Raw genomic sequence first — 72,089 nt, forward strand, 5'->3', positions numbered from 1 at the left:
AACCACCTGCCATACTGGGTTATTGGAATTTAATCTGGCAGGGAAATTATAAATTATGTTTCAGAATTAATCCATCTAATCCTAGGAATGAGGAAACTGAGGTATTTATATATGAGTCTTATTAGTCATTGAAGGACTGTTTCAAGATTGTTAACACATGAGCAATTCTGGCCAACTGCACAGGAGCAGCCAGAGTGGTTCAGGAACAGACCTCAGGCACACTGATGCAGACATTGGCAGTTGGAAGTCTTCTGGAGCAACAAGAAATAAGTCCTGAGGATAATAATGAGGTCTTGTTTGTAAATGACACAATGTTTACCATACAAAATAATTCAACCTTCTAAGGCAGATGGCTTCAAATAGTTCGTGTTTAATTCTAACTCTACTTTGTTTGGTTGTTTAAGTCTTAAGACAGTAAAATGCCAGAAAAGTGGCATGCAATACCCTTACCTGTTGTCTTTTTTTTTTTTTTTTTTTTTTGAGATGGAGTCTTGCTCTGTCGCCCAGGCTACCTGTTTTCTGGTTGAAAGAATGGCACAGTCACTCTCTGGACCCCATTATGCAGATACTTGCCAATAGAAAATATCTAAGTGAGACTTCAAACTAAAAGTTAGCTTGTTTAATAAACACTATTCAATGTTAATGGATACTGTTTCTCTTCACATCCAGGAAAATGAACTATAAGCTAGCTTAACTTTAGACAGTGGTCACACTGCATCTTTTTACCACACTGATGATTAAGGAACAAGGCAAATATTTTCTAAAATGGAATTATCAGAAAAGAACAGTGACAACATTATTTCAATCACTTGAACCAGATGTTACCAAAGATTCAAGTCTACAGTGTGATATTATAAATGTAAAATTTTTGTGTTTACAAAATACTTCTGTCTAGTATAGTGAAAGGTGGTATAGCGTAGTGGTCAAGGTCATGCTTGGAAGCCTGATGCTTGGGTTGGAATCCCATCTGGCCACTTACCACTTACGTCAACCTAGACAATTTACTTAAGTTCTCAAGGCCTCCATTTTTCCGTCTGTAAAATGGGGATGATAATGTTTCCTCTCCCAAAGAATTGTAGTAAGGATCAATACATATAATACTCTTAGAACAATACTGGGCAATATGGTAAATACTAGCTATTTTTAGTAGTGAATTACCATTCCCACACACTGGCTTATGCTCTATTATTAGCTTGAGTTAACAAGAATTATTTGTAACCAGAAGTATGCTGAGAAAAAAGTATACAGACATGCTTTAATTACACCCAGATGTTAGTTAATACCTTGGGGAAATTAGACTCTGAAAAAATTAGAAGCAAGTGGTTCCTGACCTCAGTGGATTTAAAGTTTTTTCCCAGTGACTCTTGGTAAAAAATAAATGTTCCATTGCACACAAACACCCACTTACAAAACCCATGTCCACACCCACACATACATACAACTAAGAAAGTTTCATGAAGCAATACTCATTATATTTTCTACTCTCTTCTATTTCAGTTTGTTAAAATGTTTGCAGTAATCTATTACTAATTTCACCATCATGACCTACAATTTTGAAAATTCTATATAACCAATTCTTACAATGAGACAATTACTCAAGGGAAAATACCTGTTCTTCTCATTTCCAGCCAATCTTAAGCTCAGTTCTGCCCTGTGGTACTAGCATCAAACTGAGACTCTGGAGTCTCGAGTGTTGATTTTTCTAGTGGGAAACCTCTGTGTGGTCACGGTGTCTTTGCCCAAGTTCTTGTCCTGCGTCCAGGAAGAATGAAGAACACAGACAAGTGAAGGGTGAAGAACAACAGTTTTATTTAGTGTTAGAACAGCTCAGAGGAATGGGTAGCTCCTCTCTGTAGGCAGGTTATCCAGTAGAGTGTTCAGTTCTCTGCAGAGAGGCGGCCCTAGAGGGTAACTCCTCTCCGCAGGCAGGTCGCCTCTGCTAGTCCTCCCATCCTCTCCAGCTATCAGCAGAGAAGGCACTCCTCTCTGCACCCGGTCATCCTGTCCCACTCCTCTCTGCACCTGGCCATCCTGTCCCATCTCTGCCCTCTTCATCCTCTGGCCATCCTCTGCCTTGCTCTGGCTGAGCCCAGCGCTTTTATGGGCCTCAGAGGGCAGAAAGTGCTCGGATTGGTCCATAAGCAGCCACAGGTGGGCCCAGAAGAGGCACCAGGAGTCCTCACACTAGTCCACAGGACTGGCAACCTGGCTCCCAGCCTTCAGGCCCTCCCTATCCTGAATCACCTTATTGGGGACCTGCCCCCTTCCAGCCAGGAATCAACCTGTCTCCCGCTGTCATTTCATGGCCCCTGACATTGGCCCCCACTCCCGCTCCAAGATCGGAGCAGGCGCGTGGGGAGTGGAGAGAGGCCAGGCAGTGGGAGCAGACACCCCCAAGCTTGCAAGAAGTTGGGGGCCCTGCCTGGGCTCCCTGAGGGTGCAGGCTGCAGGCCGCAGCTGCACCCAGGAACTCCTGCACAGCCAACTTGGAAGGGGCAGGGCTCCCGAACTTGTCCCAGGCTCTTGCCTAATTCCTGGAGTGGGAGGCCCAGGTCTGCAGCCACGGGTGGGGCGGCTGGCTGCAGCTGCACCAGAGAAGGCAGATGCTGCCTGTTTCCAACTCCCACAAGAGCACAGGGAGGCTCGATCCTCAGCTGCAGTCCCTCCTGGGTGGTGCTACTGCTTACTCCCTAGAGCAGGAGGCCTGGGTCTGCAGCTGCAGTTTGGGTGGCTGCAGAAGCATGGGGAGCTCCCATCCCAATTCAGAAGGGGCAGGGCTCTCACCGGCTCCATGGAGTGTGCAGCCCCATCCAAGATTCCCTGCTGCAGCCCATGGGCATGATGGCAGCAGCCACTGCCATCAAAACTCTGGCTTGGTGTGAAGGGAAACAGAGACTCTTCCAGACCTTCTTGCATATTTCCAACTTCATTAGACTACCCTGATCTCTAATCCTGGTGTCAACTATTCACCATTCTCAGCCCTTCTCTAACCATGCAGAACATGGGAAAGTAAAGGCCTCTGTATGACCTAAAGTTCTTCTGCCTATTATGGACATGGGAGACATGAGGTTATAGCAAGAAGGAGTCATTAAACCTCTGGGAGCTAAGAGGAACCGAGCCCCAGAACAGAAATAACAACCCCTGCCCTTTTATCCAATTTGTGGCCAGAGCAACACGCAGCACAGCATCTGATTTAATCCTTGACAATTAAACATATACCAAGGTTTTAGGCATTGACATTTTGTACAGACATCAGATGCCAGACCAGATTAAGTATATTCGTATATAAATAGTACTTATACCATGAAATCACTTGAAATATGGTGAACCTGCCTGTTCCTCTTTTTCTACTCATGCCAAATGTATGTCTCTAAGTTCTACCTTTAGTCATGATTCCCATTTCTTATATTCCTTAAGGTAGCTCTACTCTTTGATTTTCATAATTGTTGGGTTGAATTAGAGACAGAGGACTTTCACCTCAAAAAACAATATTAAATAAGAGTTCTGGAGACGGATGGTGGTGAAGTTTGTACAACAACGTGTATGTACTTAGTGCCATTCATCTGTACACTTAAAAACAATTAAAATGGTAAATTTTGCTATGTGTATTTTGCCACAATTTAAAAACAAATTTTAAAAAGGTATTAAATAGAAGTTCTTTTGAATTCATATCTTTCTCATTCTTCATCTGAACTTTTGGTTCATAAGCAGGTATCATATTTTATAGTTTGTTAGTCAAGTAAAATTTAGTTATTTAGATCTTTGAATCTGTTATTCATCACCACTTCCTGATTTTTGTGGTCATAGGGAATAACCAGAGAAAACAGAAATACCCTCTCAATCTCTTACTCAATGAAAGTTTCCATATGCCCCATCACCTTACCACTGGTAAAGTTCTCCATAATGAACATGTATACATAAACAGACTGATATTTTTACTAATTCCAGAATTGATATATTATATTTTGTGGCATAAACCTACCAATCTACTCAAATTGTGCAGTTAAAAGTAATTTTAAAATATCTTTTAGGGGAACAGCAGATACTGGGGCCTACTAGAAGGTGGAGGGTAGAAGGAAGCAGAGAATCAGAAAAAAACATACCTGTTGGGCTCTATGCTTAGTATTAATACCTGGGTGGTAAAATAATCTGTACATCAAACCCCCAAGACACAAGTTTACCTATATAACAAACCTAAACATGTACCCCGAACCTAAAATAAAAGTTAAAAGAAACATTATATCCCTTTAAACAATTAGATAAATACACTATTCCAGAAAATATGGAAATGAAAGATTTGCTCATCAATTTCTGCTTGGATATTCTGAAAAAACTAAAGAAAACAAGGACATTTGATTTGGGTGCCTCTGTTAAATGAGGCATAGTTTGTAAGCAGGGCCTTGAAGAAATCCAGGAGAGCAGTTCATTTAAAATGTGTCTCACATTGACCTTGTGAGCCATCCCTTCAGCATCTTTAATAAAAGAACACTGTAAATAAGTATGCTCCCTTACCCTTGAGTTTTGATGGCCTTAGAAGCCACTCAAGCTTCACCTTTGAGGCTAATGTGTCATCAGAATCCATTTCCAGTCATGTGTGGATAGTTTTGTTGCAGCTTCCAATTACCATAGTATATATGCTTCTCTCTCATGTTCATCTTATTCCCCAAAGCACTCTACTTACTAAGCACAAAGTTACTTCATGTAAGATTTACTTTAAATTTTTTTTAACTTTAGGCTTTTCTCCCAGTGCTTGAATAATGCATTTAGCATATCAGTCTTAATTCCAGACTTGAAATCTACCTCATCCAAACATAATCACATGATAGCCACCCTTGTATTCTACCTCAGCCCTCTTGATTTCCCAAATAATTGATTATATAGGAAACACAGTATTACTTAAGGGATGGGGAAGCACACTTAAAATTTAGGCTAGCTATGTGAATACCTGTTTTTGTAATGAACTAACCTGGTTAAGCTAAAGGCATTATAGAGGGCATATTTTGGCACTGTCCTAGTACCAAAATGAACTTCTAGATAAAAATGGCAAAAAAAAAAAAAAAAGGTTTCTATTCAAGAATTCTGTAGCTCTGGTCTATGGTATACGATGACTGTATTACAAGTAGTTAAAGAGAGACAGTCAAATACACCTAGAATTTCAAGGACAAAGCAATGCAAACATCCCTGGCTACATCATATTTTATGTAACTACCAATGATCAAATTACAATCAACACTAAGAAGCTAAAATTTTGCCAAAAGAGATTTTAGAATTAACATAATAATCAAAAGATGAAGAAGATTTATAGGTGCACACCTTGAAGTGTAAACCTTTTTATAAATAAGGGAATCTCAACTTTGGAGCCCTGGATTCTTTCTTTTCATCTAGCTTTAGTTGGTTTCCCTTAGTTAAGGAAGTATAGCTTATCCAAAATGTTAGTGGCATTTTATTTGCTTTAAGTAAAGAATTATGAAATAGCCAACAAGGGTAAAAGATATCAAATGCATTTCATCTCTTGGCCAATTCATATTCCCTTAATTTTTGGATACTCCTCCTGAAACCTTTTAGGCCCACATCCAGGAATCCTTTCCAAATGACTCCTACATATCAAATTCTTATTATTACTATAGTCTACTCTGCTTAATCTAGTGACTTCCAAGAATGATTGCTTTTTCAACTTCCAATTCTGACACTGATTATCACTAACACCTCCTCCCGCTCAATTTAAGAGGAAGAAATGGAACAGGATTAGAAAAGTAAGAAGAGGAAGGGAAAGGTAAAAACATGAGAGGAAACTAATGGAAGGAAAAAATAAGTAAAGTCATTCTTCAAATGAGGCAAAATACCTGATTCCATTCTTCCCTCCCCCCTCCACAATTTACTAAATTCAGTAGCCATGTACTGAAAAATTCTCTAATAATAATTGCCAACATCTACTGGGAACCTTACAAATATTATCTCATTTAGTACAACTCTGTGAGATATTAATATTCCATTTTACAGTCAAAGAAACTGAGGCACAGAGAAGCTAAGTAACTTACCCCAGTCACACAGCTAGTAAGTAGCAGATCCAGAATTCAACCCAACTAATGTAGTTCTGGAGCCTATATTTTTACCTACTGTTATGTTGGTTTTCTACATAAGAGGACATACTAATCACACGGCTGTAGGTTCCATTACAGTACCATGCACTCATGGGAAAGGGAGCACCTAGGGACTCATTCCTTAAATAAGCACTTATGATGAACAGTCTCAATGCCATGCCCTACTTGTCACCACTGGAAAGGACCACAAACATGAATAAATCATGGTCCAAGCCTTAGATAAATTCACAGTCTGGTGGAGAGCATGTTATTACAACACAGTTAAAACAGTCCTTGTAAAGCTGTGTCTAAAGTGCCATTGAGGATATGGTGGGAGAGGATGCTGACTAGCTTCTTGCAGAATGTCAGGAAGATGTCACATACAAGGTGATAAATGATCAAAGTGTTTTAAAGAACAAGTAGGAGTCTTCAGAAAATAGGAAAGGCAAAAGGATTAAGTAGGCATCCATGTTTTAGATGTTAATAATGAAGATTTATTTGTTAATAATTTTTTGTTTTTATAGTTATACACAAGGCTTTATGCTGGGTACATGGAAGATTTAAAAATAAATAAAGTATAATCTCTTCTTTCTATAAATTTATAATCTATGAGGGATATAGCACACCAATGAATATTACAAGGCTCTATGTTTTTGTTAAAGTGATTTAAAAATTCTAGGGGAAAATAATTCTAGGGAAAAAAACCATTTTAGATGGTTTAAGAGTTTCTTAGCGTGAATCCAAAGAATTCTGGGATACTGATGCCTATTCTGCTTCTACAGATCTGAGTTCAAGAATGTGGTTGGATCAGCTGAATTAGTCTCAAGAGTCTCAGAGTAATGAATGAACGTACTGCCACAATTGTATTGTTTCATCAAATAATGCTGAGGTTGAAGAGGTATACCTGGACCAAGTGAAGAAGTACCAAGCCCATATCCAGACTAGCCAATGTATAAGACTTCTCTAGCCTTATACATAAGTATTGGGTATGGAAGGGGACAAGTTACGCTTGCAAAAGGACTTGTAATCTGCGCTCACAATTGTGTAACCCCTGGCTAGATAAAGTCACAGGAAGTTTGAATCTTTGTCTCAGATGATGCTGCTGATCTTGCTATCATTTATCAAAACAGTGTTTGCTACTGCATTATTACTATAAGTAAAATGCATTTTATGTACTCAAGGGTATTTATGTCTTGTCTTTCTGTCGATCCAACCCTGCTAATGACTTTTTTTTAGTATGACAGTTGGACAAGGAGTTTAACAAATTACATAGGAGTTCAGAAACAGAGGCTACTGTAGATTAAATAATCACAGAGTTCTTGAAGGAAGTAGCATTGGAGTTATGATTGATTGAATCTATCATCAATCAAGATTTCAGTCTGACTCACCCCCTTTCTGATTGGTACATTCACTTATTAGATAAGTTAATATATTCAAATATAATAGAGGTCAGTCTTGCTGTCCTAGAAGACTTCCTGCCCTTCACAAGGACTAATTTTACAATTTATCTCTAAAGAGAAAATTCTTAATTTCTTCATTCCCATGTTCTTAGAGGTATCATACCAGACTGACCAAGTATGTCAATAATAACAATAAACATCTATTGCATAGTTCTCTTCCATTTACATGGTATATTTTCATAATATAATCTCATTTGATTCCTCCGGTAATCACGTGAGGTATTAGTCAAGTTTAGTGACTTGCCCCAAGCCACATAGCTAGTAAATAGGGGAGTCAGTTTTTCTCTGTTTTCCCACCATGAAGCCTGTATTCATCTGTTCTCACATTGCTATAAAGAAATACCTGGAACTGGGTAATTTATAAAGAAAAGAGGTTTAATTGGCTCATAGTTCTGTAGGCTGTACGGGATGCATACATCGAAGGACCCTCGAGGAGGGTCCACATTTAGGAATAAATAGATGGGGGAAATACAACTAAAAACCCACAGGAAAAGCAGAGGAGATCAGGACAGCACACGCTGGTGATGTTAAGGAGTTATACGGAGAGTGCGGTCACTGTTTTAAGCACCTCAGAGAGGTTGGAAAATTAAGAGTTTGAGAATAGCCAGCAAAATTCACAATTGAAAAATGACTGAGCATTTTCAGTAGCTTGATGAGAGAGAATATCAGATTAGAAAGGAGAAGTCTTTCAAGTAAATTAGGAGAAGAAAAGCAGAAAAGAGAGGACTGACCATGAGCCTTTTTGTTTTTTTCTTTTTCCTTTCTTGGATATTGAAGATCTGATTGTGGCAGTAGGGGGTTTCAGGAGAAAGGACCAGTGAACCCAGAGTTTGAAAATGCTTAAAAGAGAGTAAAGTTAGTAGAAACAGGATTCTGAAAGGGGATCTGAGGAGGAAAGTGATCCTGAGGAGAAAAATCTGATTTGGAGAAGAACATAGTTGACAGCACGATGTCTTCCAGCCTCTCTGTAAAGTTACAAAAGGGGTCTATTGAGAAGGCTGATAGTGTTAGCTTGTAAACCAGCAGTCCACAGCACAGGCCTAGCAGATAGTCAGCACTTAACAAATATTGTTGAATGAATATGATTCTGCTACTCAAACATTCATGTGTAAATATGTATGTAGATTTTGTTACTGGTAGTTTTTAAAAACTAGTTCAGAAAAGAAAGAGCATTCTGCAGCCGTTAGCCCTAAAGAGAGGCAAAAATAATAAGCTCTGCTTGCCTTGAACATCAGAGGGGTGCAATTACATGATATATCAGAGTTAATCCGGCCACACCCATACACTCAGAAAACCATTCCATCAGTAGAATCATTTGCCATTATGAAATGCACAGTAATACAAATACAGAGCATTTTCATTTCCATAAAGGAAATTCCATGACACTCTTTCTACATGACCTTCCTTCCTCTATTGCCTCTCTTGTCTTATAAAATGACTTTGTGCCTTCCAGCACTAACATTCTGAGGGTAGCATGCTTCTTTTCATTTCCAGTGACAAATCAAACAAGGTAGGTCAATATATGAGAAAGGCAGAGTAAAGATTTTCACACATGCAAAACCAAAAATTGAGAGCTGCCAATGATTGATGATTATAACCTAGTGCACCCTTTGGCAGAAAATCTAATAAGTTTTGTTCAATGTGATAGCAAAAGAGTTGTTACATATAATACAAATAAAATGTAAAGTTTTGTTGTATAATAATATGCAACTTCTTTGTTAATATATTAAATAACTCCCATAATTTCAGTATGGTAATTACCATGTACAATATTTCAAGACAACTATCCCATGTGAGGAAATTTTAAAAATCAGCAGAGGTTTCTATTGTAACAGAGTCACAGGTATATACTAATACAATGTAGTACTCCTAGGCTCTGTGGTTTAGAGCCTACATTTATAGTTGGAAGAAATTCTCATTTTCAGTTTGAGCTTAATAAATATCCCCCTCCCCGCCACATCTGAATACACAGACTCCAGATTAAGAACTCTTGGTTGCGCCTTTTAGAAAAACTACAACGATAATTACTGTTCACCAACTGTGATTACTGACTAAATGAACGCAAACTTTCACTTTCTAGAACCATCAAGACCACTGAGAATTCAGAGCGCGCAGAAATACAACTGTGGCTGCAGCTGACAAGGGGAAGATTAAAGTCCACGAATGTGAAGAATCTCTGATACACTCTGAGAAGTAACCTCCAATAAATTCACCACCAAACTGGCTCCCAGAAGGGCCCTGGAGAAGAATGGGTATAGGGGAGTTCCTTCAGTTATCCCAGCACAACATGGTTTTCTCTCTGTGTCCTGAAAACCCATAAGTACAAATAGCAATCTCAGGTCTCTAAGATCATATTGCTAAGCATGCTTTCTCTCTGCACAATTTTCATTAAAACTTCTCTAGAAGGCTCCAGATTCTATTAAAAAAAAAAAAAAAGATTTTAGTTTTACCAAAATCCTAAATTGACCATTGTTTACTAAAATACTACTAAACATATGATAACAATAGGAATTTTATAGTAAGTATATATGTAAAGCACACATGGAGTATTTAAAAAGCAAAACCACAGAAGTGCAGATTAGTCTTTATTTAGTTAGTTGGTACTGAGTTGCTTTTACTATAAAGGGTGGGAGAAATAATCCTTAACACAGATAAAGTGTACATTTTGTCATGCGCATCCGTGTGAAGAGAGTCCACCAAATAGGCTTTGTGTGAGCAACAAGGCTGTTTATTTCACCTGGGTGTGGGCGGGCTGAGTCCGAAAAAGGAGTGAGCAAAGGGTGGTGGGATTATCATTAGTTCTTATAGGTTTGGGATAGGCGTACAAAGTACATTCTCAAGGGTGGGGAGAATATTACAAAGTACCTTCTAAAGGGTGGCGGGGCAGGGCAGAATATATCGTATCAGTTAGGGTGCGGCAGGAACAAATCACAGTGGTAGAATGTCATCAGTTAAGGCTATTTTCACTTCTTTTGTGGATCTTCAGTTGCTTCAGGCTATCTGGATGTATATGTGCAGGTTACAGGGGATATGATGGCTTAGCTTGGGCTCAGAGGCCTGACGTATTTGATGATATACGACAGAAAATAACTTTAGAGGATGCAATGGTCAGTAATAGGAGAGCATCTTTATGGCATTACTCAAGCCGGAACTTGTTATTTTCTCACCTATAACCAGGCATATTCACTTCTTAAAGCCACTGTAACAAATTACCACAAAATTGGTGGCTTAAAACAACAAAAATGTATTATCTTACAGTGTTAGAGGCCAGAAGTCCAAAATCAAGATGTCTGCAGCATTGGTTCCCTCTGGAAGCTTGGAGGGGCAATCTCTCCCATGTCTCACTCCTACCTTCCAGTGTCTGCCAGCAACCCTTGACATTCTTTGCCTTGGGGCTACAAAAATCTAACCTCTGACTCTATCTTCATATGGCCTTTTCTCTATGTCTCTGTATCTCAAATTTCCCTCTCCTTTCTCTTATAAGGACACCAGTTATTGGATTTAGGGCCACTTTAAATACAGAATTATCTCATCTCAAGATCCTTAACTAGTAACATCTGCAAAGACCCTGTTTCCAAATCAGGTCACATTCACAGGTACCAAGGGTTAGTGCTTAGACATTTCTTTTTGAGGGACACAATTTAACCTACTATACCAAAGATTCCTAAAATCCCACATATTCTAGCTACAGAAACTTTACTAAAAAGATGATCCAACATAAAGCACAAAGCACTTATTTTTTCTTACAGCCAGTGTAAAAGGAAAATAAATCTTGGGACCCCAAACTCATTAACCCAAAGGGAAAAGTCAAGCTGGGAACTGGGTCACACAAATCTGCCTACCGTTTTTGGTTCCCAATTAAGATGGCTACAAGATGAAAAACTACACACTTCCCTCATATTTTCCCCACAAGGAAATTCCTGATGAGCTCCAAGATGTTTACCCTAAAGCATTTCTATTAAAATTCACCAAGGCAACGTAAACTGATAGCTTATCTTTACAGACGCATTTACCCCTCTGCTCACCTGGCACAAATGGATATTTGATTGTTTCCCAGCTCCATTTCTGTTTGTTATCTTATGTAAAAATGCAGATTCACTGAGCCAGACAAAGCCAAGAATGACTATTTTCCCCTACCCATCTCCTACGTGAAAAAATGTGTACTTCTTGGCTAGGCACAGTGGCTCATGCCTGTAATCTCAGCACTTTAGGAGACCAAGGTGGGCAGATCACATGAGCCAAGGAGTTTGAGACCAGCCTGGCCAACATGGCAAAACCCTGTCTCTACTGAAAATACAAAAATTAGCCGGGCATGGTGGTGCACATCTGTCATCCCAGCTACTTAGCAGGCTAAGGCATGAGAATCGCTTGAACCCAGAAGGTGGAGGTTTCAGTAAGCCAAGATCACACCGCTGCACTCTAGGCTGGGCGACAGAGTAAGACTCTGTCTCAAAGAAAAGAAAAAAGAAAATTGTGTACTTCTCAATATCCCTCCCTTACCTCTTTAAATTTGGAGCCCGCAAAATCATCTTCAGAGAAAGGCATAGACCTGTCTCCCGGGCGTGTCCTTAACTTTGGCAAATAAATCTCCTAAAATGATTAAGACTTGTCTCGTTATTTTTGTCAATTGACAACACTATTAGTAGATAATGCTTTTTTTAAAACTGCACATAATTACTGACATTTGCAGATCTGTACAAAAATCACAGGGAATATATGTAGCTACAGAATAAAAATGGAGTTGGTATAATCTGTAGCTAAGACAGAAAGTTAAAATATTTTAGGGGTGTAACTCTGAGAAATTATAAACACAAACCAGGAATTCCTAGCAATTACCTCTGAAATTAGATGTGTCTAGACCAGCATGGAAGGGTGTGGGCCACTATAGGGTATAAAAACAAAATAAACACAGACGTCCCCTTAGTCACAACTGCCTAAAGGTGTTCCCAATTCTCTAGTGAAATAGGCTAACCCACACTGGAGATATTACTGAAGGGTTTAAAATATGTTGCCTATATTTATGCTTGATTAACTCTTTGTGTTTTAAATAATTTATAGTTCATCTACTGGCATGTAGCCACTTCTTCTAAATTAATGTTTTTATGTTTACAATTAACCTAAAATAATTGGAGAAAAGATTTAATGTAACACAAAGGAAAACATGGTATCTGAACTAGGAATAGCCACTAATACTTGCAGTCACATTCTTCAGAAAGGGCAGACCACATGATGCCCAAATAGAGATACTCATTTTTTGATCCAACACTTTTCACATATCTTAAGATTTTTAAATCTAGGGGCCAATGTATGATGATGTGGCCTTTATCCACATATCCAACTTCATAAATATTTCCATGTCTTCAAAATAGAAAGTATATTGTCATCTAAAAATCAAAAGTATGCATGCAAAGGTGTAAATATTTTATCAACCTATCTGTTCATTGTATTTAGTGATATTATGCAGTTCTTTATAGATGTATAGTCCTTCTTAGACTTACTATTATACATAGAAGAATACTATGTCTTTCTAGGAAGGATTCCGTTTTATTCTTCTTAGGTAGCTCTCATAATGCCTAGCACAGTTCTTGGTAAATCCGCAATCAATGGTAGTCCCCATATTTCCTAATACTACCTATAAATAGTTGTTCCTTCTTGTGGAAAGTACCACTTACACATGTGAGGCTGCTGAAGGAATTTATGTAAGATAAACCTGACTCAGTATTTTTTGCATTGAAGCAACTATGAAACCTCAGTGAGGGGAGCAACTAATTGTAATGTGCCCCACTTTCCCCATTTGTAAAATAGAATTTATAATCATACCTGCTTCACAAGGCTGTTGCTTAAATAAGTTAATATTTATAAAGTGTTCAGAAGAGTGTCTGGCATATAGGAAGCTCTATATAAGCACTTTTATTAGTAGTAGTGCTGGTATTATAATTATTCACTACCCTTATAGAAATAGGTTTGTCTGAAGGAGTAAATACAACAATACATATTCTATTCAGCATTGTTGGGGAACAAAATCTTCCAAATTATTTTATTTATTTTTTTAGACAGAGTCTCACCCTGTTGCCCAGGCTGGAGTGCAGTGGCACGATCTCTGCTCACAGCAACATCTGCCTCCCAGGTTCAAGCAATTCTCCTGCCTCAGTCCTGCCTCCTAGCAGCTGGGACTATAGGCGCCCACCACCATGCTGGGCTAATTTTTGTATTTTTAGTAGGGACGGGGTTCCATGTTGGCCAGGCTGATCTTGAACTCCTGACCTCAAGTAATCAGCCCACCTCAGCCTCCAAAAGTGCTGGGATTACATGTGTGAGGTACCATGTCCAGCCTAAATTGTCCAAATCATTGACATTACTACCTTTAAATAGTCAATCCATCGGTCTATCAGTATTTATTAAATATCTATTATTGTATGCCGGGCATGTTCTACAATAATAAAGAAGAGACAGTCCCTACTGTCAAGAAGCTTATACTCCAGTGAAAAATGAAACAAAACAAAACATGAACACATTGATAAAAAATAAGATACTTCTATAATATGAAAAAAAATAAAATTGTGTAATGTGACATACGAGGCCTGCTTGAAAAGTGGTGGATGAAAGAGCTAATTTGAACTAAGAAGACCCGTAAAGACCACTAGGAGGGAAGTTTAGCTGAGACCAGAATAATGAGGTAGCCACTAGTAGATCTGAGCAAAGAGCTTTCCAAGCAGAAGCAATAGCAACTGCAACAGGCAAACATTCTGTGATAGAATGTTCAACGTTGGTGCATTAAGTCACCGTGGCACACTGTTGGATATGGCCCAGTGGAAAGGAATGAACTGACAACTGAAAAAGGAGGAGTGAATTATTGTTGTTGTTGTTGTTGTTGTTGTTGTTGTTTAGACAGAGTCTCCCTCTGTCACCCAGGCTGGAGCACAGTGGCATAATCTCCACTCGCTGCAGCCTCCGCCTCCCAGGTTCAAGCAATTCTACTGCCTCAGCCTCCCAAGTAGCTGGTTTCACAGGCGTATGCCACCACGCCCGGCTAATTTTTGTATTTTTAGTGGAGACGAGGTTTCACCATGTTGGCCAGGTTGCTCTAGAAATCCTAACCTCAAGTGACCCGCCCACCTCTGCGTCTCAAAGTGCTAGGATCACAAGCATGAGCCACTGCATCTGGTCTGGAGGAGTGAATTCTTTATGATGGTATGGGGTGGGAATCCAAAGCACATCAGGAGGGAATTGCCTTAGAGCAACGAGAGTTGGAAGAGTACGTGGGCATGAATATAGTGAGCTAGTAGAACTAGAGGTGGGAAAATGAGATTATGGTGGGATCATAACCTGTGAGTGAGTGAGTGAGGAAAGGAACGAGAAGACGTTTAAGAAATCATTCTAGAGAGTTAGAAATGGAATATGCTCCACAGGTATAGTAGGATGCCACTAAGTGTAATATGCCCTGACATTTGTGGTCACGGTTGTGAAATAACTAAAGCTAGCAATAATTATTTTATTTTCTCCAGTAACATTTAGCTGCTTGGGTGAAGATGCAAAGTAGGCAGTCACTTCAATATAACTGTGTTGAAATTTTGCCAGGCGAGGAAGTGGCAAAGAGATGGCCAAGGTGATCAAGAAGCATCTGTAAGAAAATCGTCATAACAGTATGTGAAATCATAGCTGGTAAGAAAGAAGTGAAAGATAGAGAATGTGATGAATATGATGAATATAAAAAATAAATAACAAAGTCAGGGGATTAGAAGACTTTGGTAACTTGCAAGAGTGGGATAAGCAGGGTAAGTGAGCTGGATGGATAAGAGAGAATGATCAGAAAATGAGACATTTGAAATGAAAGTGGGGCAGCTATTAGTAAGGAAAAGGTGGATGCTGTGACCATATGAATAGCATCTAAGTGAGAAGGAAGGTGGATAAAAAAGATCCATATCAAAAACTGACATTGGATTTTTTATTACTTTACAATCATTTGAGATGGAAATGCTATTAAGATTATTTTTACACCATTTCTTATTTTTCCTTTTCTTTTTTTTTTTTTTTTTTTTTTTTGAGATGGAGTCTTGCTGTCTCCCAGGCTGCACTGCAGTGGTGCGATCTTGTCTCACTGCAAGATCCGCCTCCCGGGTTCACACCATTCTCCTGCCTCAGCCTCCTGAGTAGCTGGGACTACAGCTGCCCACCACCATGTCCGGCTAATTTTTTGTACTTTTATTTTTTTTTTTTTATTTATTATTTTTTTTTTTGACACAGAGTCTCGCTCTGTCGCCCAGGCTGGAGTGCAGTGGCGCGATCTCGGCTCACTGCAAGCTCCGCCTCCCGGGTTCACGCCATTCTCCTGCCTCAGCCTCCCGAGTAGCTGGGACTACAGGCGCCCGCCACCTCGCCCGGCTAATTTTCTTGTATTTTTAGTAGAGACGGGGTTTCACCGTGTTCGCCAGGATGGTCTCGATCTCCTGATCTCACGATCCGCCCGTCTCGGCCTCCCAATGTGCTGGGATTACAGGCTTGAGCCACCGCGCCCGGCCATTTTTTGTACTTTTAATAGAGATGGGGTTTCACCGTGTTAGCCAGGATAGTCTTGATCTCCTGACATCGTGATCCGCCCACCTCGGCCTCCCAAAGTGCTGGGATTACAGGCGTGAGCCACCGCGCCCGGCCTTACACCATTTTTTGTATTATTGATGTAGACTAAACAATTTGGTTTTTTCCTGGTCATAAAAGATGATCAATATAAAAATTAATTCTGGTATGATATATATGGTAATTTCCTAAGTATTTCCTGATTGTTTTGCTTGTACAGTAAGTTATCCTAGACAATTGTGTTTGGAGTCCTTAAGTCTGCTTTTTAGAATTTTCCTGTCTTTTTCCTCTGTTCTGTTCAGGCACAGGAGGCTGAAAACTAGACTTCTAGTCTCTAGAATTAACTAAAGCATTTCCTAGTGAGAGCCTTGAGGGCATACCTAGATTGAAGTCCATGAACTTGACTGAATCTGTTTGGATTTCTCATGTCCTTTCCTTGTCTTCCTTCCCTCCAGACAAGTGAAGCTTTACTCTTTGAGGAGGAAAATGGGGCACCAAGGCTGACAGAAGTCAACCACTGACAATAATAATCCTTTATTTCTAGCCAATGGATTTTGACAAGATTTGACAAATTTCTGTATTTAAATTTCTAGTGTTCAATTAAGATACTTCTCTTGCCTATGAACAATCTTCTTGTGGGATAGTCATAAAGTTATGAATGGCCCAGAATTTAATTTCAATGTTAAAGTAGTTCTGATTTGGAGTATTAATTAATTCGCATTTGAATAACATAAAAGTTTGTAACCTACCTCCCCCTGCTTCTAAAGATTCTTTCCTGTGTGGCCTTTCTCATGTGTAAAATCTATGATATAATCACTGCTATACAAAATGCAAGAAAGCACAAATTAAGACTATTCCCAAATAGCCAATAGCCCAACCAAAGCAGATATCTAAAGAGGACTGGTAGAATAAGCCATTTGTTTTGTTTTTCTTCACTTCCTTTTTTTACTGCTAAAAATGTTTTTTTTAACTTACACCAATTGATAGTACATGTCCACATCCTCTTTCCTGTAGTCATTACACACGCAAAATGAGATGACAGCTCTGAGGCATCAAAACTCTTTCAGCGGCTGCTGTACAGTTCTGTAATGTGAAGAGGGAAGTCTCCACTTCCTTCTACATAATGAATGCTGCACATTCTTCCACAGACTGTTTATAACAGCTGACTCCTGGGACCTAGTAAGCAATATCTCACTACAGAGATCCTTTCCAAAAAAAAAGGGCTTAGGAACTCTATTATATTTTCACAGAATGCTGTTACAGACATAGGAGATATGGAGTTGGGAAAGAAGTAATTAAATGAAAATGTTATAGATTAAAAAGGAGTCTGAAGAAAAAAAGCAGAACCCTGGGAATAGCAAGAGATAAAGTAGCTGGAGGCATCTGGCCTTTTCTGAATAAATTTAAGCACAAACTGGCAATCAGTAGAGGCACTTACTTGAGCATTCCCTAGCTAGGGAAGCACTGATTTAACCTTGCCAATACATTTTTGACATGAATGGTTTCAAAGATCTTATATTTCTGCATACTTCTTTTATAGGTTTCTACCAGTCCATCATTTTCCCTTCAAACCATTCATTCACTCATTCAACATATTTATTGAGACCCTACTATGTGCTGGTCACCATTGTAAGTGGTACATATACAGTAGGGTGAAAATTACGCCAAAATATCTTTGTCCTCATGGCTCTTGAGTTCCAGAGGAAAGAAAAATACTAAATGTAATAAACAAATAAAGGACAGTATGTCAGAAAGTAATGAGTGCCATGGAAATAATGGAGAGCAGAGTAAAGGGGAGCAAGGGAAGGAGGTGGGCATGGATGCGTGCGGTTTGACATAGGACTGCCTTGACCGCTCTATTGTGAATGATATCTAAGTTACAGTGCTAAGTGAACAGAAGGAAGGTGTACCAGAATGTGACTAGTAGGCTTCCACTTCTGTGTTTGTTGTTGTTGTTGTTTTTGAGACAGGGTCTTGCTCTGTCACCCAGGCTTGAGTGCAGTGGCACGAATACAGCTCACTGCAGCCTCAACCTCCCAGCTTCAAGCGATCCTCCCACCTCATCCTCCTGAGTAACTGGGACTACAGGCATGTGCCATCACACCTGGCTAGTTTTTGTGCTTTTTGTGCTAGTTTTGTGCCCAGGCTGGTCTCGATCTCCTGGGCTAAAGCGATTTGCTCACCTTGGCCTCCCAGATGGCTGGAATTACAGACATGAGCCACCATGCCTGGCCACCATTTGTAATTTTTAAGAACAAATATATATGCTTTTATATGCATAGTCTATCTATGAAAGGAGCCCAATAAATCATCAACATGGTTGCCTCCAGACAGGAGAGCTCAATGTCTGCAGAAAAAAGCTTTTCAACATACCCCTTTTATATCTTGAATTTTGCATCAATTCTTTACGTATTTTAATTATTTAAACTAAAGTGTTATGTAATGTAAAACAATCTATAGTAACTAAATCAATTGTGTAGCAAACATTCTGTGAGCATAAATCATCTGTATTTGGTACTACAGAATCATCTATAGTTAATACTATCAGCATAAAAATAATGTATATAATTATCTTTAAAGAAACCCCAAGAAAGAAAATAACTTTTAGCAAGTAATTGATCTCTACAGTTAGAAAATGAAGAAAAAAATAGCCTCATATTTTCAGTATTCTTGTCCTTTGCTTTTCCTCCTATGATTGCTTTGATACCATTTTCCCTGCTAATTCTATTTGAAAGTGAACAGGACTACATTCACTCTAATTATTTTAAATTTATTTTTGTCTCCTCTTTAGCACGCGAAAAATCTAAGTAACCTTCCTTTACTGGCACTAGGCACAAATTGCCTGGACTGGAATTGCCGTTGCCAATAATACTTCCAGTACTAACAGTAACTACCACTCAACTATTGATTCATAGCTCTGCTAGCAGCTAGATATATCATAGTGTGTACCAGCAGGCTGGGGTGAAAGGAGATGACATATCTTCAGTTTTTGAATTACAGAAAGAACATCTCTGTTAATGCCAGCTGCATTTATCAAAAAATTAACTCAAATATTTCTCCATCTCTTCAAACTATTTTGCACATCTTGTTCTTTGGTAACATCGTACTTAAGTGACCTCTTCTGAGGTCAGCAGGTGTGGTCTTGGGCCGCCTCCAGATTCCTATTGGTGATAGTCAGTCCATAGCCCTACCAGTGCCTTAGAAGCCTCCAAAATTAACACAGACCTTGTAACCCAGGGAGTCAGAGACCCAGATTAAGAGAAGAGGGTTTCCTTGCCTATTTTCAATTCCCAGAAGTAGCAGCAGCTGTCTGTCATTTCTAGGCTTTGTCAGTGATGTTTTAAAATATTATTATTCACGTAATCCACATACTCAACTCTTCCTCTTCAACCTTCTCTTGAACCTAAAGTCAAGTTCTTTAGGTCTTATTTTTAAGTTCTTTATTGTCATTCCTGACATTATCCCTAGTTCAGACTCCAATACTGTCTGTGTCTGACGTATTTTCCCATCAGTACTTTTTTTGGGTACAAGTGGGTAGTAAAATATTGTTTGGTTTTGCTTCCTGGTCTGTGTTGGCAGGAGTCCTAGAAATTGGTTAAAACCAGGTCAGTGACCTGGTTTCTCCACTATACCCTTTGCAGTTTCAGGAAAATGGAGGAGAAGGATTCTATCTGTCCACCCCCACTAGAATAGGAAAGAAGTAGAAAAAAAGTTTCCTGAGACAGGAAAATGAATTTCTGAATATCCCAGGAATTCGCTGAAAAACCTCAGTCACAGAAATTGATTATTTATCCAAGTCCCAAAACTACTACAAGAAAACTCAGAAAGGTTTTTGTTTTGCTTTGTTTTTTTAACAACAAATGCCTTCCTCATTCTGACCGCACGCTGTGATGAAGTCACCTCAGTAGGCATTACAATCACAGAAATCTGACTGAGCAGGTGCCTTTCTCCTCCTACCCAACCCCGTTTTATACAAATAACAGACATTCAGTTACTGACTAATGTCACTAAAAAGCCCAGAGTATACAGCTTTCTTCAGATACAGCACTCTAACAATTGCAGAAATCTGTCTCTTCTCATCTCTTTGCTCTCTTTTCTCCTGAAGTGGCCTCTTTCTCATGCTGACTTTCTCCTCACAGTGACCCAGGCTTGCTTTCTAGCAGTTCCACAACCCTTTGTAAAGAGTGTGCTGCTTCCCAGGTTGTTCCAGGAAAGATTCCTATTGGCCCAACTCAGGTCATATGCCATCACTGAACCAATCACTGCGGACAAGGCTTTATGCTTTGAATGACCAGGCCTAAGTCAGGTGCCTGATCCTGGAACCCCAGTAGTGCTGTCTGTTCAACTTGAACCACGTGAATCAAGATTGTGCAAGGGCATTTATCAAAGGAAAATGAAGATATAATTAGCAAAGAGAAATGGATGCTGCAGGACCAGGACTAGAGCAGGCAAGTGAGGCACCAAAGGAGCAACATTTAAGAAGCCATTTATTTTCAGGTTCATGCGGACTGGGTTTTGAGAGTGAGCACCTCCACAAATTTGGTTCCCTAGCCTCCTCACTCACTTCACTTAGTCCTGGTCCTGGATGCTAGGTAAGCAAAAGACAAAATATTCCTTACACCAATACTCAAATACATCTCCCAGAGTGCCTGAAATCTCTGCCATACAGATTCATTTTGGGGGGTTCGACAGAGACATCTCTAGGAATCTTTCAAAAAAAAATTTTTCAAAAACAGCTAGAGGGCAAATCTTTAAGTCAATAAGAGATTCGCATATACATGCTAATTATAGACCATCAAGTCAATCACCTCCTGGTCCGGCACCTGTTGAAAGCTCCCTCCCACCCCATAAGAAGGTGTGGAACACTGTAAGGAGAGGCCTTGGGGAAGAGGGATAAATGCCCAAGACACAAAATAGTGCAGAGGGGAGCACTAGTTTTCTCCTTTACTGGGGAGAAAGGAGAAAAGGAGAAAAATGACATTGAGAGTGAGATACAAAAATGTTAAAGGTAACATTTATTCAATCACTTAATAACATTTAATGAACACTGGCTCTAGGCCTACTTCATCAGTTTGCCTAAATTCTGCCATTTGCGGCCTTTGACATAGTAGGAGGAGGAGAGAGGAAATAACAGGAAAGACTCAGGGGCACAGTAAATGTGGAAATCCCTAAGTAAGAACCTTTGGCGGTGCACAACATCTGGGAAGGTTTATCTGGAGCTCTGAGTATAAAACTACAGGAAGAAGGATGAATCCTGCCAACAGGAAATCCTTGGGTACTCAGGTTGCTGGCATCTTTGGGAAACTTAATTTTCCCCTATGGCAAGGGTTTACAGAAAGACTAGGAGAGTTATGAATTGTGTGTCCCTCCTAGGCCCAAGGGGAAAATCAATCTTTAAACCACAAGATAAATATGTCAAGTGCCTCTTAAGTTTTGCACTAATAAAGGCATTTTTTTTCCATCCTTCATATCCCAGTAATTTAATCTTCCTTTTCTAGGACTCCAGTTGCCTTTGGCAAAGAAAAGAACTTACATAACTGAAATATATCTGCCTCTCATAAAAATCACATTTCACAATTTTTTATCCACCTAATAATAATAAGTTTATAAAGCAATGATTCCGTTATTATTTGGAGGATGCATTTGAGAATATGGTTGCCCATTATGTCAACTCATAGTGGATCCAAACACCAGCTAGAAACCAGAGTGACCTGGTCCACAGACCCCAGCTTCTGCTTCTAAATGGCATGCATCGATGTAGGTACTCTCTTAACCAGATGTCAGTAAACCTGGGAATTTTATAACTCACTCCTCTGTTTATCCAGCAGTCTTCTGCATATAAAATAGCTTCCACAGGATATGTCTACATGGAGACAATGTGATGGCCATAATGTCTGGTGCCCTTAGCAACTGTATTTTACAGTAACTATTTGCTTTATATTCCATTAACAACTAACAAGTCACCATTTTGGTTGTTTCAGGCTCAGTGTGCTTATTAAGCTTCTGTGCCCATCAAGGCTTAAAACTAAATGGTAGACAAGGGTCAAGTCTCCAAAACTGTGTTGATCATCTATGAAGACTCTTAGGGACATGCAGCAGAACTTCTTCCATGGGTGCACACCCCTCTCTTGCCTATTTGTCTGCAAACTGGGAAAATCAGATGCTATAAAATCAATGAATATTTTAAGTTCTTCCCCAGCCAAAGAATACTATTGGATGAACTTTTTGCAAAATATAATAATTGGCAGTAGATTTATTAATGAGTGCGATAAATATTAAGTACCAATTACACTCATGCACCACCTAACAATGTTTTGGTCAATGATGCACCGCATAGATAATAACGGTCTCATAAAATTATAATGGAGCTGAAAAATTCCTCTTGCCTAGGGACACTGTAGCTGTTGTAACATCACAGAGCAATACACTACTCACATTTGTGGTGATGCTGGTGTAAAGAAACCTACTACACTGCCAGTCATATAGAAGTATAGCACATACAATTATGTACAGTATATAATACTTGATAATGAAAATAAATGGCTATGTTACTAGCTTATGTACTTATTATATGTACTTTTACAATTGTTTTTGAGTGTACTCCCTCTACTTGTATTTTTTAAAAAGTTAACTGTAAAACAGCCTCAGGAAGGTCTTTTAGCAGGTATTCCAGAAAAAGGCATTGCTATCACAGAAGACAGCTCCATGCATGTTACTGCCCCTGAGGACACTTCAGTAACAAAAGGCATACAGGTGGAAGACAGTGATAGCGCATATCTTGATTCTGTGTAGGTCTATGCTACTATGTATGTCTGTGTCTTCATTTTTAGCAAAAAATTTAAAACTTTTAAAAACAGAATAAAGCTTATAGAATAAGGATATAAAGACAAAAACTATTTTGTACACACTATACAATATGTGTTTTAAGCTGTGTTATTATAAAACAGTCAAAAAGTTTTTTAAAACTTAAAAGTTTAAAAAGTAAAAATGTTACAGTAAGCTAAGAGTAATTTACTATTGAAGAAAAAAAATTTCTTATAATAGCATAGCCTAAATGTAGTGTTTATAAAGTCTTCAGTAGTATGTAGTAATATCCTAGGCCTTCACACTCACTCACTCACTCACTCACCCAGAGCAACTTCCAGTCCTGCAGGCTCCATTCATGGTAAGTGTTCCATACAGGTGTACCATTTTTTATCTTTTATACCACAGTTTTACTATACCATTTCTATGCTTAGATACACAAATACTTACCATTGTGTCACAACTGACTACAGTGTTCAGTACAGTAGCACACTGCACAGGTTTGTAGACTAGGAGCAATCGGCTATATACCATCTAGCCTAGGCGTGTAGTAGGTGATACCATCTAGGTTTGTGCAAGTGTACTCTATGATGTTCACACAATGACGAAATTGCTTGATGAGACATTCCTCAGAATATATTTCATAAATTGCTTAATGAGGCATTCCTCAGAATAAATTCCCATTGTTAAGTAATGCATTTTGCTAGGTGTTGTGAAGAATTCCAGACTGAAAAGACTGGGGTGTCATTCCTCAAAGCCTGCAGTCCGGAACAAGAGACACACACCTGATAAGAACTCTTTTGAAAGACAATAATTACTGTGCTAAAAGTATAAACTACTGTATAGAGAAAGAAAATATTAATTGCAACCAATGGCTCAGAAAAGCCTTCTTGAAAGACATGGGGTCTGCCCGACCCCACAAGAAGCTATGAGGAGAGCTGCAATCCAGACAAAGGGAAAGTTGACTTAACAACCCCCTTCCACGGGAGGAACAGGCCTCTCATGTAACTGGGCCTCTGGAGCTTGGCAAGCGTATACTGTGGAATTTAAGACCTATGGCTCGGTGGAGATCATTGGGAAGACTCTGGGATTTAGATTACAGAGTTTGGGAGTGTGGGGATGCTTTGCCCCATAGGTTATCAGGATTATTTCAATCTTAAACAACCATGGCTGTGGTGTTTGACCTACTATATAGAAAGACACACGAATCCACTTGCATACATATCATAAGGTATCCCTATCCCTCTTTCATTTGTTTTATTTCTTTAATCTACCTAAATTAAGACCTGAAAACTCAAGATCTTCCAAGTCATGAGCCCCATAAGAACCCATGGCTTCCAGGCAGAGGGGAAAGATACCACCTTTTCTATAAACTAAGATGGCAAAAGAATTGCCTAGAAGCCTAGTCCAGGTGCTGTTTTCTCAGCTACTCAAAGAGATCCTTCTTGCTCCTTTAGGAAAGGGGGATTCCTAGACCTCTTCAAACCTCAATCACCCTGGGATGCACAGATGCCAAGTCTCGGGTGAAATCCTTAAAATCCCCGCTTCCCAGGGGTCAGCGGCACCATCAGCAGCACCGCAGTATAGAAGTTCCGGTCCTTCCAGCTGCTGGGATTCTCAGCTTGAACTCTTCCAGGAAACAAGTTCCTCTCCGCTTCTCTTGCGAAATTTCGCGGACCGTCCCGCCCTTCTCTGGCTTCTTATAGCAGCCAGAGCCACAAGCCCCAGCACTGAGCTGCAGGCGCCGCGAAACTTCTCTCTACCCGCCCGGCCCGCGGCGCGCACCGGCTGCGCAGGACGCTTCCTCCTCGGAAGCGCCTCTCCCACAGGTGGGTCACTTTTCGCCACAAGGCTCCCGTCCCTTATCTGCCTCAGCTCACCTCCAGTCCCTGCTGCTAGGACCCCACTGCCCAGCCCACTAGCACTGAGGAACAGGTGCTTGCAAACTCCCCGCCGTGCCCTGGCATCCCTCTCGGGGAAAGTCACCTGCGGCTGCTCCGCGATTCGGCAAGCTTCTAACTTCCTGGAGTTTAACGCTCACCCCTACCACAGGGTGCAGAGAAGTCCATAGGGGGAAAATTAGGGGATTAGATTCTTCTCTGCATCTTACTTCTGGATTGGCGCACTCTTGGGGCGCCCATCAAAAAGCAGGCTGGAAGAATGTGGCTTTAGCAATCTCCAAGGTCTCAGATCCGAAGCTGCTTCTTGACCAGTAGCTAAAAATTTGTCCTGATACCTGCAACCACTTCCATCTTTGATCTTGATTTAAATTTCCTCATGCAATTTAAAGGTTACTTTTCTGGAGGAAGATTGTTCAGAATGTTATTTATTGTGAAGAGTAAATAAAGCTTCAGTTCTGTTTGTTTGTCCAGAGACAGAATTTTATTATTCTTTTTCCCACCTCTAGATGGTTATTTAGGAAATTTCTTTAAAAGATTGGTGTACTGAGGCTGGGCACGGTGGCTCAAACCTGTAATCCCAACACTTTGGGAGGCCGAGGCCAGTAGATCACTTGAGGTCAGGAGTGCCAGACCAGCCTGGCGAACATGGTGCAACCCAGTCTCCACTAGAAATACAAAACTTAGCCAGGCGTGGTGGCAGGTGCCTGTAATCCCAGCTACTCAGGAGGCTGAGACAGGAGAATCGCTTGAACCCGGGAGGCAGAGGTTTCAGTGAGCTGAGAAAGTGAATTGGATAGAGAATGGGAGAGGGAAGGGAGAATACTATTCCTAGTTCTATAATAACTAGAAGCTCAATATCTCAGCCTCAGTTTCCACAGATATAAAATAAAAGGCTGGCTGTTGGGCCAGATGATCCAGAAAGTTCAACTCTAACAAGGTGAAAAGCTGTGACTAAAGATGCCTGCAAGTTTGAAATATATGGAAAATCTCCTTAATGCTACAACTATAATTCAGTGGTTACTTTTTTCATAATAATGCAGGTTCCACTTTTATAAGGAAACTCTCCAGTTATGGGGGGAGAGTCTCTTCCCACAGGAGCATCTTCAAGTTCTACCACATTTATCATTCAGAAAATACTCTCAGCTTACAAAACCATTCTTCAGCCTTGCTATGTGAGAATGCCCTATTCCCTACAAACGGCAGTCATCTAAATGTCACTCACATGAGAGAACATTTTTTTCTGATACAGTAGGTATAATTTTATAAAATGGCACATTTATTTGAAGCAGTAACTTTTCTGAGATATGGCCTTTTACAAGGTCCCAAGTTTTTCAGAATGCTGTGATTTAGCACAATATGAGATTTGACCTACATGTATTCTACCTGCATGGCAAACACTGCCAACCCAGAAAACAGGATGAGACACTTCCTATGTATCAGGCTCCAAGGTTGTAAAGTAAATAGTACATGTGTACAGAGAAATTGGGTCATAGCACTTTTTCTATTTGGTAACATTTTACGGTTCCACTGAGGTTCACATTGTTCACATTGTTGAAGTTCACGTTGTTCAGAAATCAGGTGTACAAGGCCTGGCCCCTGGCTGAAGAACAATTTCCAGACTTCTGTCTTACTAAAGCTTGCTAACTGTTGTTTAGAAGGAACTAAATAGACTTTTTCAGCTTGTTAAATTAAAAACCTTAGGCCTTGCACTATGTGTGAACAATTTTAAGAAAAATAAGTTATGGAATTTTATATTTGAAGAAACTCAGAGTGGTCACTCTGCGTTACTTTGTCTCTTGAAGGACTTCCCCTGAATCACCCTACTATTATTCTGTTATTAAAAGGTTATAAATTCTCTTTTTAAAGGCTGGGTAGCTGATTCTGTTGTCACTCTCAGAAACACATTCCACTGTTTTAGGATCCTTACCATCTAGTTCTCTTCATAATTAATTTAGACATGTTTATCAAATGCTACTTAAAAATCATCTTTTTTTTGGAAAATATTGGGAAAACTGGTAACTTGCTAGCAACACACACACACACACACACACACAAGCAGCAACACAGTAGTCCTTCAAAACCTGAAGATTGGGCACTTTGCTAGGGCACTTTGTAGCTAAGTTTTCTCCGGGTTGTCCTCTGAGAAGGTCATTTGCTAGTGCCTGCAGCTACATCTACCAAGAATTCATACTATAACAATGCAGAAGAGGATAGGGATAATGACGTTTTCTGTGTGGGGTTTTGTTTGTTTGTTTGTTTGTTGTTAGTTTATGCCAGGTAATGATAATGTAAGGTTTACAGAGATAAGACCTCTGAAGTTACCTGTTTGTTCTTTATAGATTTAAAGAGAATGGTTTATTGGTGAATTATGAAAACTTCCTGAACAGTTATATATGCTGTGTTAACTCCACTCAAGATATTTCTAATGACTTTTAGGTCATTTCCGAAGTGATTTGAATTAGCATTTGTCCTTTTGTTGAAAAGAAATCAGTCCTGGAAGAAATCAAACTAAATAAATAACTAAGGAATAATTAATGCATAAAACAAAGCATGCTAAGAAAACATACTTGGCCTACATACATGAACAATTTGTTCCTCCCAAATCATTAAGGAATAGAAAACAGTGGATCCTTGTGCTGTTCAAAGATCCTCTTTCAGAAATATATCCCTGCAAAAGAACACGCTATTCTACTGAAGGAAGCGTGTACACTCCAATTAACTAGGCAGGACATTGACAGCCCAATCTAAATTCTTCTCCACAATGTTCTGAAGAGTTTATTCAGTCATGTGTGGAGAGGTCTTACTGTACTGTACTTTGGCAGTCACATATTTCTATTTTGGGAGGACTTTTTTTTTTTTTTTGTGACTGAGTCTCACTCTGTCACCCAGGCTGGAGTGCAGTGGCAGGATCTTGGCTCACTGCAACCTCCGCTCCCTGGGTTCAAGCAATTCTCTTGCCTCAGCCTCCTGAGTAGCTGGGATTATAGGTGCCCACCATCATGCCCAGCTAATTTTTGTATGTTTAGTAGAGACGGGGTTTCGCCGTGTTGGCCAGGCTGATCTCGAACTCCGGACCTCAGGTGATCCATCCGCCTTGGCCTCCCAAAGTGCTAGGATTACAGGTGTAAGCCACCGTGCCCGGCCAGACTTTTTTTTTTTTTAATGTAGATTATATGATCAATCCTAACATCAGGATAAAGTTCCCTTTTCATCTTAAAAAGAAGGAAAATATGTGCAAAGAGTAATTTTGAAAAGTTAGGGTCTATAATTCTAAATAAAAAGAAGGCTAAAAGATAATTTAATAGAACTATATAGCACAGCTCTTGGAAGGTTATTAGTAGAATACAAGCTAGTCACTTTGGCCTCAGCACCCAATTTTTTTTTTTTTTTTTGAAACAGTATCACTCCTTCACTCAGGCTGGAGTACAGTAGCGCGATGTCGGCTCACTGCAACCTCCGTCTCCTCGGCTGAAGCAATTCTCCTGCCTCAGCCTCCTGAGTAGCTAGAATTACAGGCATGCACCACTAAGCCCACCTAATTTTTGCATTTTTAGTAGAGATGGGGTTTTGCCATTTTTGCCAGTCTGGTCTTGAACTCCTGACCTCAAGTGATCTGCCTGTCTTGGCCTCCCAAAATGCTGGGATTACAGGAGTGAGTGACCGTACCTGGCCAGCACCCAATATTAAAGAAAAAAAAAATGCATTAGGAACAGAGCCAGGGCTCAGAGAGCTGATGGCATCAGCACCGTGGAGCGCAGAAATAGGAAGGGATAATTAACGGTCATCGCTGATTGTTCATCTTCCATCTGTACCTGCTCTTTTTACAGGGTATGAAAACAGTTTTGAACTCAAGTTAAATTGTGGCTGCAAAACTTTTGCACAGACTTTGGAAAACTTCCTTGTTCTGCTTCCCGACAGATTCAAGTCCCTCCTCGCCTGTAGGCTCCCATCCTCTCTGCACATTCCTCTGCTCTGGCCCTTACACTATGCATTGCAACAATTTGATTATATGCTTCATCTTTCCCAAGACCAAAGCTCCTTGAGGACAGGGTCCATCTCGTTTCTCACTTTATCGCTCTTAGCATGGCTATTCAATAAATCTCTGTTGAAAAGAAGGCTTTGCTAATAATACTGATTTTTACTTTTGGAATATGCTTACCTTATGGACATAGTACATAATGAGTATGGATGCTACCTGCACAATGTTAATTAACAGGGTCAAAGTGCAGTGGCAAAGTCCACATTTTAACTTCCTACCATTCAGGGAGAGGCATGAGGTTGCTTTGAACTGTATAGCACATATAAAGTGAACAGTTGAAGTTATTATAACATTTTATTTAAAGCAGAAGAAACTGCAGGAACCTTGGTATTTCCTCATTTAGTGTCCCTATTATGTTGCTATACTGTATTGTAGTTACAAATTTATTTGTAATGTTTTGTATTCTAATTTATTTTAAAGAGTGATATGGGGCCAAACACAGTGGCTCACGCCTGTAATCCTAGCACTGTGGGAGGCTGAGGTGGGCATATCGCCTGAGCTCAGGAGTTCAAGACCAGCCTGGCCAACGTGGTGAAACCACGTCTCCACCAAAAATACAAAAATTAGCTGGGCGTGGTGGTGCACACCTGTAGTCCCAGGTACCTGGGAGGCTGAGGTGGGAGAATAGTTTGAACCCAGGAGGCAGAGGATGGCACCACTGCACTCCAGCTGTCTGGAAAAATGAAAAAAATGTGATATGGGGCCAGGTGCAGTGGCTCATGCCTATAATCTCAGCACTTTAGGAGGCTGAGGTGGGAGAATCACTTGAGACCAGGAATTCAAGATGAGCCTGGGCAATGGTAAGACCCCATCTCTACAAAAAATAAAAATTAAAACATTAGCTAAGTATAGTAGTGCATACATGTAGTATCAGCTACACGGGAGGCAGAGGCGGGAAGATCTCTTGAGCCTGGGAGGTCAAGGCTGCATGAGCAGCCATAATCATGCCACTGCACTCCTGCCTGGGTGACAAAGCAAGACCCTGTCTAAGAATGATATGCTCTTCTCCAGTACCAAAGTACTAAAGTGATTTCTTCATCCTATTCAATTCCCTGACATAAGTGGTACAAGAAATGGGAGGAGATTGAGGAGAAAGCAATTAGCAGGTTGGTAAATGGTTCATTGCAGTTAATAATGAAAGTGTGCCAGTTGCCTCTGGTTTTCATAGTTGAGATCCTAAACTGCACTTACCTTATTTTTTAGGTGTGTCTGAATAACTGTAAAATATGTGCTGGGGGTGGTGGTACACAGATGGGTCCCTGTATCTATCTCCCTTAGGGAGCCAAGATTCTAAAGGTATCAGGTTTATAGCTAAAATTGTGTTGATGCCATGTGTGAGGTAGAGAGGGTCTGGAACCTTTGTTGGGGTAGGGAAACCACATGGATTCTGTTTTCATAAAAATACTTAGGAACCTTGTAAGAAGGGGAGGCCCTAAGGAAATAGATTGATGCCTAAGATTCAGCCAGGACTGGGAAAATGGTATTATCTCATTTATTTATTTGAACAATATAGCACATATAAAGTGAATAGTTGAAATTATTATAATGTTTTATTTAAAGCAGAAGAAACTGCAGGAACCTTGGTATTTCCTGATTTAGTGTCCCTATTATGTTGCTATACTGTATTGTAGTTACAAATTTATTTGTAATATTTTGTAATATCAGCCCAATTATTTTCCCATTTTTGTGGTCACATTCCAGAGTCTTGGGGAGAAGGGCGTAAGAGGCAGGGGAAGAGCCAGTGGTATGTTGGCAAATGGCTCTCTAAGGAAAAAAAAAGTCCTGATTTGTAGCATTTGGTGATTATCATAAGGTAAAAACTCCATGACTGATTTCAAGCTCCTAGCTGGCAAGCTGGCCATAGCCACACCACTGAAAGGCTAAGATTAAAAACCTGAAAACTAGGCCAGGCACAGTGGCTCATACCTGTAATTCTAGCACTTTGGGAGGCCGAAGGTGGGGAAGGGGGCATAGGAGACGTGGAGGGAGGGACTGATCACTTGAGGCCAGGAGTTCAAAACCAGCCTGGCCAACATGGTGAAATCCCGTCTCTACTAAAAATACAAAAAAAAAAAAAAAAATGAGCTGGATGTGGTGGCATGCGCCTATAATCCCAGCTACTCAGGAAGCTGAGGCGTTGAGAATCGCTTGAACCCAGGAGGCAGAGGTTGCAGTGAGCTGAGATCACACCACTGCACTCCAGCCTCGGTGACAGAGCAAGGGTATGTCTCAAAAACTAAAATAAAATAAAAACCTTGAAACTAAAAAGAAAGAGCTATTTATTTTAAAATATTTATCAACTAGCACTGCTCTCAAGCTTGTATATCAGGATATTACAAAAGGTTAGAGGAGAGAATTTCAAGAGCACTTTCTTCCCTGGGGTCAGAAATGGAGCAGCTGCAAGGCCAGATTATGCTCAGCAGCTCCATCTGATGGGTCCCAGCAAATATCAGAGGCATTGGGGCCCTGGGGAGTCCTTGCCTCTCAGTGCCACATTAGAAGTAACCCAAAAGAAGATGAAGTAGGCTATATTCATAAGCATTGCGGACTGCCCCTGGAGATTTCTAAAAATGGTTGGGAGATACCCTAAAGCAGAATGGAGCTCCTCCAACAGCAAGGACTGGGGCTGGGGTCAAGATCCACAACAAAACTGCTGTCTCCAAACTAACTGGCAGTTAGCAGTATTTAGATAACTCCTATTGGCCTTAATGTAAAGATAAATGCCCATTCTTAAGAAATTTTATTTGAACAAAGTTAATTCAAAATTGAAATTACAATTTATTTCCCAAATATCTCTGACCACAATAGACCTAGAAAAGCAAAACTCACTAATGAACACTAAATATTAGGGGAGTTGATGCAGATCATCAGATTAAGCAAATGCTTATATAGTGCATACAAGCCAAATGCCACCAAAGCCATGAGATAGAGCTGTTTTTCTGATAGTGGCAATCCACTGGTCCTGGTCTGACCGGATGCTTAATCTTTGGTGACCCACAGATTTGTAAGAACTTGTTCAGGATTTAATATGTAAATGGAAGTCAAGGTAAATTAACCCAGAGACACAACTGAATCCCTGACCTTGTTGTCATGAGTCCTGGGCTTTAATCAGATAAACTAACCGGCTTGAACAGCAGATAATGAACCTACCTGAGGAAATTCTGGGCCAGAGAATTATAAAATAATCTTAATTTATCTTGACAGATACTGCTGAGATCAAAATGTGGCAACATGTATTAATGAGATTTTTAATTGAACTAGAATTTCAACAAAGAACCTAAATTTAAGATAAATAATTTTCTCCTAAAATACAATTAAAATAGTTAACGTAGATCTCTATTACCTCACTTTCCTCATAATTTATAGAGTGTTAGTAAAATATTACTAACAATCACTTTAGTTGCCGCATATGACATAGTTAGTTCATAGCTAGTTGTTAGTAATTCATGTAAGATATATGTCCATAGAACATTAATGTAAAGATTGCCTTTAATTATGTTGTTGTGACTTGAGGAAACTGTGCAAGTTAAGATTACTGTGTTTTTGTGTGCCATTCTATTATCTAGCATAAAAACTAATCAGCAAATTCAGTTGCTATGGGATACAAAACATTTTCTCACAAAACAATTGAAATAATCAGTTTTTTAGCAACCAACCTGAAGTAGTTTCTTTATGTAGAAAAAGAGCTTTAAGTGATATATTTATATTAATCTATAGCCATTAGTAACTTAAGTAGTTACTAGAACTTATTTTGGAAATCACAAGTTGATGATTTATCATGCTACAGGATTGCTGTAATTTTTACTTAAACTGATGTGATAATAAGAGAATGGGCAGCAATATGAACTTATGAGAAGTGCACATGTCTAAGAAATTAGATGTAGGCTCTGAAAATTAGTTTGGGCAACCTTTTACTCTCTTTAACTCAAGTTCCTCTCCCCCTGGAGTAAAAGGTGTGTGTGTGTGTGTGTGTGTGTGTGTGTGTGTGTGTGTGTGTGTGTGTATGTTTCCAAGAACCAGTTTGATGTAATTATAATTAAAATTTCCAATCAAATTATATTTTAATATCAGAATGGTTTCTCTTAGTTCTGGTTGATATTCAATTAAGAAGAGATACTAATACACAAGCTTGAAGTTTCTTTACAGTGGACCCTGTTCCTCTGACCACATTCTCTAATTCTCACTCAGTTAAAAAGAGCTACAGATATATAAAAGCATTTCATAATCTTTCACTTCATATGACCCAGCTATGAAATTATTTTTAAATGTCAGTAATAGCTTCTTTACTAACCTAGTTGCAAATTAGGCTATTTTAAATTGAGTACAGATTGTCCCCAACTTATGTAAGTTAATGGCTCAACTTAAGATTTTTTGACTTGACAATGGCACAGAGGCAATATGCACTCAGGAGAAGCCATACTTTGAGTACCCAAACAACCATTCTGTTTTTCACTTTCAATACAGTATTCAATAAGTTACATGAGGTAATCAACACTTTCTTATAAAATAGACTTCATGTTAGATGATTTTGCCCAACTATAGGCTAATTAAGTATTCTGAACATATTTAAGGTAGATTTGGCCAAGCTAAAATGTTGGCAGTTTAGGTGTATAAATTGCATTTCTGTCACAATGTTTTCAACTTATGATGTGTTTATTGGGAGGTAACTCCATCACAAATTGAGGGGCATCTGTATTTTTGTAAGGGTTGCCCTTTGCTACCGCAGTTAGTTCATACATACGCACTCACTTTCCCCTCTGCCTGGAAAACTCACCTGCAAACTCCTTCTTGCCTGTCAGATCTCAGCTTGATTTAAGGTTGCCAGATAAAATACATCATGCCCACTCAAACTTGAATTTCATATTAAAACACATTTGTGTTTTTAGTACAAATGTGCACCATATATTGCAGAGGATATACTTATGCTAGAAAAGTATTCCTTGTTTATCTGACATTTGAGTTTAATTGGCATTATGTATTTTTATTTGCTAAATCTAGCAACCCTCACTTGACTGGCACCTCCTTGGAGAGACTTATGCTAAACAATTCTCAAAACTAGTCTCCCTCTCTCTCTCCTCCCAGCATTTTCTATTCCATCACTCTACTCAGAATTCTTCTGAACACTTACTACCATCTGAAATCATCTTATTTTTATGTGTGCGTTGTCCAACTTTCTTATAATAATATACACACACACAGTTTTTGAAGCACACAAATTCAGAGATCAGGCTTAGCACTTTGTAAGGAGATAACATTTTCAAACTCTATGTGAGATCTATATTCTTCACCTCTTTACCCTCAACCTATAGAACAGTATGTGCTACACAACAGGTGATCAATAAATATTTGATGAAGGAATGTGTTAATGTGTATATTAAAATAAAGAATTTGAAATTTATACATAAATATCACCAGGAAGAAATTGCCCTTGCAAACGGCACTACTTCTACCTACAAAGCTAAATTTTAAAATATACATTTATATTTTCAAATGACTTATATATGGCTTAAAGATTGAACTGTCCAAAAATGTTAGAAAAAGCCATTTATTATGGGCATTTTTTTAAATAAACTGTGATCAGTGATCTTTTTAAACCAAGGTCTTCTGATTTTGCTACAGTAATACATACCTGCCAATAAAAGAACATGTACTTGAATGTGAATGTTTGTTATCCCTAGAGAGCCTTGATCTCACTAAATACAGAAATAGCTTAGTGAATAATTGGATACGTTTGTGTGTTCATGGAAGGTTTTTACTTTTTTAATACTTTTTGCTTTCTAATTGTCCCTGGGATATATTAAAGCAAATGCTGTGAATCACAACAAGACTGACATAGTTGCAGAACCCCCTCCTGCCCTTTTGCCTTGTGATGAAAGGGAACATTTGATTGATGGGTTTCGGCTCATTACAAATATGTCATCAAGTCATCAAGGGCTTTTGGGTTGAAATTCAGAAAGAATAATAAAACAGAAGGAAGCACTTAAAAAAAACCCTCCTATTTACAGTCTTTAAATTAAAATAAAAAATCCTGTCACATCTCATACAGTTTGAAGGTGTTATTTGCATTCCAACTGTGGAAGGTGCCAAGCCAGATCTCTGATTTGTGTGCTACACTAGTGGTTGTATGTGCCCAGAGGGGATAGCGTCTGAGGAATTCAGATGTTCGGATGAATGATTATTTCAGAATTCAAAGCTGAATTCTCAAAAAGAGAAACAGGCAGAATGATTTTATTAATGGTTTCACCCAACTGATTAATGACACGTTATCACATTATGCTGTACTATGTGATAGTTGCTGCTAGGGGTACTGAGTAGATGTATAAGTAGATCTGATCAAATTATGATTTCATGGCTCTTGGAAGACAACTCTTTAAGGTTTCCTCGAGAGAGTTACGGAACAAACCTTAACTACAGTTTGACAAGTCTTGAATCTGGCATACTTTGAACTCTCTCTTTTCCAAGGCCTGTACACTCAAACGTACTCATTTTGCCTCTGGTTCTCAAAAAGAGAGGAATTCTAGCTTCTCAGCCAAAGAAGACTTAGAGGAAAAAATTGTAAGGAAGGTGAAGTTTCTGCAACTCCTTACAACCTCAACATCCTGTTCTTCCTCTTATCTTTCCTTTCCCTACCACACCTCTCCAAAATAAAAAGGAAAAGAAAAAGATAACTTTACCTTTTTCCACCTCCAGTGGTTCTCCAAAACGGGTGCTCTTTAGAATCCCTTAAGTTTGTTTTAGTTTGGTTTTTAAAATACAGATGCCTAGGCTCTACCTCAGATCAACTGATTCAGAATCTCAGGAGGTGGTTTCCTAGCATTTTAACAGCTCCCTAGCTGATTCTAATGTGTTACCAGGAGGAAGAACGACTGTAGCAGGCCATTAAATGAAAGCTAACAGAAAAGCTGATAAAAGCTTTAAGGCAGTGGTTCTCAAGCTTGGCTGTACCTTTGAATCACCTGGGGGAGCTTAAGAAAAATGCCCAGGCTCTACCCTAGACCAGTTGATTCAGATTCTCCAAGAGTCTGGGTCATCAGGCTCTCTACCTGATTCTCATATGCACCAGGGTTGAGAACCACTGGTTTCTAGTGTAACCCTTTGCATTTTCATAAGCCTTAGTGTAGTCCTTTGCAGAGGTATTTGTATTTTCATAAGCAACTAAGAAGTTGCTTCAATGATTAAAGATCATTGGTGCTGAGACAAGGTGCTCAGAAAACATCTGTCTGTCTGTACCACTACCATGTCCTCTCTCTTTCTGAATCCTTCCAAACCAAGCTTTGTAGGTTCTTCTATGCCAACTTATCTAATGATGGATCCCAGCATACTATTTTCTGTTGCTAAAAATTAGGTTGTGATGATTGAAACTGATGAAAGACTGTTGTCTTTACAGTTGTTTTTATAATGATTACCTCCAAATTTTTCATATAAAACTTTTTTGCATTTTTAATTTGTATATTTTTGTAAAATTAGGTGAGCTAAGAAACAAGTTAGACTCCTAATGATGTGCATAAACAATGGTTGAGTCTTTACATAAAGAAATCTATCTTCATTTGTATACTTTGTGTGTTTTTTAAAAATAAAAGAAATAAGAGGGATTCATGGAGGCTAATTTTCCCTTCCAGGCCTATCTGTACCAAAGAAAGGGGAAGATTTTCTTGCCTTTTCTTTGTCTACAAATGGCATTATATGCATAGGTATCTATATATTTTTATCTTTATGAAATTTCAGGGGGTAACAATTGGCCCATTTTCCAAGTATAAGACAAGAAAGTACCACCATTTAGAAGAGATATGGTTAGGTTGCTGACTTTGTTCTTATTACTAAAAGAAACGAGAAACTGGATCTATTCCAGGGAATGGGAGGGACAAAGGGACCATTTGGCCCCAGGCTGCTTACACACAAAGACCTTCAAAATTGATTTTTACTTATTATTTAAATGAGATCTATGCATATAGTCCATCATATAACTTTAAATTTGTGCCCATTTATTATGTACAGGTTGAGTATCCCACAGCTGAAACGCTTGGGACCAGAAATGTTTTGGATTTCAGATTTTTTTCTTTTTTTTTTTGCATTTTAAGATACTTGCATATACATAATGAGATATCTTGAGAATGAGACCCAAGTCTAAGCACAAAATTTATGTTTCATATACACCTTATACACATAACCTAAATGTAATTTATACAAACTGTTTAATAGGCTTATGCATAAAACAGAGTTTTGACTGCTTTTGACTGCAACCAGTCACATAAAGTCAGGTGTGAAATTTTCTAATGGTGGTATCATGTCTGAAAGTTTGGATTTTGGAGCATTTCTGAGTTTATATTTTTGGGTTAGGGATGCTTAACCTATACCTACACACTGCTATTATGCTTTTGTATGAATTAATTTTTTAGCACAGTCATCTATATTTTTCTCCTAAAACATGAACTAATTTGCATTGAAGTTTTGGAATATTTTTAAGCATTTTTTTTAATTTAAGCATTTAAAGTACATTTTAAAAAATTTATGACAAGGTTATTCTAAAATGTATAGGAATTAAAAGGAACTAGAGTAGCTATAATAGTTTTGAAAAAGAACATAGTGGGAAGAATCACTGTACCCAATTTTAAGACTTATTATAAAGCTACAGCCATCAACATTGTGTGGTATTGGCAGAGGGATAGACACATAGATCAATGGAACAGAATAGAGAATGCAGAAATAGAATCACACCTCTATGTTTAACTGATGTTTCACAAAAATTTGAAAGCAATTCAGCAAAAAATAAGGATAGTCTTTTCAACAAATAGTAGGAGAGTAGTCATGTATTCATAGGTCAAAAAATAAAACTTGTCCTAAACCTTACACTTTGTATGAAAATTACTTAAAATAGATCATAGACTTACAAGTAAAACTTTTAGAAGAAAATATTCAGAACTAGGGCTTTGTGAAGAGTTTTTGGGTAAGATACTGAAAGTGCAATCCATAAAAGAAAAATAAATAAATAAATTGGACATAATCAAATTAAAAAATGTTTGTTTTATGACTTTGAATGTGTTAAGACATGAAAAAAACAAGCTATAGACTGGCAGAAAATGCTTGCAAATCACATATCTGACAAGAGACTCATATGTAGAATATATAAAGATTGTCAAACTCAACAGTAAATAAACCCAAACAGTTCAATTAGAAAATAAGCAAAATACATGAAGAGACATCTCACCAAAGAGGACACATGGAGAGGAAATAAACACATTAAAATATACGCAACATCATTAACCATTAGACAAATGCAAATTAAAACCACAATGAGATACCAGAATGGCTAAAATAAAAAATCACGACTCATAAATACCTGGTTAGAAGTAAATTAGTTCGGCCGGGCGCGGTGGCTCAAGCCTGTAATCCCAGCACTTTGGGAGGCCGAGACGGGCGGATCACGAGGTCAGGAGTTCGAGACCATCCTGGCTAACACGGTGAAACCCCGTCTCTACTTAAAAAATACAAAAAACTAGCCGGGCGAGGTGGCGGGCGCCTGTAGTCCCGGCTACTCGGGAGGCTGAGGCAGGAGAATGGCGTAAAAACCCGGGAGGCAGAGCTTGCAGTGAGCTGAGATCCGGCCACTGCACTCCAGCCTGGGCGACACAGCGAGACTCCGTCTCAAAAAAAAAAAAAAAAAAAGAAGTAAATTAGTTCACATTCGAAGTCAGTATAGCCAAGTCTTATAATGCTAAACAAACACCATGTGACCCAGAATTTGTATCCCGGGGTCTTTATCGCAGAAAAACAAAAACTTATCTTCATACAACAATCTGTACGTGAATACTCATAGAAGCTTTATTTGTAATAGCCCAAACTGGAAACAACCAAAATGTCCTACCTTAGATGAAGAGTTAAACAGTAGTATATCTATACTGTGGAATACCACTTAGCAATAAAAGGAAAAATCATTGATGGATCTTAAGGATGTTATGCTGAGTGAAAAAATGCCAGTCTCAAAAGGCTTATATTACTGTGTGATTTTATTCATTCTCAAAATGACCAAATTTTAGTGATAATGAACAGATTAATGACCTCCAGGGGTTCGGTTGATAGTGAGGAGGGCAGCATGAGGGATGGTCTAGTCTGTAACCTCATTGAAGTGATGGGTACATGAGCATACACACGAGATAAAATAACATGGAAATATACATGCATATGGCTCCAATGTCAGTGTCCTGGTTTGGATATTGTACTCTAGTGACATAAAACTGGAGGAAACTGGGTGAAAGATGCACAGAGACCTCCTGTGCTATCTTTATAACTTCCTTGGAATCTATAATTATTTCAAACAAAAGTTTGATTGATTTATTTTTTTAGTAAGCATTGACTTAAGTATAAGAACTTAAAATAGATTATTTTTTGTAATTCTCTTTGGACCTTTTTATGTTTCTACTATGCTGGCATCCTCAAAAGCTGGAAGAGGCCTGAGCCTCTCAGACCTCTTACCTCTGAGAGGTGAGAGAAGTAAAATCCACCAGCCAGGCTGGCCCTAACATCCTCATGGGAAGCCTAGTTGGAAACATCCCAGAAGAATACTGCCTCAGGTTTCCAAGGCCCATGGGGTGGGATCTGCAAAGAGAGAGATGATAAACAGGACTCCTCCTGACCCACACCTGGTCCCCCATATGACACACACACTCACATACACACACACACACATACACACAACACATACACACGGTTTCTCAGAGTCAGCTTCTACCATGGCTTCATCGTCATCTTTGCCACCTTCGTATCTGCATCACTGATTGCTAATTCCTAGTCTATGTAAACAGCCTTGTGAGATCACTTTACCCATCTTGGCTATCATCTCTGGGAGATGATTCCATAAGAGGCAAAACCAGTCCTGCGGATTTTCCAAACTCAGAAATATTTCTGTTGTATTTCCTGTTACATAACTGAGGTTTGTGGAGAGCCCATGAGACTGAAGTAAGGAGAGGAAACTCCCATGTTATGTTTTAACTATTTTAACCCACCTTTCCCTTAATAACTCTTCTTCCTGTTTGCTATCTTTTTTATTATTTTCTTTATTATTTCTATCCTAGATATAAGAGTAAAGTAGGACTAGAAAACTTTTTTTAAGTCTTTGAACAAGGAACCTCCATGAATGCATATTTACACACAGCTTTTGAGTTTCAAGATGCCTGAAATGGGTGTAGCAGCATCTTTTATATAGTACTTAACGCAAAATACACCCTCAACTTGATCTCCCTTGTGGTTGAGAGTATGCATACATATATCTATTTCTTTTCTTTTTTTTTCTTTTTTCTTTTTGAGATGGAGTCTCGCTGCATTGCCCAGGCTGGAGTGTGCGGTGCAATCTCGGCTCACTAAAACCTCCACCTCAATTTTTTTGTATTTTTAGTAGAGGCAGGGTGTCACCATGTTGGCTAGGCTGGTCTCGAACTCCTGACCTCAAGTGATCCTCAAAAGTCATTTTATATAGAGTTTTATTTATAAGAAATAAGCGGGACGAGTAGGAGATTCTTAAGAATCACTGCACTCTAGTTCAAATATTTTCATATATTTATAAAAATCACAGTTATATAAGCATAATTAACCCTTAATTTGTAAAGTTTATATAAAGGCTATGTTAATTAGATACTTGATTCAGTAACTAATAGATTGCCAATCTATTTAAAATAGTCATTTTCTTAAGCACTTATTAGGTCTCAAGAACTGTTTTGAGATACAGGAATTCATCTAATTTTCACTGCTGGGCAAGGTGTGAGAGCCCTAGCATCTGAAAGTGGTCGACTTGTGGGTTGGTAAGAAGAATTTAATGACAACAGTCTAGGTTTGAAAAAGGAAAGTTTTAGTAGAAAGAAAGAACACTGCAGAAGAGTGCAGCAGGGCGCCTTCGCAAGATAGAACTGAGCAGACCATGGGGGATTCTCCTTAGGAGCATTTATGAACCTTAAGACAGAAGCTTGAGGGTAATTTGGACCATATTAGCCAGATAGGTCATGATAAATGATGACATTTAGAGTCATTTTGGTGCCTTACTGTCAGCAAGGGTTGCACAGTGAGTTTCAGCATAGCGTTCTGGAGATGTATAGAAATTTTAGTTACTTAGAAATTTTTTTGAAAGAGGCCTGGAACCAGGTGCCTATTTACTAAAGAACTTTAATTAATTACTTCTAAATTCCCTCGCTATGGAGTTTTGCCTCTGATGGCCTATTTGATGGTCACCAGGCAGTCTTTGCTCCCTTCATGATACTTCTAAATTCCTCAGATATGGAGTTTTTTGTCTCCAGTACCTGTTCGTGGTCATTAGCTGATTTTTGCTCTCTTCACTCACAGTATCTCTGAAGTAGGTACTAGCAATCCCTCAGTTTACAGATGATGAAACTGAGACACAAAGAGTTTGAGTAACTTGCTCAAGGTGACATTGCTGGTAAGAGGCGAAGCAAAAAATAGGGCCATGTAGTCAATATCTTCATTAAAAAACTTCATGAAAGATTAGAATAAATGAATGTAGTGACCAATCAGTCAAAATAGTCTGGAATCACTCTCTCTTTGCAATGATTAAGATAATCCAAATGAGAATATTTCAATTGACAAAACCCATCTCATTACAGGATACTGGCAACTGCATCAAATCTGCATTTTGCTTACAAATGTTCATCCAGTATGAAAGACAGAATAAAAATATTAGGATAAAATAATTTTTTAAGTGAGGGGATAGGCAGTCAGACATTCTTTTGTGACACAAACCAGTTCTACAGTAGAATAATGAAGGCATTGTTCAGCAGTTTGAAGGTTTGATTCATAAAACTAGGTGTTAACTGATTGGCAACCAACCAATAGAAGGTAAATTGCTAAACTAGTCTGCATGTGCAGATGCTAGTAAGAAATTTTCAAAGGCACAGCTGCACTTTTATACAAAGGTCCCTGATCATCTACAGGTACTTTCCCACATGTGGTCATGATCTTTGATGACACCCATTCAGGATACCAGTCACCAGTTCATTTATAAAATGATTCAGATGTTGTATTTAATTAGATTATTCAGAGTTTCTGTGGGAGTGCAGGAATGTCCTGTATTTCTTGTCCCTTTCTCCCATAACTTCTGCCTCCCTACAAAGACCTAAATGCTCTGCTTGTGGTAGAGGCATGCAACTTCAGATAAGCTCAGGTAAGAATTTAGGTGTTTTTGATAGGTTAAAATGGAAAGCACAAATTTCTGAAACGCCAGGAAAAAGGTGCAAACCCCACATACACTTTGCAATCTGCATGAAATCCACCATAGGAGAATTGAGTAGTGATTACGTGTGCTTTGAAAATTCTGCATCAAATTCACAGAGTTTTACTTTCAACCCGTTTAGGTGAAAGAAATAATGTTCTTACAACATCTCTTCCGCCTCTTTCCTTCTTTCTTACTCTTCTCCATTCGTTACTCTTTAATCATTCAGCATCTTCCTCTTTATTTATCTCACACTGTGCCTGGGACACAGAGTAAACTTTTCTACTTGCAGCCCCTTCATCCTACCCTTTTAATGTTGTTCAACGAATATTTATACATTCCTAGACTGTGGTAGTTAGTCCTTTTCTGAGCACTGAAGATACATCATCGAACAATAGACACACACATACACACACACACACACACACACACATGCATGCACCAAAAAAATAAAAGATCAACTGAAAGCTTAAACTAAATATTGGGAAAGAAAGATTTTGAGAAAAACTCAACACTGAAGAAAAAATATTCTTCAAAAGTATAGAAAGCAACCTAGATTATTGCAGATCATAGAAACTGGTTTTTTATTTAAATTTTACAAACAGTCACATGATTCATAACAGTATTTCAGTTTAGTTTTAACATACATTTTTTTTTAGTTTTGGGTAATATTAAGAATCTTTTACTGTGTTTAAAAGTCTTTTATATATTTCCTTAGGACAAACTATCAGCTCATATACTTTGCCCAATTTTCTAATAGGCAATTGTTTTTTTCTCATTGATTTATATGAGTTGAAAATATTTTTGCCAGTTTGTTGATTATCTTCATTCTGACATTGCTTAGTGGGTTTTGCACTGCAGAACCTATTTATTTTTATGCAATCACATTTGTCCAACTATTTGTTAATGGTTTAATGATGTAGGAAAAGGACCTTCCCCTCTAAGATTATGAAAGAATGTTCTATGGTTTCTTCTAGTTCTGTTCTAGTTTCATTTTTTAAAACATAAATTTTTCATTTATTTTGAATTTACCTTGGGGTGGAGTATAAGGTATAAATTTATTTTTTTCTTTCAGGTAGCTGTTGAATTGCCCCAACATTAAAACCACCTTTGCAAAAATTATAACTGAAGAAATTATGACAGTGACACAGATCAGACCTAACTGACTCCATCTTGCTTCTAACCTTTAAGCTGTCTTTGTTCATTCCTGGGTGTAGGCAGAACTAACCTTAGGAAGGAATTTAGTTTATGGTTTGACTCTGAAACAAAATTGATAATGTCCCTTTTCCCAAAAAGACCCACTTCTTGCCTGGGGACAAGTCTGCCTTTGTGGGACTAACAAATTAACTACATGATTAGTTAGTACATTTTAGGGGTCATGCAGCCTCTGGCTGCAAGAGTCTGACCTTCCCCACATTGCTCCTATGGATAGCATTACTATTGTAAAACCTAAGATCAGTGCTTCAGATATTTTGCAGACCCTGCACTGGATGGATCAGCTGACATCACCCAAGTTGGTAATCTGGCTCAACCAGTTCTGCGATCCTCTTTATGAGTCCATCTCCAATGTGACTAATCAGCACTCCCCACTTCCAAGCTCCTACTTTAATTTAAATTATCTTTAAGAACTCTGATCTTCATGCTCCAGGAAACTGATTTGTGTAATAATAATACTCGCATCTCCTGTACAGCCAGCTATGCCTGGATTACTCCTTCTCCACTGCAATCCCCCTGTCATGATAAATCAGCTCTGTCTAGGCAGCAGGCAAGGTGAACCCACTGGGCAGTTACAAATTTGGGGGCTCGACCAGGATTGCCTTTGTGGTTACCTGCTGTGTAGCCCACCTCTGATGATGGATCCGGAGGCCAGCCCAAGTGGCTGCCTAGTTCTCTTGGACTAGGGGCTGACTCTGGCACTCTCTGCCAGTGGGGTGCTGCTGACCCAATATGCATGGATTCAATGGTAGTGGAGAAATAATGCTAGGGAAATATCCCATAACTGTAGCCTCATCACTGGGTGTCTGTAGCTGTAGCCTCCATGCGAGGTGTCTGATTTGGTGAGTATTCCAGTCAGCTACCAACAGCCCCTTCCTTCTCCTGATTTATTGGCCTCTCTGGAGGTGCTGCTGTCTCTTAGTAACCTCCCAGAGTGTCTATCTATAGCCCCATCACAAGGTATCTGCCTGTAGCTCCATTACAAGGTGTGTGTAGCTGTAGCCCCATTACAGAGTGTCTGTCTGTAGCCCCATTGGGGGTATCTAATTGGACGGAGAATAAGGAACTTGTTTGGAGGACTACTCTTGGTTTGAGACTGGGTCTGGAATCTGTGTCTTGAAGGCCTTCTGTTCGTCTTACATTGTGTGTGTGTGTGTGTGTGTGTGTGTGTGTGTGTGTGTGTGTTTATATGTGTGGAGGGCTCTGAAGGAATTGCTGCCAGCAATTTTCTGGGGACAGGGGACAGACTCTCGCTCTGTCACGCAGGCTGGGGTGCAGTGGTGCGATCTCGGCTGACTGCAACCTCCACCTCCCAAGTTCAAGCAATTCTCATGTCTCAGTCTCAGTGTAGCTAGGACTATAGGTGTGCACCACTATGCCCCAGCCCTGAGTTGTCATTTTGAGTAAATGAATAACTTCTGGTGACATGGGACTCTATTTTGTGATATCCAGTGTTTTAAACCTTTGATATTTGACAAACCTTCCAAGATCAAATTCTAAGTTAAAAAAAAAAATAGATCTCCTAAAGTTCAAAAAGATATATTGGGCTTATTTAATGTATTAAAATCATTTAAGAAACATTGTCAAATATAAAATGGTGTTTAACTTTCTTTGAGTTATAGTCATATAAACATGTTATTAGTATGTGTTATAAAATTGTATAAGATTTCTATAATTCTAATATGCCTCAGTATATGTTATCAGTAATAACTACAATTGTTACATTGAATTTTTGTGTGCCACAGAGATAACAAGTTTCCTTGTCAATTTCTTTGACTGTGGCTTCCCTAAAACATTTCTGTCATCTGCAGACAATTGTTATCTTGATTTGGTCCTCTTTAGGAGATGGTTTTATAATCAGCTGTAAAACTTTGACAGGTGCTCTTGAATGCAAGTTTCTGATAACCTTGGAGATTATGACATTAAAATAAAGGAAATTTCGGGACTCTCCTAAAGAGCTGAAATGTTCTTTCATTTGAATAAATCAGCTCTGTCTAGATAACAGGCAAGGTGAACCTGTTGGGTCATTACAACATTAGCTATTAAATAATCTGTTTTCTCATTGACCTGAGATGCTATTTATCATGTGTTTGGGTCCATTTCTGAATTTTTTAAAACTCATTCATTAAAATTTGTCTACTTTCTTTTTTCTTTTTCTTTTTTCTTTTTGGACACAAAGTCTCTCTGTTGCTCAGGCTGGAGTGCAGTGGCCTCCTGAGTAGCTGGGATTACAGGCGCCTGTCACTACACCTGACTAATATTTGTATTTTTAGTAGAGATGGGATTTCACTATGTCAGCCAGGCTGGTTTCAAACTCCTGGCCTCAAGTGATCCACCTGCCTTGGCCTCCCAAAGTGCTGGGATTACAGGCATGAGCCACTGTTCCTGTCCAGAACTTTATCTATTTCTTTGATAGTACCACATTATTTAATTATTTTGGCTTTATAAAAGTGTTAATATTTAATATGACTAGCATCCCATTTATTAACCTACTTTTCAGAATTTATAGATTAAATTAGGGAAAACTGACATCTTGTGAGCCTTGCCATCCAAGAACATGCTGTACATTTTCATTTATATAAATTCTCTTCTCCTGATTCTTAAGAGCATTTAAAATATTTTTCATATAGATGTTGCACATACCTTGCTATCTTGTTACATATTGTCTTTATTTTGTTGCAGCTATAAGTAGGATCCTTTCATGGATTAAATCTTCTTACTGGTTTCTTTTTTAATATATGAAGAATATTGATTTTAATCTAGTTCCCAGACCAGATGTTGAATTGTTTTAATATGTATGATACTTTTTTGGTTGATTTTCCCTTGTTTGATCATCTGGAATCCCTCTTGAATTTCTGTACCTCTGATTTCTTTCTCTGATCCAGTTATGTTGGTTAGAACTTCCAGAACAATAACTAAAGTGGTCATAGCAGACATATTTGTCTGATTCCTGACTTTGTTGGAAATGTTTCTACTCATGTTTTTAGGCATAATGCTGAATTTTAGGTTAAGATCAATAACTTTTATATGTTAAGGAAATATCTATGTATTTCTCTTTCACTGTGAATCAAGAATAAATATTGAATTTTAACAGATGTCCTTTTTAACATACACAAATAAGATGGACATTTTCCTTAAATCTTTTAATATAAGATTAAATTTTAATCTTTTAAGTTGTATTAATGAAGTTTCTAAAATTGAACTTGTAGAGCTGATCTTCACATTTGTAGAATAATCCCCATATGATCAACATATACGTTCTATTAACAAGCTGCTGGATTCTGTTTGCTAATGTTTTATTTAGGTTTTTTTGTATCACTAAACAAGTGAATTCATCTATAATTTATTGGTGCATTTTTTGGTCAGATTTTGTCCTGTATCCTTTTATCAAACAGAAGCTTTTCACCAGTGATTTTGTTACATAAGACACATATGAGAATATATATGACAATTTTCACTCCTTCCAAATTTGGGGGTAAATATAGTTAAGACAATTAGATTAGAACAAGTCAATTACTATACTTCCTGGATATAGCTCCCTTTCATTTTCCATGCACAGCGCATTTATATTTTGTTGGGCATTTGTGTTATTATTTTTCAGTTATGGAGAAAACTTGTATAGATGCACTTCCTCTTACTATGAATTCTTCAGAAAAGCAAGAGATTGTATGTATTTTTGGAACTGGTGATTTTGGAAGATCATTGGGATTGAAAATGCTCCAGTGTGGTTATTCTATTGTTTTTGGAAGTCGAAACCCCCAGAAGAACAACCTGCTGCCCAATGGTGCAGACGTCTTGAGCTATTCAGAAGCAGCCAAGAAGTCTGACATCATAATCATAGCAATCCACAGAGAGCATTATGATTTTCTCACAGAATTAACTGAGGTTCTCAATGGAAAAATATTGGTAGATATCAGCAACAACCTCAAAATCAATCAGTATCCAGAGTCTAATGCAGAGTACCTTGCTCAGTTGGTGCCAGGAGCCCACGTGGTAAAAGCATTTAACACCATCTCAGCCTGGGCTCTCCAGTCAGGAGCACTGGATGCAAGTCGGCAGGTAAGATTAAACAAATCTACACTCAATCTTTAAAAAATGAATCATTAAATGTGCACTTGCCTCAAAGATTCTAAAATATAATTCCAAGATCAAATACCCACTAAATATTACATTTTGCTAATATGTGTTGTGAATAATTTTCTTGAGCTTGACCAAGTAAGGTGGTCAACTGTTGCAATTCATCTCCCACTGTACGCACCCTCAGATTTTAGTTTGATGGAACCCCATGGTGTCAGCCTCTGGAGGCTTCTTGTCAGTACTAGAAACTAATACTTGGTGAATATCCTTTTCTACTTCCATTACCTTGTATGAAACTGGTTCCATTTATGCATGAGATTAGAAGCATTCATAAGTGATGCGGCACCACAAATACAGAAGAAAGATCAAACTACTCATTATGCAGAGAACCAGGTCTTATATAAGTATGATGTGCCTAAAACCATCATCAACTAAAAACCATGGTACTTACCTATCTAGGACACCACAAACAAGTTTAAAGCATCTTGTTAGATAGAGTTAATTCTACGTCCTTATTTTAAAAACGGTTCACTGTTACATGTCATCATTCTGCATGGTGCTGTTGTAGCCTTTCAAAATAATTATTAAATAAAGAAAAGGAGTAAATACAGAATTAATTGTTTTTAAACCAGGTATTTGTGTGTGGAAATGACAGCAAAGCCAAGCAAAGAGTGATGGATGTTGTTCGTAATCTTGGACTTACTCCAATGGATCAAGGATCACTCACAGCAGCCAAAGAAATTGAAAAGTACCCCCTGCAACTATTTCCAATGTGGAGGTTCCCCTTCTATTTGTCTGCTGTTCTGTGTATCTTCTTGTTTTTCTATTGTGTTATAAGAGACGTAATCTACCCTTACGTTTATGAAAAGAAAGATAATACATTTCGTATGGCTATTTCCATTCCAAATCGTGTCTTTCCAATAACAGCACTTACACTGCTTGCTTTGGTTTACCTCCCTGGTGTTATTGCTGCCATTCTACAACTGTACCGAGGCACAAAATACCGTCGATTCCCAGACTGGCTGGACCACTGGATGCTTTGCCGAAAGCAGCTTGGCTTGCTGGCTCTGGGATTTGCCTTCCTTCATGTCCTCTACACACTTGTGATTCCTATTCGATATTATGTACGATGGAGGTTGGGAAACCTAACCGTTACCCAGGTAAATCTCTTCTTATGTATTTTCCTCTACTCCTGAAATCAGAGACTATTGCTACATCATATTCCATTTCATAATTATAGAAAGTCACTCTTCTAAGCATCTTCTTTTTTAAAGTAACTAGAATTAGAAATGTCATGTCAGTTTTTTAAAATGAATCCAGTTTAGATCTCATACAACTATTAAGAATAAAAGTTTGCTGGGTGTGGTGGTTCACGCCTGTAATCCCAGCACTTTGGGATGCTGAGGTGGGTGAATCATGAGGTCAAGAGATCAAAACCATCCTGGCCCCAACATGGTGAAACCCCATCTCTACTAAAAATACAAAAATTAGCTGGGCATGGTGGTGGGCACCTGTAATCCCAGCTACCTGGGAGGCTGAGGCAGGAGACTCGCTTAAACCCAGGAGGTGGAGGTTGCAGTGAGCCAAGATCATGCCACTGCACTCCAGCCTGGGTGACAGAGCAAGACTCCATCTCAAAAAAAAAAAAAAAGGAATAAATGTTTACTTTTCAGGTTCACTTGGGTCCAGATCTGTATTTGCAGGGCTCATAGAGATATTGGCAAACCGACAGATTTCATGGCTCAAGAAACCTAAAGACACCTGCTTGAATCCCTCTGGTTGGCAGTCCAATGTTAACTAATGTGTTTTCAAGCTTCTATTCTTATGCATGTTACTTCCTTTTGGAAGTCAAAACCAACCATCTTATAAGTAAGGGGGCTAACCAAACATGTGCCACACTAAAGCAAACAAATTCACAAAAGAGTGCTTATAATTCCCTTAATGTTTGACTTGGGAGAAGTTGGCCTCAATAACTAGAAAACCAAATAATTCTGAGCAAATATCAAATATTATCTTATGCATAATCAAAAGATTCAGTGAGAATCAGCTGAAGGAGTTTTAAAAAACTCCCAGAGGAAGTGCTATAAGTCAGTTCTAGTTTAGAAATAGCTAGTTTTGATAGATCTTACTTCAGTCTCAAAAATTATTAGTCATTAATGTTGCTTCTATGGGTTTCTCTATTATTTTCCTAACAAATATATGTAAGTTTCCTGGGTAAGAGTCACACTACAAGTGTCTGATTCCTCTCAACTTGTGGTGCAAGACTGATGTATTATATTATGACAGAACAAACGTGAAAGAACCTGCTGTGAGAGTGTGAGTAATCCACATACAAAGCAGAAAAACAGAATTCTAATGTAATTGTTTGAGAGCATCAAGTTTTGCTTGGGGGTCAAAATGCAGATGGTAATGAAGGTATAAGTGAGTGTTTACTGTCTTTTAGAATTTACAGGGAAAATCAAAACTTTCTACACAACTCCTAGAATCAAGTCCAAACAGAACCAATTACTTTTTTTTTTTTTTTGCCAAAAAATGTAATTTCTAAGTGCATTTTTCACTGAAGTTATTTTAAAATAATTTTTAAGAAATGCCATACAATTTGCTTTGAGCAAATAATTCATGCAGAGGTATTTTTCAGTCCCCTTCAAAGTGTGGGCAGTTTGTAAAAATGTAGTTTTATAATTGCTTATAATTTTTCTTAGGCAATACTCAAGAAGGAGAATCCATTTAGTACCTCCTCAGCCTGGCTTAGTGATTCATATGTGGCTTTGGGAATACTTGGATTTTTTCTGTTTGTACTCTTGGGAATCACTTCTTTGCCGTCTGTTAGCAATGCAGTCAACTGGAGAGAGTTCCGATTTGTCCAGGTAAGAACTTCAAGATCATGCCTAACTTTTCATTTTGCTCCATCACTTCCCTAGCAATCACATTTAAAAATGCAAATTAGAAAACATTGAACCAAGGTACAGAAGGCAGAATCCATAATGGTTTGATTTCTTAATGCTTGCCAAGATTCCTGACTGCCTCCAGATCTACAGCTAAGATTATAGGGTGAAAAGTACCAAGAACTATTATGATTTAAGTGAGGAGATGTACTAGGTACAAGGTGAAAAGAAACCCCAAGACAAAATTTCACCATCTAAAAATTAACCTTACAACATGGACATATAGATATGGAAAACCAGATGTTGAGATAAAGTTTAAAATCTTCACAGCAAGATTTGATAGATGTCATCACACCCGAAGACTTAATGCTCTCCTATAAGAGGGAAAATTGTTTTCTTCCACATGTCAACCACCAACCAACCCCTCTTTAAAGGCAGTTAGTAACTACACATTCTTGTAGACCAGTGGTCCTCAAAGTATGGCACTTTGAGTAGGACCAGCAGCATCTGCATCACCTGGAAACTTGTTAGATACACAAAACCCCAGGCCACGCCCAGGCCTACTGAATCAGAAACTCTGAAAATGTGGCCCAGAAATTTAATGAGCCTTCAAGATGATTCCGATGCATGCTTATTATGAGTATAATAGAAAAGACCATTAGTCTTTAAAATCAGGTTAGAATTTTTTAGAACTATTGGAATCTTAAGTCTTGCAATTTCTCCCAGGGACCAAATTCAGTCAACATGTTCTCATTAACACTTTTGTTCAAAGTATTAAGGTCGAAATAAACAATAAGCTTTAAAATGTAGGCTGAAACAAGTAAGATTGGCTATTGCTCTTTGTTGTGATAGAAATGAGCTAGGATCTGGTTTTAGTCAGTAACATATACTAAGATGGTGTTTCTTGAGGTCATACTGTGTCATATTCATTTCTGACCTCTAGAAAAGATGATAAATAAAAGAGTTTCACCTTTGGGAACCAAGGCAAGCTAATGATTTATTCTAACTTGGAAGAGTTTACTCCTGGGAAACTTTTTTCCATCCAGCTAGGTTAAGGTGAAGCTACTATGTCATTTGTAAGCAATGATCTTGTTTTAAATGAAGTATTTACCATCCTGAGGAAGGGTTAGTGCTTTTTTTCAGTACTTAACAAAGTGTCCTAAATATTATAGGTCTCAAATGTTTGTGATTGTTGACAAATATCCATCACTGGCTTAGAGTGTTTCACTTTAAGATGTAAATAATGTTAACTTACATATTTTTGTTTCTTGTTTATAGTCCAAACTGGGTTATTTGACCCTGATCTTGTGTACAGCCCATACCCTGGTGTACGGTGGGAAGAGATTCCTCAGCCCTTCAAATCTCAAATGGTATCTTCCTGCAGCCTATGTGTTAGGGCTCATCATTCCTTGCACCGTGCTGGTGATCAAGTTTGTCCTAATCATGCCATGTGTAGACAACACCCTTACAAGGATTCGCCAGGGCTGGGAAAGGAACTCAAAACACTAGAAATCAGCATTGAATGGAAAATCAAATATTTAAAACGAAGTTCAATTTACATGGAGTTCTGAACTACAGTGTTGAATGTTTAAAGAAGAAGGATGGATATAGTTAGGAAAGATTTTTTCTTACACCGTGACTGAAGGAAACACTGCCTGTGTTTGAGAAATTGACATACTGGAAGAGATCACCATTTTATCTCAGGTTAGTGAAGAATCAGTGCAGATCCCTGCCTCTTATTTTCCCGGAGGCTATGGGGCTGAGATTGAAATTAGCTTTGTGGTTTTACACTAAAGAGTTTCCTTACTATGGGCAACATGTATGACCTAATATCTTGCAAAATCCAGTAGAAGTATGTGCAACTTCCTTCTCTGGCTCAAGGGCTGAGTTAAGTGAAAGGAAAAACAGCACAATGGTGACCACTGATAAAGGCTTTATTAGGTATATCTGAAGAAGTGGGTCACATGAAATGTGAAAAGGGAATGAGTTTTTTTGTTGTTTTTTGGAAGTAAAGGCAAACATAAATATTACCATGATGAATTCTAGTGAAATGACACCTTGACTTTGCTTTTTCTCAATACAGATATTTACTGAGGGGAACTATTTTTATAACACAAGAAAAATTTACAATTGATTAAAAGTAACCATGTCTTGGATACATGCAAATCTATAGAGTTGGCATGTAATTCTTCCTCTACAAAGAATAGGTATAGGAAAGATTGAATAAAAATGGAGGGATATCCACTTGGATTTCACTTGCATTGTGCATAAGCAAAGAAGGGTTGATAAAAGTTCTGGATCAAAAAGTTCAAATAAACCAGAATTTTAGACAGCAAGCTAAATAAACATTGTAAAGTTGCACTATATTAGGTTTAGTATTATTTAGGTATTATAATATGCTTTGTAAATTTTATATTCCAAATATTATTCAATATTTGCCATCTATTAATTTCTAGTATAAATAAGTAGCTTCTATACCTGTCTTAGTCTATTATAATTGTAAGCAGTAAAATTAAATAAATAATCTGCAGGTATAAATTTGAACAATGCATAGATGATCGAAAATTACGGAAAGTCATGGGGCAGAGAGGTGTGAAGATTCGTCATTATGTGGATCTTTCTCAAATCCTTGCTGAAATTTAGGATGGTTCTCACTGTTTTTCTGTGCTGATAGTACCCTTTCCAAGGTGACCTGCAGGGGGATTAACTTTCCTAGCTCAAGCATGGAGCTAAAAGGAGCCTTATGCATGATCTTCCCACATATCAAAATAACCAATAGGCACTGAGTTTGGCATTTTTCTGCCTGATCTACTAAGACCTTTTTTTTTTTTTTTACTTTCATTATAACATATTATACATGACATTATACAAAAATGATTAAAATATATTAAAACAACATCAACAATCCAGGATATTTTTCTATAAAACTTTTTGAAAATAATTCTGTCTACCTTATATATTTAATTTTACATCCTTTTTTAAAAGCTTTGTTTTTCTAGAGGCTTTGTTTTCCTTTTTTTATTATTTTTTATTTTTTTGAGACAATCTTGCTCTGTTGCTCAGGCTGGAGTGTAATGGCACAATCTCAGCTCACTGCAACCTCCTTCTCCCAGGTTCAAGCGATTCTTGTGCATCGGGACTACAGGCATATGCCACTATGCCTAGCTAATTTTTGTACTTTTAGTACAGATAGGGTTTCACCACATTGGTCAGGCTGGTCTTGAACTGCAGGCCACAAGTGATCTACCTGCCTCTGCCTCACAAAGCACTGGGATTACAGGCATTAGTCTGGCTTTACGTGATATATTTTCTTAATGGCTGCATAATATCACATCAAATAGGCATTTTTCAAACCTCTTTCCTTATTAAACATGTAGACTATATCCATTTTTTTTACTAAAACAAATAACATTTCAGGTATCTTTGCACTAATAATGTTTTTCCATATTTTTAATTATTTCCTCAGAATACCTGCCAAGAATTGGGAGTATAGAATTAAACAACTTTTACTAGCATTTGCTATATATTGCCAAGTCATTTCTAAAGTGACCTTATCAATTTCATTACCATTGGATGAGGGTGTTGCTTTCATCACACTATTGTAGATAGTCTTTTTTATTTCAATTTGTATTTATTTAAAACTAGTTGCAAAGGTACACAGAACACATGCTCCTTCAACTTATCTTTGATAAACCCAAGCAAGAATACAAAAAGCTGGAAGACATTGAGTAGAGTCATGTTATATGGTGCTGAACCTACAGTATCAGTGGAAAAGACAGGGAAAATGTCACTACTCATCTATGTTATGCAGAACAGTCAGGTGTACCGGGGCTGGATACTGCTCTTTGACTTGAGCATTGGTTGATTAAAGTTTAAGTATCATTCAGGTTGGTCTAGAGAAGCCTTTGGAGTTAACCATGCTCTTTTTTGTTAAAGAAAGGAGTAATGTGTTTATCCTGGCTCACAGTCCATCACCGAAAATAGAAAATGCCATTCATAGGTAAAATGCTGACCTATAGAAAAAAATGAACTCTACTTTTATAGCCTAGTAAAAATGCTCTACCTGAGTACTTAAAAGCAATCCATGAAGCCTGAAGCTAAAGAGCACTCTGGTGGTTTTGGCATAACAGCTGCATTGCCAAACCTGACCTTTGGCCCCAACCACAAGAGCTCCAAGCCCCACCAGCTGACCAAAGAAAGCCCAAGTTCTCCTTCTGTCCTTCCCACAACCTCCCTCCTCCCAAAACCATGAAATTAATTTGACCATATTAACACAGCTGACTCCTCCAGTTTACTTAAGGTAGAAAAAATGAGTTTACAACAGATGAAAATAGGTGCTTTGGGTGAACAGTATTCCTTTTAACAGATCCAAACTATTTTACATTAAAACAAAAGTTAAACTAAACTTCTTTACTGCTGATATGTTTCCTGTATTCTAGAAAAATTTTTGTACTTTCATATTATTTTTGTGCACTTTCCCCATGTTAAGGGATGATGACTTTTGTAAATGTGTATTCATTAAATGTTACTTTAAAAGTATTTTCTAGTTTTGTTTAATTCTGGTTTTAACTCATCAGCATTCCAAAGAAAGTTACTAAAAGGTTTTGAATCACAGTAGTTCCAGCATCTAGGACTAAAAATACTTCCCTTCAGGGATAAGGAAAAGAGAAGGCAGTGCATGGGTTTCAAAGTGCATTAACAGATTTGCAGCTTCTTGCAATGTAAGCTGGAGCTCAGTGGGGTGGCACAGTCCAGTATCTTGTGTGTGCTTCAGTATTACCCTTAGAGAGGGGAGAGCATCAGATGGCTAAATGGGGAGGACTGTACCATCCCACGCTGGACTTTTGTGAGAATTAGGAGGTTAAAAAGGCTTTCCTTCTCCAGGCAGACGCCACAGGGGTAAGGCTAATGGCTCGACAAGCAGACTTCAGGTTGGATTCAGACTGCATGACTGGGCATTAAATGCCTTGCACAACTGGACTGCTGCAGCCCTGATGGGTGTTATCCTGCTTTCAAAAATAGTATTAAAACTTATAAATAAAGAGAGGACTGACAACCTGGAGGAAGCTAGAAGCAAATGGAAAGTCCCTACTGAAAAAGCCATTTCAATTAGAAATTCATTCAGGAGCTCTTCATGCATCTATTGTTCAGGGATCACAAAAGAGCCATGATAATGATAAATATATATTGTGCATTTCACCTCTGAGAGCTCTGAGAGCGTAAAAGCTTCTGGAGCTCCTTTCCAAAATTAAGGTATAATGGCAGTCAAGGTACTACATACAGTAGTTGCAATTTTCATTCTCCATCATCACAACCACAACCATCATCTTCACTACCACTTGTCCAACACACACACACACACACACACACACACACACACACACACACACACACACCCCCACCCCACCACCCACAGGTAGCCTTACAGGATCCTACTTCAATTTTCTATAATGAATTAGGTTTACATTCTAGAAAAATATTTCACTCTTCTCAAGGTTTGTTCAGTAGAATTTGGGAAAAGAGTATAAGTTACTCTTCAATGTATCAGAGGCATTTGAACCAGGGTGACCCCATCTTCAATAGGGGTTGAGTAAAATAAGGCTGAGACTGGCCAGGCACAGTGACTCACACCTGTAATCCCAGCACTTTGGTAGGCCGAGGGAGGTGGATCACCTGAGGTCAGGAGTTTGAGACCAGCCTGGCCAACATGGTGAAACCCTGTCTCTACTAAAAATACAAAAAATTAGCCAGTGTGGTGGCGCATGCCTGTGATCCCAGCTACTCTGGAGGCTGAGGCAGGAGAAGCTCTCGAATCCAGGAAGCAGAGGTTGCAATGAACCGAGATCGCACCATCGTACTCCAGCTTGGGTGACAAGAGTAAAACTCCATCTCAAAAAATAAGTAAATAAATAAATAAATAAAGACTGAGACCTACTGGGCTACATTCCCAGGACAGCAGGTGTTCGCAGTCACAGGATGAGATAGGAGTTAGCACAAGGTACAGGTCACAAAGACCTTGCTGATAAAACAGGATGCAGTATAGAAGGCATTCAAAACCTACTAAAACCGAGATGGCAATGAAAGAGATCTCTGGTCGTCTCAGCTGATCATTATATGCTAATTATAATGTATTAGGAGCCTAAAAGACACTCCCACTAGCACCATGACAGTTTACAAATTCCATGGCCACATCCAGAAGTTACCCTATATGTTCTACAAGCAGGAGGAGCCCTCAGTTCTGGGAATCATCTGACCCTTTCCTGAACATCTCATGAATAAGCCATCCCTTGTTTATCATATAATCAATAAATAACTATAACTATACTCAGTCAGGCAGCCCTGTGAGGTAGCCATATTATTCCTTTACAGTGTTAATAAACTTGCTTTCATTTCATGGATTCACCTCAAATTCTTTCTTGTGCAAGATCCAAGAACTTTCTCTTGGGGCCTGGATTGGACCCCCTTTCTGGTAACATATGCATTACCTCTCCTCAAGCTCAAGACAAAGTCCTAAAGTTTCAGATAAGACCCATATGAGGGAGGTGAAGGATGAAGGAATTGAGAGCAAAGGGTGAGAAAAGGGGAATGTGGAAGAGCAAGACAGTGCTCTTGCCATTACCCAGCAAAAGCCAAAAGGATCAAGTGCTACTTGCTTTCTGCTGTAAGGGAATTTTGGAAGGCTTTTAATGATATTTATTGCATAATGCTGTGAGCAGAACCTATGCTAACGATTTCACATGCCTTACCTTATTTAATCCTCATAACAATTCTCTAAGGTTCTCTTCTTATCCTCAGAAGAGGAAACTGAGATTTGAAATCTCAGTACCTTGACTAAGTTCACACAACTAATAAGAAGCAGAGCTGGGATCTAGGCAGTCTGACTCCAGGCCATCTCCTTTTAACACAACAATATAATGGGGGACAACAATGCTGTCCTCCTAAGTGTCCCTTTGAATCCACAAAATAGACTAAGTGAACCAAACCATTGCAACGCTTCTTAAAAACATTTTTAAAGACAAGAAGCTTATTTGCATTTTAAATATTCCTGATTGCCCAGTCCTCAATACTCCAGGTTTACCTATGTTGATTTCAATTCATCCTCTAAGGTTGTAGAAACACAAGATCTGTGGTTCCCGCATTAAGTTCAATTTCATTGCAATTGCCATTTTAATCTTCCCACTCTAGTCTGGCCATAAGCTTTCCTAAACTATAAAGGGAGCTTTGTTCTGGTGGAGGTAGGTAAAATCCCCAGACCTGAGGACTCAAAGGAGCAGTCAAGGAGAGGATAGCTCTTCTCCAGAGCTTAAAGGCAAATATTTTCTTTTTCCCTGGTTTCACCTTATTGCTTTGCATACTGAGTGAACTTACTTGTTCTTGAGACCCAGTAACCCATGCAAGAAATTTCATAACACTTCTCATTTAGTACTTTAATACTAGTTGAAGAATCAAGGGTTACACACGCACACACACACACACACACACATACACACACATATCAGGCTTAGTTCCATTACCTATAGCTGTAAAAATGAGCTTTTTCTCAGTTTTGTAAAAATGAAAGGTTGCTGGACTGGAACTCACAGTATTGTATATCAAAAAGTATCAGATTGTGATAAAATAGAAAACTAGAATTAAGCTTGGCCTTATGATTTTTAGAAAATCAACGGATTTTGAAGGAGCCCAACCAGTGTATTCATTTCATTTTTATTAATCCTTTCTTTCATTCTAAGATAGAGATGAAAAAGAATGACAGAGTTCCTGCTCTCATTTCATCAGAGTAAAATAAATAAGTTTTAGTGTTCCATAGCTCTGTAGGATGACTATAGTTAACAACAACATATAATTTCAAATAGCCAGGAGAATATTGAATGTTCACCACACAAAGAAATGATAAATGTTTGCGATGATGGATATGCTAATTACACTGATCTGATCACTATACATTGTACATACATAAACATTAACTATGTACCTCATGACTATGTACAACTGTTACTTGTCAGTTTTAGAAAATAAAAAAGCAGAAGAGATCTGCTACCAAATGCAGGAATTTTCTATAGAGTCTCTTATAGCTAGCCTTCTAAGCAGGCTTAACTCTTCTCATGATAGAGTATTGACCATCACCAAGAAGAAATCTTTCATTTTAAGCACTCCAGGAAATTATCAGGGAGTTCTCTCTGTAGATAACCAAAGTTTTCCTAGTTGTACTCCTACCCATTTTTCTTAGTGTGGTCATTTAAAGCAGTGCCTCACCAACTATCAGAGATGAGGGCCAGTAATTTTTGTTTCTTTTTTTTCCAGTTCATTACAAATCAATGCATATGTCTGTAAAACACAAAATCACATGCTTAAATATGATGGCAACATCAAATTGCCATAAAAGTTTCTAAGCTTTTCACTCCAATTTCTGAATTTATTACAGACTGGTAACAAACAGCTCACAAGCCAGCACCACGGGCAGACTACACTTTGCACAGCGCTCAAACGTAGGCCTAACAACCTGGCTTGGCTTGGCACTTCTAGAAACTGATCCTGAGGCAAGACTTCTTGTAAAAGAGTTTATACTGGAAGTTAAAAATCGTCAAATCATTAAGTTCTAGGAATGGAGTAGTAAAGTAGACAGAGCAGGGAAGGAATAAAGTATGAATGTTCCCTCTGGTTACCCATCTGGGCAACTGGAGCTCAATTTTGCTGGGAAACTCTGGAAGACAATGTCAGACATAACTAAGAGTTATTCCCATCAAGGGGAAAGGAAACTGTGCTTTTCATCTACCAAATCCTTGCTTAACATTGGAATACAGATGCTTCCAAGACATTAACTTTCTGGCACTCTGGCTTTTCCTACACACTTGCTGTGCATGCCACCATGTCTGGGGGGGAAAGGCCCACAGGCAAAGTGGTACCAGCATTCATACAACCAGCTTTCAGCTTGTAGAGGTGGCTACCAAGAGGAACTTGTAGTTGGCAGTGCCAACTACAACTACTACACCATCCAGTTGGAAATTATACAAAGAGTATGAACAAAGTTCACAGGAGAAACAAGGCTCTTCAACATATAAAAAGATATTCTACTTCATTCATAATGAGACGTGTGAAAATTGTAACTGCATCAATACCATCTCTCACCTAGTAGATGGGTAAAAATCCAAAAGTTTGAGCACACATTCTGTGGGTGAGGCTGTGGAAACGTAGGTTCACATACATTACTCTTGGATATGTAAATTAGGACCATTCCTGTGCAGAGCAATTAGGCGATATCTTTCAAAATAAAAACGCGGAGTTAAGTTTTGATCCAGGAGTCTCACTCCTGAGAATTTATGCTATAGATGCGCCTACAGGCATTCGAGATGAAAAATAAGCATTGCTATTTGTTTTTCTTGTTTTTCATGAATGACATTGTAAAAGTAGAATATGGGCAGTGACTCAATAATTCATCTTTGGGACTGGTCAAAGAAACAATGATGCTTTCACAGAATGGAATTCTATACAGCTGTTTAAAACAAACCAAGGCAGCTTCTTTTACATATATGGAAAGATGTCTGACATATACTGTGAAATTTTTAAAAAGGTACAAAATAACATATATAGTATAATTCCTTTTGCATATGTGTATTTGCTTTTAATTGCCTAAAGAAACTCTCAGAAGGATTCAAAAGATCCATACCAAACAAGATGGGAGAACAGAGGAGTAGTGACAGGAGTAGAAGCACCGTAGACCTTTTCATATCATTTTGGTTTTTTAATTACATGAGTAGGTTACCTAATTATTAAAATAAATTTAATTTAAAAGGTAATGGGGGATAGGAAAAATTTGTTAAAAGATACAAAATTACAGCTATATAGGAGGATTAAGTTGTAGTGTTCTATAGCTCTGTAGGATGACTATAGTTAATAATATATATTTCAAATAGCTAGAAGGAAGATATGATCTCAACAGAAAGAAATGATAAATTCTTAAGATGATGGATATGCTAATTATCCTAATCTGATCGCTATATATGTATTGCCATGTCACTATGTACCCCATAAATATGTATAATTATCATGTGTCAATTAAAAATTTTTAATTAAAAAATTATAAACAAAAAAACTTTTTAAGTAATTGATTGCCTATCCCTGCTAAATCTTATCTTACTCATGCTAAACCTCACCAGCACGTTCATTCTTTTCTCGTATATAAACATTTCTAAATCTTTCATCTTTCTGGTGCCTCTTGTTCAGATCTACAAACATTTCGATGTTCCTTTTGAAACACAGTTCCTTAAGCCAAAAACAGGACATTTTTTCCTTTCTTTCACATTCTGTAATTAAAATAGTATTTAAATTCTTGAATTTTAGGAATATTCAACAACAAAAGTTGTCCATTATTTCATCTCTATTGGAATTTTTCCCCATATGAAGAAGACTTAAAATACTTTAATATAAAATAAATTGTCAATAAAAATAGTTTTTATAAAACTGGCTAAAAATATCAAGCAAGCATCAAAAATATAACTCCAGATGAGGTGCAGGTATAGAATATAATGTGATTGTTGCTTCTGTTATTCTAACTTGTGAGTCTCTATAAAGTGTACACATTCACTGTAATTTTTTTATAGTCACATAATTTCAGGATCACATCAAATAATATGCCTAATGCCTTTTCACATAAAGTATTAATTCCAGTCTCTCCATAGTCTGCCCCTCTACCCCATCTCTGCCCGCTTCCACCACCAAACCATCCGCCCTATAATGATTACCATTAATATTTTTAAACCTAAGTGCAAAGCAAAACTATCTTGCACTATCTGCACTGTCTTTGCAATAATGCTATAAATCTAAAAATATTTTAAAGTACTGTAACTCTAAAATTGTTTTAAAATAAAAGGCTTATTTAAAAAAAAAATACTCACCCTATCCTTATTAAAGTTTATCTCATAGAAATTAACCTATCCTTCAGCATAGAAAATTGTTTTAAATGTTTATTCCATTTTCCAAAATATATGCTCCACACATATTTCCTAAACATGGCCTCCATGTCTTTATTTTAGTTTTTGATAAGAAATACAGAAACTTTATCCATAACCTCCTACTCCAACTATAGTGTTTTTTAGACTACATGAAGCCTAGAGATTATCGAATCGTATAAATTCATTTCACAGATGTGGAAACTGAACCCAAGAAGGTGAAGTAATTTCTGCAAGGTCACATAGCTACATTGCAACAAAGCAGAATTAGACCACAGATTACCTGATTTTCAGGCTAGGGTTTTTTCCGATCCTTTTGAAATCAGGTGATTAAGTTGAAAACAAGTTGGTTGTAGATCCAAAAAAAAGTGAGGGGTCAAAAGGACTGATCTGAAACAGGTATATCCAGTTACAATTTTGGACTTTTCAGTCAGTGATGAGTACTTTGCCATTAAAAAACATGACAAAGACTAAAGAAACAGAATTATCTAGTGGTACACTTAGGCTGACTGTGATTATTGGAATTCTAAAGAATGATACACAACATTTTCCCCTTCTTTCATGTTCTCTCATTAAAATAATATTTAAAGTCTTAGTAAACATTTTAGGAATATTCAACAACAAAAAGTTGTCCATTATTTCATCTCTGTTGGAATTCTTCCCCATATGAAGAAGACTGTTAAAACTGCTTTAATATAAAATAATTTTACAATAAAAATAGTTTTTATAAAACTGGCTAAAAATAGCAAGTAGACATCAGTGGCAGTCATGGAAGATGACCTACTCAGATGTTCCTTCGAGAGACCCTGCTGCAAGGAAACATAATAAATAAACAGCCTTCAACTGGCCCACATTATTGATAAGCACCACGTTATTCACATGATCCACACTGCCCTTGGGCTGCTCCCAGCCAATGACCATGCATAACAGAGATACTAGAACAAAGCCATCATTGCCTCATATGAGCATCCTCTAATGGATCATTGCCTCATACGAGCTTCCTCTAATGGGCAGCGTTTGCTTGGCTGTTCCCATTGGACCAGCCAAGACTTTTTCACATCTGCACTATGACTTGGATCTCCTCCTCTCCAATGTTTCCCTCGCCTTCATCTTTTGCATGTGTTAAGGCCAGCATTGCAATATGAAGGCTCCCTCCTCGTTTATCCTTTAAGTCATTTCCTCCAATAAATCTCCCATCTTATCTTGGTATCTGCTTCTTGGAGAACCTAACTGACAAAGCATCACAAGCAAAAAAGCAGCAAAATAAATAACTTTTGTTAATAACATTAGATAATAATTATGACATTTATTAACCCTTTCACTCAAATATAATCCTCAACAGATAGTTTCGCCAATTGTTATGTCCTAAGATGTTAAGCATAAATAAATGACAAATGTACATAACAGAGTGTGTTAGGGAAGCATATCTCTTTTTCCAAGTTCCAATCCCCTACCTATGAAAGAGAAGAAAATATGTGATTCTTAAGGTCTAAAGATATATATAAAAGAAAAAAAATGTATTTCTGTTTCACTGAACGTTATGAAGCTGCTATTCTCAGAGAAGGACTAAATGTGATAAAGAGATAGTGAAGAAAAGATGCTTGGGGCAAAAGTTGAAAATGGCTGAATCTGAGAAAAAGGTACAGATTTAATCCCTCCGCCACCCTGAATGTGAGGCAGAGGAACAAGGATTGTAGAATGAAGTATCCCAAATGCTGAGAGAGGCCTCACTACTTCAGTAAGACACAAAGCTTTTAGTAAGAATCTTCAGTCAATACAGTAAAGTTCTCTGAGAAACACTTCAAAGGCCACAAAAAGCTAAGTGACTAAATCGACCCAACTCTTAACAGCAGTATCATGTGGTCAGAAGAGCCAGAATAAAGATGTCAACCACCACAGGCACAGACCAGACCCCTTCCCCACCTTCTAGCCCTAATCAATTTCTGGACCCTGATTTGAGAAAAGGATGAGAGAAAAAAAGACACAAAAAATAACTTAAATTGAATGTGATATTGGCTAGGTGCACAGTACCTCCACAAAAAGTTATTCTGACTTACAGAATTAGAAAAAATTGTAGCATTCCTTAGAGTTGTGCCACAAGTTTATAGAAGAAAAGAAAATAAGAATTAACAGATGCCAAGAAGAATTCGGAGGGTAAAAGAGCAAACAATGAGAAATCAGAACTATACTTAAAGAAATACACAAACAGATGCCACAAGTGCAGAGTAAGGAAAATGGAGAACGGAAGATGGAGAATAGTAATGAAAAATGGAGAATAGTAAGGAAAATGGAGAATAGAAGATGGAGAATAGTAAATAATCGAAAATAGAGAATAGTAAAGAAATGGAGAATGGAAGATGGAGAATAGTGAGTAATGGGAAATAGAGAATAGTAAGGAAAATGGTGAATGGAAGATGGAGAATAGTAAGTTATGGAAAATGGAGAATTGAAGACGAAGAATAGTAAGTAATGGAAAATGGAGAATAGTAAGGAAAATGGAGAAGGGAAGAAAAAGGGCACATGAAAAGTAGAGTAGATATCAGATGTTAGCTTCCCACCTATATCTTTTAAGATACTTGGTGAAAAAAAAAAAAACCATATGAACTAAGGCTATCACTTGAAGGTGATAAACCAAATAGTATTTTGAGAATACTTAAGAATACAAAGATTAAAATGAAGGCAAAACTGTCAGAATTGTTTGAACCAGAGCAACTTCATCTTGATTAGAGGCTGGATAAAACAAGGTTAAGACACGTGGGCTGCATTCCCAGATGGTTAAGGCATTCTAAGTCACAGGATGAAATAGGAGGTTGGCACAAGATACAGGTTATGAAGAACTTGCTGATAAACAGGCAGTAAAGAAGTCGGCTAAAACCCACCAAAACCAAGATGGCCACGAGAGAGAGTCATTCTCACTGCTACACTCCCACCAGCATCATGACAGTTTACCAATCCAGTGGCAACATCAGGAAGTTACCCTATATGGTCTAAAAAGGGGAGACATGAATAACCCACTCCTTGTTCAGCATATCATCAAGAAATAACCATAAAAAAGGGCAACCAGCAACCCTCCAGGGTTACTCTGCCTATGGAGTAGCCATTCTTTTATTCATTTACTTTCCTAATAAACTTGCCCTGAATTCTTTCTTGCACGAGATCCAAGAACCCTCTCTTGGGGTCCGAATCGGGACCCCTTTCCTGTAACAAACGTACTTAATAAAATTGAGTGGTAGGGGAAAAAGAGAAAGCAGTAGGTAATTATTTTAAGTGTTGATTCTCATAGAAATCAACAGACCATATCTAAAAAATGAGAAGATTAAAAGCATTATTACAATTTTTTTTTGTTTTGAGACAAGGTGTCTCCCTGTCACCCAGACTGGAGTGCAGTGGCACAGTCTTGGCTCACTACAACCTCCACCTCCTGGGCTCAAGTGATTCTCCTGCCTCAGCCTCCTGAGTAGCTGGGATTACCGGTGTGCACCACCATGCCCAGCTAATTTTTGTATATTTTGTAGAGATGGGGTTTAGTCATGCTGGCCAGGCTGGTCTTGAACTCCTGAGCTCAACTGATCCACCTACCTCAGCCTCCCAAAGTGCTTGGATTACAGACGTAAGCCACAGCACCAGACCAAAAGTAACAATTCGAATAAAAATGGGTTGGATGTGAAGGCTTAGTCTTTGACTCAGCAAAGTCAAAAGACGAATGATGAACTGAAAAAAATGTATTTGCAATTAAGTGGCTAATATTCTTAATATATCAAGATTTCTTACAAATTAAGAAAAAACTAAAATCTGATAGAAAAATGGCAAAATATATAAGCAGGCAGTTCAAAGAAGAAATGGCACTAAATGCATGAACTAATGCTCAACCTCACTCTCACCAAGGGAAATGCAAGTAAAAAGTGCAACAAGCTACAATTTCTCATCTATCAGATTGGCAAACACCCAAAAATCTGATAACATACTCTATCAGCAAGGTTGTAGAAAACAGCTGATGGGAATGCAAAGTGGTACAACTGTTAGGCAAAGAAATTTGATAATGTCTAGGGGAAAAAATGTACAAGCAATCTGTATAGCAATCTGACTTCTAGGAATCTACTCCAAAATATTCTAGTTAAAAGTACAAAATTATTTATACAAAATATATTTTTCCAATGGCAAGATGATTTTCCAAGATGCAACATGCAATATTTTCCAATCTGCAAGATGCGGAGCAGTATACATAGCATGATACCACTTGTAAGAAAAGTGATTATTAATATATACATGAATGTGTTTTATTTGTAAAAAGAAAAACTAATAAAAAATGGATTACTAGATCAGTGGTTCTCAAACTTTAGTGTACATAAAAATTGTCTTTAGGAACTGATTCCCAAAGTTTCTGATCTAGAAGAAAATCGAGGACCTGAAAATTTATACTTTTAACAAGTTTTCAGGTGATACTGAAGCAACTGTTTTGGAGACCACAGTTTGCTAAACTAAAAACAAATGAAAACAGTTGAACCTATTAATATATCAAATTAATTATATTATATACAGACAATAGATTTGTTTGAAATGACTTTTGAGTATTTCGAGTGTACATCTTAAGTAGAAAGAGTTCCAATTATAAACAGAGCTTAAGATGAATCTCAAACTTAATTGAGAAACTACTAGCAATATTAATATTATTAATTCGAAACCAGTTTGTATACAAATACATACATACATCTGTGCATGAAGATAAATCAAATAGGTTATGTTGTCAATGTTGTTAAGAACCAAAATTGTTAGTATAAGATAAAAGAGTTTCAAGTTAAGTTAAATGAAAATTCTATAATGTCAAATTTTGATTGGAAATATCAGTATTATTTCCAGATTTTGCTTTTCTTTTCAACATTATGTTCCTTAGCGCTATAATTGCAAAAATCTGGAGGACAAGGACCACCCAAAAACAAGATTGCTCCTATTGCCCACATTTTGGTCCCTGATTAGCATTTCCCACAAAAAGCAACCAGAGTTCTATGGCAGAATTCTGATTCCAGATTTGGGGCAGAAAACACATGAAATGGGTCTGTGACAAATTGTTGTACCAGAAAGCAAGGAGGGTAATCAACGACTAATGGGAGGCAGAGTATGGTGGTTCATGCCTATAATCTTAATGCTTTGGGAGGCTGGGGCAGGAGGATTGCTTGAGGCCAGAGGTTCGAAACTAGACTGAGCAACATAGTGAAACCATGTCTCTACAAAAATTAAAATAGTCATACATGGTGGCATGTGCTGGTAGTCATAGCTGCTCAGGAGGCTGAGGTGGGAGGATTGCTTGAACTCAAGAGTTCAAGGTTACAGTGAGCTATGATTACACCAATGCACTCCAGTCTGGGCAACAGCGCAAGACTCCATTCTTAAAAAAATAAAATAAAATAAAAAGCTGGCAGGACATGTCCAAAGGCCATAGGAGCAAATAAATATGCAGGAGGAATCCACTGGCCAAATATGAGAATAATGAAAAGAATAATGGTTGCAATTAATTTGTTATAATCCATCAGTTCATTTCACCACTAAAAAGCAAAACTCACACACACAAATTTAGTTGGTCACCATTATAAGTATTTAAACATTTCCTTACCTTAGAAGTTGGCAGTAGAAAGAAAAGAATTAAGCATTCATCCTGCATTTTCTGTACTGCAGAGTGACTGAATAGTCCTAGTTGACAGTGAAAAGTTCTCTACAGAAAAATGCCAGTTAATAAAAGTGAAAAGAAAGTGAAAATTAGAAAATTGTCACTTTGCATTTCCTGACAAAATGATACAGGCAGCTTTTATCAGTAGATGAAATTATTACATGACAAACTGTTAGGAAATTGTATCCTGTTAGCATCACAAAAGTAGAATGACTGGACAGTAACACTATGTACATTTAATGAAGCACACAGCACCACAAGTGTGTGCCAATAAGTTGAACCTGAATCTCATCTAACCTTCAATGCTAACTCCTTCAATTATCAGGGATAATTGGGGATATAAGGGTTGGAGTAACAAGTTAAATGTAACCAAGAGGAAACATATAGATTGATCCAGAGTTTGTGACATTCTACAGAATAAGTAACCCAATTTTTTTCAATAAGTCAACAACATTGATATAGAACAGCTCTAGATTAAAAGAGATGTAACAAAATGCAGTATGTGGACCTTGTGTGGGTTCCTTAATTGAAAAAAACAGAAGTAAAAAGTTATTTTTGAGACATTCAAGAAAGCGTAAGCATTGAATGTATTACATTATAGCAAGGAATTGTTCATTACGGGTGATGATAGTTTCACAATTTTTTGAGTCTACTTTTTAGCTTACTGAAATATGTCACAGTAGAATAACACAATGTTTTGGATTTAAAATATTTCAGTAAAAAATAAAGAAAAAAGGGACAGAGGAGATAATAAGTGAGATAAAATTATGATTACTGAATCTGTCATATGAGCATTTATTATACTATCCTTTCTATTTTATGTATATTTAAAATTCAAAACACGTTTAAAAGGTAGAAGTTGGCTCAAAGAAAAACTCCGTCAAATCTTTTTAAAAGTATTTCATGTCACTTTTCAAGAAATAGAATGGAAGATTCCAGATTATTGGTAATTATATTTTTCAATAATTTGAGACTTTAATCTAAACCCCAGAGTAATAGAAAGTGTACTAGAATACAAATCCAGTAGGAAACCTGGGGCCAGGCCAGGTTTTGGACAAAACCTTTTGAATTTGGGCAAATCATTTAATCTTTTCAGATCTCATCATCTGTAAATTAGGGACTTAGTCCAGATGACTTTATGTCTTATGTTCACCTCTAATCACTAGAAAGTAATATGAATGCACTCTTGCTGGTAAGCAAAGGGCACAGAATTGAGTAACAACAGCAAAAAAAGCATGAAAGAGCAGCTTAATCGGAATGACTTCCATGAGGTTACTCACATATGTGAAATATGTGGATTAGATTAACTTATCTTTAAGATGTTACCTAGCCCTAAAATTCTATGAAATGTAATAGCTGTAGTCACGGGCCAGACAAATAATTATTTTACATCAAATTCTAATTGCTGATGTTATCTCTCAGTTTCAGCAAGGCTAATGTATCTGTATGCTAGAAAGACAACACACTTATTAATCAATAAGATAGAAAAACATAGGTAGACCAGGTGTTCTCCAACCTTCTTATCCCTGGATATAATCCATGACCTGTATTAAGAAGGAGCCTATTAATAATGGAGAGGGAGCAAGTTAAGGTTTTTTCAGTGTTGTATTGCAATATCTCAAGAGACACTTAATGCTGTAACCCCAGATGAGTGTCCTTTAGTATAAGCTCTCAGGAAAAAAAAGTTATGATTAAGACAGTAATTGATACTGAGCTATAGAGTGTAGAGTATCTACAATTTAAAAGGAAGACAAGGATTTAAAGCAACCATGGTAAATGATCTTAAAATATTATATTTGATTAGTTGTCATAGTATGTGGAGGAAAGTAAGGGGAAGCAGTTGACTAGGATCAACAGGTAAAAGTTGCAGGGAGCCATTTTTCACCAAACCTGGACTCATATGAAACGTATTTCATAAGGGCTACTGCAGTCTGAAGAAGGGATAAAATGAATCATTTCGAGAGTGAGCTCACTACACTGGAGATTATTTCACCAGAGATTATTGTGCATTTTTTAAATGGCTTTCAAGCCTCGGGCATGACACAATTTACACAATTTTAAAACTATAGAATAATGGAAGTGGGACTCAAATAGGCCACTTCATCAATTTTTTTAATGTATGTTATGATACTGTCACAAGAGTATGATGAAGAGCTCTAGATTACTAGTAATTACTGTTTTCTATTTACCTGAGAAAATTTCAACTCCCAGGTAATGGAATTTATAACTGGAAATTCAAGTTTGACTATTCTGTATATGAAATAAGGAGAATGTTTATAAATATCTGTTAAATCAATAAGTACATAAGAACTCACAATTGTGAAATTTAGGAAGAAAATGCAATTCATTCATTCATTCACCAAATAGATTTTGAAAGCCAATTCCTGCATTCATGGTGCTTTTATTCTAGCTGGAGGAGACAGATAATAAACAATAAAAAATAAATAAACGTCAGGTGGTAAGCTTTATGAAGTAAATAGTAAAACAAATTAAGTGAACAGAATAGATAAGCTACTGTTTAGATTGGGTTTCCAGGAAAGTATCTCTAAAATGATAACATTCGAGCAAAGAGACCTGAAAGAATTAAGAAAGTGGCCAGGCGCAGTGGCTCACGCCTGTAATCCCAGCACTTTGGGAGGCCAAGGCAGGTGGATCACCTGAGGTCAGGAGTTCAAGACCAGCCTGGCCAACAGGGTGAAACCCCATCTCAACTAAAAATACAAAAAAATTAGCTGGGTGTGGTGGCAGGTGACTGTAATCCCAGCTACTTCGGGAGGCTGAGGCAGAAGAATTGCTTGAACCCATGAGACGGAGGTTGCAGTGAGCTGAGATCGCACCACTGCACTCCAGCCTGGGTGACAAGAGCAAAACTCCATCTTAAAAGAAAAAAAAAAGAATTAAGAAAGTGAACCATATGGATACCTGATGGAAGAGCAAGTGCAAGGACCTCCAAGGCAGGATAGAGTCTGGTGCTCACAATAGAGCCAAGAGGCAAGCATGGCAGGAATAGAATGAGCATGAAGAAAAACAGGTAGTGACAGGGCCACTCAGCCTTTGAACCCCGTTAGATTAGGGCAAGGACTTGGACTTTTTTGTCTCTACAAAGGGAAAGTCATTGTAAGGTTTTTAATGGAGGAGTAACATGTTTCTTTTCTTTTCTTTTCTGTTTTTTTGTTGTTGTTGTTGTTTTGTTTTTTGTTTTTTATTTTTGTTTTTTTTTGGACAAGATCTCACTCTGTTGCCCAAGCTGAAGTACAGTGACACAATTTCGGCTCACTGCAACCTCTGCCTCACGGGTTCAAACAATCCTCCCATCTCAGCCTTCCTGGTAGCTGGTACTACAGGAACGTGCCATCATGCCCAGCTAATTGTGTGTGTGTGTGTGTTTGTGTGTGTGTGTGTCTGTATTTGTGTGTGTGTGTGACAGGTCTTGATCTGTCTGCCAGGCTGGATTGTAGTGACACGATCTAGGCTCACTGCGACCTCCGCCTCCCAGGCTCAGGCAATTCTGCTGCCTCAGCCTCCCAAGTATCTGGGATTACAGGCGTGTGCCACCATGCTTGGCTAATTTTTGTATTTTTAGTAGAGACGAGGTTTCACCATGTTAGCTGGGCTGGGAGTGACATATTTCAAAAGGATTGCTCACTTCGCTGAATATAGAATAGACTGTGTAGGGGCAAGAGGAGAAAGAATGGGGAAATTAGAAGACAATGATCCAGGAATGAAAATGCAGTACTTTGGATTGGTGTTGTAGCAGTATAAATTGTAAAACATGATCCCAGGTTTTGAGGAAAGAGTTTTGAAGAGAGAAAATTCCATTTTGGACAGGTCAAATGTAAGAAGTCTATTAGACATATGGGTGGAAATGTCAAGTACATAGGTGGATATATATGCATGAGAACCAGGCTGGAGATGTAAATTTGGGAGTCCTCAATACACAGATCTGTATTTGAAGCCATGGAATTGAACAAATCACCAGAGACATGAGTATAGATAGAGAAAAAATCAGATCTAATGACTGAGACACAGAGCAGCCTAACCTTAAAGAGTAGAAACATGAGAAAGATCTAGCAAAGGAGATGAGAAGAAGTGACCAGTGAGGAAGTAAGGGAACCTGGAAAGAGTGGTGACCTACAGGTCATATGAAGACAGTCAAGCAGGAAGGAATGAGGGCTTCCAATATGCCCAATAAGATAAAGACTGAAAGTTGACCACTGAATTTGGCAACATGGAACACACAGGTGATTCTAGTAACACCTCTTTCAGTGGAATAATGGGGATGAAAGCTTGATTGCTATGGGTTCAAGAGAGAATGAGAGGAGAGAAAATTGTGACAGTGAGTATGAACAAATTTGAGAAAACTTATTATGAAGGACAGCAAACAGCTGTGTAGTACCTGGCAGTGGGGATGTAGATGATTGAAAGAGGAGGGGAGGCAGATGTTATGCCTAGGCTAAAGCCTAGGAGTGTTAGGAATGATGAAAGTAAATGGTCTAGAAGTGATAGTGTGGACTGAAGAGGATACCTATCCAACCTCCAGGTTTAGTCATGTGGAATATTTGAGAAAAAACAGCTGCCATCCAAAAGCGTGGCAGAAAAAGCTGTGGTCTTAGGCGACCATCAAGATACAATGAACAAAAAGATCAAGGGAGATTACAGAGAACAAATTGCATAGGAGGGGCATAAGATGTAAGTTCTTGAAGGCATAGTGGAAAAGTGGAGTAGAGAGAGGTATGAGATAGGATTAGTTTCAGCAAAATGTACAACCTCATGAAAGATTCTCTTCAGGATCCTGGGATTTCATTGTGAAGTAGTCAAGCAGGATGAAATGGGATTCCTTAAAAGAAAGCCTCAGGGGGAAAGTTGAATAAATGGAAAGTATAAAGGCATTCTATAGACCAGTCTTTTAGTGATTAAAGTGATTAAAAGAAGGAGCAGAGAGCACAGGAAAAAATGTTTGTGAAGAAACAAACTTTGCAAACCTAAAAGGAAAAAACCATCTTTTTGTAAATATCTAAACACACAATGAGGCTGAGTCATGCCTAGTTGGGGATACTTTTGAGAGGTAGAGAAGTTAGGCAACAAGTAGACCAGTGAACAGAGTTTCTCTTCATTAGATGTGGACACATTGGAACTCTCATTCATTGCTGGAATATAAAATGGTGCAGTTGCTTTGGAAAATAGTTTGGCAGTTCCTCAAATGGTTAAATATAGAGTTTCCATATAATCCAGCAAT

General features: G+C 38.1%; 1 protein-coding gene across 1 annotated transcript; it reads left to right on the plus strand.

The window, feature by feature from the left end:
• The first annotated feature begins 24,481 nt into the window (after positions 1-24,481).
• On the plus strand, positions 24,482-54,784 carry STEAP4 (STEAP4 metalloreductase). Its single transcript, XM_001104041.5, has 5 exons — positions 24,482-24,747; positions 46,885-47,342; positions 47,993-48,520; positions 50,063-50,227; positions 51,524-54,784. Exons 2-5 carry the CDS (start codon positions 46,887-46,889, stop codon positions 51,752-51,754), a joined length of 1,380 nt encoding a protein of 459 aa, XP_001104041.2. The 5' UTR covers positions 24,482-24,747; positions 46,885-46,886; the 3' UTR covers positions 51,755-54,784.
• The last annotated feature ends 17,305 nt before the right edge of the window (positions 54,785-72,089 follow it).

The sequence above is a fragment of the Macaca mulatta genome, chromosome 3 (assembly GCF_049350105.2).
Source record: "Macaca mulatta isolate MMU2019108-1 chromosome 3, T2T-MMU8v2.0, whole genome shotgun sequence".
In the NCBI taxonomy this organism is placed as follows: Eukaryota; Metazoa; Chordata; class Mammalia; order Primates; family Cercopithecidae; genus Macaca; species Macaca mulatta.

Bases quoted from the DNA above. Each gene is read 5' to 3' on its own strand.
- STEAP4 (XM_001104041.5), top strand. From the start codon at position 46,887: ATGGAGAAAACTTGTATAGATGCACTTCCTCTTACTATGAATTCTTCA. The intron at 48,521-50,062 runs GTAAATCTCTTC...AATTTTTCTTAG, and splicing joins GAAACCTAACCGTTACCCAG to GCAATACTCAAGAAGGAGAA. The intron at 50,228-51,523 runs GTAAGAACTTCA...TCTTGTTTATAG, and splicing joins GAGAGTTCCGATTTGTCCAG to TCCAAACTGGGTTATTTGAC.